General features: G+C 44.1%; 1 protein-coding gene and 1 long non-coding RNA gene across 2 annotated transcripts; both read left to right on the forward strand.

Moving 5' to 3' along the window:
- The first annotated feature begins 23996 nt into the window (after positions 1-23996).
- On the forward strand, positions 23997-27427 carry LOC129824439 (uncharacterized). The gene is made up of 2 exons (XR_008754753.1): positions 23997-24108; positions 27255-27427. It is a non-coding gene; the product is annotated as an uncharacterized LOC129824439 (long non-coding RNA).
- A 4319-nt stretch (positions 27428-31746) lies between these two features.
- On the forward strand, positions 31747-35802 carry LOC129824434 (protein Tob1-like). The gene is made up of 2 exons (XM_055884089.1): positions 31747-32094; positions 33677-35802. The coding sequence occupies exon 2, from the start codon at positions 33904-33906 to the stop codon at positions 34918-34920; it is 1017 nt and encodes a 338-aa protein (XP_055740064.1). The 5' UTR covers positions 31747-32094; positions 33677-33903; the 3' UTR covers positions 34921-35802.
- The last annotated feature ends 26354 nt before the right edge of the window (positions 35803-62156 follow it).

The raw sequence follows: 62156 nt of genomic DNA on the forward strand, positions 1-62156 counted from the left end.
GGTCTCTATTCAGGACCATGTCTCTATTCAGGACCAGGTCCCTATTCAGGACCAGCTCTCTATTCAGGACCAGCTCTCTATTCAGGACCAGGTCTCTATTCAGGACCAGGTCTCTATTCAGGACCATGTCTCTATTCAGGACCAGCTCTCTATTCAGGACCAGGTCTCTATTCAGGACCAGCTCTCTATTCAGGACCAGGTCTCTTTTCAGGACCAGGTCTCTATTCAGGACCAGCTCTCTATTCAGGACCAGGTCTCTATTCAGGACCAGCTCTCTATTCAGGACCAGGTCTCTATTCAGGACCAGGTCTCTATTCAGGACCAGCTCTCTATTCAGGACCAGCTCTCTATTCAGGACCAGGTCTCTATTCAGGACCAGGTCTCTATTCAGGACCAGCTCTCTATTCAGGCCCAGCTCTCTATTCAGGACCAGCTCTCTATTCAAATACAAAAAGTCTTAAGCATGTTTCAGAATCCTTTGTTATGTTAGGCATTTGAAAGTACGTAGAGTTTGTTCAACGATCATGACGCACAAAGTGGAATCTCATTCACACCGACGGAGCGAATATGGTGAACCCAATGGTTCTATGACGATGAGATTTCACACAGAACCAACTGTCTGGCTGCACTTGCAGATTATTTCCTATTTACCAGTAATCTTAGGAACCATCTAGTGGATCCCATACCCAGCAATTCAATGCAAACACGAACATCATTCATTTGAACAGAGCAATGTGAACAAGATTACACATCTCCCTCCTATTCCTTTTATATACAGTGTATACATTATTTCTATAGTCCTGTTCCGAAACCCAAAGACGCTTATCTTTGCGTAATACACGGTTTTCCATCACACTCTATGCCCATACAATCCAGTGGGATTTTGCAAAGCCCATGGGCCTATACCAAAGATTGTATTACAGTACATTGGTGTCATCCAATCCAACCTTTCACAGGCTGGCTCAGTAAGCGCTGTGAAAAATATCAAATGGGTGTGACCCTCCAACACTGCAAATGGAGACCTTTCAGTGCATCTGCCTTGGCTGCAGTGCTATTGACAGACAGCTAGCGCCTTATCCTGGCTTCCTCTCTACCAGGAAGAGAAGGAATTCAGACACTTATACTCCATGTGGTGCAACTAAGCTGTGACCTTCTGTTGCTCCTGGAGCTGCTGAGAGAAAAGAAGGAATATTCTTCAACTCCTTTTATCCCCATCACCATTTCCTTGGAAAGCTATGTGTCTGTCCTCTGAAAAGACGACAAACTGGTGATGCAGGAATTGTCCTGTCACACTATAGATGGTTATTCTTGCTATTACAGTATTTGCGTGGATGCAGTTTGAATACTGTGAGCTCTGTTCAACATAACTGTCCAGTGAACACATATGTCATCTAGATGCATAATCACCATGACTATTCTGACAGCCTGGAGTACATTTATACAACTAGTCTACTATGTTCACACAGCGGGACAACGTTTCTTATTTTATTGAGTTCTCTCTCTCTCTCTCTCTCTCTCTCTCTCTCTCTCTCTCTCTCTCTCTCTCTCTCTCTCTCTCTCTGCCTTCTATATTTGCTATTGACTTCTTTCATGAATCATACATCCACAATCTAAAGAGACTACATTCCCACATTCAAGTCAACACACACACACACACACACACACACACACACACACACACACACACACACACACACACACACACACACACACACACACACACACACACACACACACACACACACACACACACACACACACACACACACACACACACACACACACGCACACACACACACTGTTCCTCCTATCCAATGAGGCAGAACTCTGTTACTGTTCCAAAGAGCTGCAGGTGAATAATTATGGCCTGATACAGAATGCCTCATGTAAATCATGTACCAGGTCATCTAACTGCATAGAGCACTGTTAACAGGAAATAAGAGGTTCTCATTTCAGGTCTACATCAAGCCACTACATGCATGTGTCTGGATGTAAGGCGAGGCTCCTGCTGCATCAGTAAGGCGATGTGGTGATGTCAAAGCCACTAAATGTTGCTGTGTTGTGGCCTTTTCTCTTTCCAACACTCATATTTCATCTAGCTGCCTGCTTGGGTCCACATATTTTTAGCTATATTAGCTATATTGATTGTATGGTGCTCAGCTCTATATTTCGGGCAGGCGACTTGGAGGGATGCCACATTCCTGGGTCCTTTGTCCTTGAGGAGGCCAGTGTTGTTATCTCCTCATGATCATCATCCGTCCTGCCTCCGTCAGGGTCTGAGACTATAGACTGCCCTTCCATTCCAAGAGGGGACAGGACTACATGCAGAAGATTGGATAATACATCATTGATTACACAATCAATGTGCACTAAATGATCAAAAGTATGTGGACACCTGCTCGTCGAACATCTCATTCCAAATCATGGGCATTAATATAGAGTTGATCCCCCCTTTGCTGCTATAACAGCCTCCACTTTTCTGAGAATGCTGTTGGAACATTGCTGCGGGGACTTGCTTCCGTTCAGCCACAAGCATTAGTGAGTTTGGGCACTGATGTTGATCGAGTAGGCCTGGCTCACAGTTGGCATTCCAATTAATCTCAAAGGTGTTCGATGGGTTTGAGGTCAGGGCTCTGTGCAGGCCAGTCAAGTTCTTCCACACTGATCTCGACAAACTATTAAATAGGACCGCACTTTGTGCATGGGGGCATTGTCATGCTGAAACAAGAAAGGGCATTCCCTAAACTGTTGCTGCAAAGTTAGAAACACAGAATCGTCTAGAATGTCATTGTATGCTGTAGTGTTAAGATTTCTCTTCACTGGAACTAAGGGGCCTAGCCCTAACCATGAAAAACAGCTCCAGACCATTATTCCTCCTCCACCAAACTTTACAGTTGGCACTATGCATTGGAGTAGGTAGCGTTCTCCTGGCATCCTCCAAACCCAGACTTGTCCGTTGGACTGCCAGATTGTGAAGCGTGATTCATCACTCCAGAGAACGTGTTTCCACTGCTCCAGAGTCCAATGGTGGCGAGCTTTACACCACTCCAGCTGACGCTTGACATTGCGCATGGTGACCTTAGGATTGTATGCAGCTGCTCGGCCGTGGAAACCCATTTCATGAATCTTCAACAGTTCTTGTGCTGACGTTGCTTGAAAAGGCAGTTTGGAACTCAGTAGTGATTGTTGCAACCGAGAACAGACAATTTTTACACGCTACGCTCTTCAGCACTCGGCGGCCCAATTCTGTGAGCTTGTGTGGCCTACCACTTCGTGGCTGAGCCATTGTTGCTCCTAGATGTTTCCACTTCACAATAACAGCACTTACAGTTGACCGGGGCAGCTCTAGCAGGGCAGAAATTTGCCAAACTTGACTTGTTGGAAAGGTGGCATCCTATGACGGTGCCACGTTGAAAGACATGGAGCTAATATTTCTCTATGGAGATTGCATGACTGTGTGCTCGATTTTATATACCTGTCAGCAACGGGTGTGACTGAAATAGCCACATACTTTTGGCAATGTAGGGTATCTTTGATGGTAATAATTCTCCTTTACCCTCCAAGAGGTGACTTGATTCCAGAGTATGAGTTTGATAGTATAACATTCGTTTTATCGCAATATTGGGTTGTGACATTTTCTTTCAAGAATACTACAGGGATCTTTACAGAGTGTTGTGGTTCACTAGTAGATGGCCTGGGAATTCAGTGTTGAAAAGTATGATGTCATGATTGATAAAAACGTTACACCTCTGCTTTGAATACCTACTCCAAATAATGACAAGCTAGACATTCATTATGTTGGGAATTGTGCAATTCCATTTCCACAAAAAAAACATTTGTAAAATATTCCTTTCTCATTCCCTCTCCCACCAGCTGAATCATGCCTGAGTGTCTATTTTGGTTTATGCTTTTCTACTGTGTCACAGAAACCGGTAGACGCAAGTTAGACGTCATGTTGCTGGGCGGCATGACATCGCTCAGCAACATGACACACACACACACACACACACTGTAATGCTAAGATCCAGCAGCATCTTAAACTGTGTCCACAGATAAGAGCCCAATAATAGAAATGATCATTCTCTCTCTCTGCCTGGCTCCCTGCATTTGTTTTTGTACCCTCACTTGGTACAAATGCAATGTCCCTCCTCCTGTGTCTCCCAGCCCCACCTCCTCTCACATTCTCCATCCCTGTTGGAAAGCAGCTTCTGCTGTGTGATGTATACGCCCTCCCTCCTCCCTCCCCCCGCTCCCCCCAGGCCCCCCTGATGTATCTGTTCTGTGATGTTGTGATGATGCTCCCTCTCCGACTGTCCCGAAAGGGATATGGTTGGATTACAAGCGCTACGCTGTGATTGGAGGAGATTAGCCGCTGCCCCTGCTGAAGAGAAAAATAAAGTACTCAGGATGACCAAGAAACAGAGTTCATGAAGAGAACAAAATATCTCTCTCTCTCTTTCTCTCTCTCGCTCTCTCTCTCTCTCCCTGAGGGGTAGGAGGATTGGGCCTGTAACCAAAAGGTTGCTGAATCAAATCCCAGAGCCGACAAGATAAAAATCTGTCATTCTGCCCTGAGTAAGGCAGATAACCTGCAACAACAACTGCTCCCCGGGCATCGATGATATCGATTAAGGCAGCTCCACGCACCTCTCTGATTGGGTTAAATGAGGAAGACCAATTTTAGTTGAATGCATTCAGTTGTGCAACTGACTAGGTATTCCCCTTTCTCTCTCACTCTCTCTCTCTTCTCCTCCTCCTCTCTTCATAGTGTTTCCCACATCGACCCCTTCATTTGAACTTCTTCTCCTCTTGTCCTCCTATCCTCACAATGCTGTGGCCAGCTGTCATTAGCCGTTGTCCTTGTTTATGTTGTCGTTTTCTCCAGTCGACCATGTCTTTTGTCTGCTCCCTCTCTCCTGGCACTGTCCTCTCACTTTCATCCTCTCCTATCTCTCACACATCTCTCGTTCATCTATCGTTCATCAGTCATGCATGAAGGGATGAGGAGGGAATAGCAGTTCTACAACTTTCCAGGGCAGTGGATCCAAACAAGAACCCCATTCTACTATGTGGGAGTACGGGCCGGCGTAGTGATGAGAGACACTGGACAGTCACTGGACAGGCTGGCATTTAACAGGCATTCTGTCTGTTGATCAAAGACTGGGGAGAGGACCACGGCACTGGGCGCTAATGGGACCACTGGATGGATCTGCACTAGGAGGAATGGGAATGAAATAGGGTTTTCATGAGTTGGACTCCAGTCAAGACTGTGCTGGCAGCGGTTCTGATTTGATTGACTCACGGTGACATTAGTGTGGTTGTACAGGGAGGAATTTCATTACTTTTATTGCATGTGGACTAAATAGGTAATACGTGTGTGTGTGTGTGTGTGTGTGTGTGTGTGCGTGCGTGCGTGCGTGCGTGCGTGCGCGCGTGCGTGTGTGCGTGGACTGGACAAGCAGTCGCTGTAATGGAAATCTAAAGGAATGACTCATTGAGCAGTAAATGTATGCTGCACATGAAGAGGTATTTACAGTACATACAGTATGCTCTGTTGAACACAGCGAATAAACAGACACATTTCTATCATGGCTCTGTTGACTTATCAAGTATGATGAATGGAACAGTTTTAGAACAGTCTCTCTCGCTCTCTCTCTGTCTCCTATAACCACCTTTCTCTTTGATGAATCCCTGAGGATTTCTGTTCATATGAGAGGACACCATTCAACCAGGATGAAACCCTGAGAAGCAGTGTTGTTAGACCTCTATAATGATTGACAGGGGAGCCCTGTTTCCAGTTGAACTTGGTGTTCTTGTTAGGGAGACCTGACCTCTACATGACCACTCTGACCGGTCCCCCTGACCCATGGATCGGTCATAGTAGGGCGGAATGGGCATACCTGGTCGAGGACTTGTCATCCATGGTCTAGACGGACGCCATGGTTCTTAAAGGGACAGTAGTATTGGCACTGAATGATAACAACACGGCTGAACCAAATATCCTTTGTTATTTAGATATAGTTTTAGTTATATTGAGATAAAACAACATTTTAGTGAGCTGTTACAAAACTATAGCAGATGAAAATTGAATAGTATAACAACGACAACTAGTCAAACATCAAATAGAATTGGAATATGAGTAGGAGTAACACATGTTACAGAACATACAGTAGCTACATATACACTATTAGAGAAAAAGGAACCTGAAAGAGTTATTGAAGGGTTCTTCGGCTGTCCCCATATCGAGAAGCCTTTGAAGAACCCTTTTTGGTTTCAGGTAGAACCCTTTTGATTCTAGGTAGAACTCTTTTGGGTTCCATCTAAACACCTTTCTACAGAGGGTTCTACAGTACATGGATCCACAAAAGGGTTCTTCTACCTGGAACCACAGAGTGTTCTACCTGGAACCAAAATGGGTTCTCCTATGGAGACAGCCGAAAACCCTTTGGAACCCTTAAAAAAAAACTTTCCCACAGTTCACCAGATCATGTGTTTGTACATGTAATATTACAGATACTCTCCATCTTCAGGAGATTAAGCATATGAGCGTGAGTTGGAGTACATTTTACATATACTGAACAAAAATAGAAACCCAACATACAACAAATCTGTCAAATGAAATAAATGAATTAGGCCCTAATCTATGGATTTCATATGACTGGGCAGGCCTGACAAGGCATGGGCCCAATGACTTGGAAGGCAGGTCCACCCGATGGGGAGCCAGGCACAGCCAATCAGAATTAGTTTTTGCCCACAAAATGACTTTATTACAGACAGAGATTCTCCACATCTGTGGCATTGTGTTGTGTGACAAAACTGCACATTTCGTAGTGGCCTTTTATTGTCCCCTGCACAAGGTGCACCTGTGTAATGATCATGCTGTTTAATCAGCTTCTTGATATGCCACACCTGTCAGGTGGATGGCAAAGGAGAAATGCTTGGCAAATCTTGACAAAGGAGAAATGCTCACTAACAGGGATATAAACAAATTTGTGCCCAAAATTTAAGAGAAATAAGCTTTTTGTGTATATGGAAGATTTCTGGGATCTTTTATTTCAGCTCATGAAAAATGGGACCAACACTTTACATGTTGTATTTATATTTTTATTCAAAAACACACAGTCCATCAGATCATGCCTACACTGTATTCCCATGTATGATCCCATATGTTCTCATTCCTACAGAGAGTGAGTGAGCGAGATAGCATGTAAAACTCCAAACCCTGGGGTCTCTGAGTGGAACCTTCTCCATCTCTGGCACTGGCTCTAAAAATAAACCCTGCATGGCTTTCATAATAACTGTGTCTGAATGAGAGAGTGGGACTTTCAATGCCAGCAGCAGGTTCTCTGACAAATCAGGGATGTGTTCATTAGGGCACACTGTAGCAAAATGTCTTTAACAGAGAAATGGAAATTAGTGTTTCTTATTGGTCACTTTCAGAGAGTCCCTGTTTCAGTCTGTTTACATGTGTTTGATGTCTAATCAAATCAAAATAACATTTTATTGGTCACATACACATGTTTAACAGATGTTATTGCGGGTGTAGCGAAGTAATATCTAACAATTACACAACAATACTCACCAATCTAAAGTAAAGGAATGGAATTAAGAAAACATAAATATTTGGACGCCTTCTTCACCACACAGTCTGTGTGGGTGGACCATTTCAGTTTGTCAGTGACTGCGGTCCCATCGATGTGGATAGGGGGTGCTCCCACTGCTGTTTCCTGAAGTCCACGATCAGCTCCTTTGTTTTGTTGATGTTGGGTGAGAGGTTATTTTCCTGGCACCTCACCTCCTGCCTGTAGGCTGTCTCGTCTTTGTTGGTAATCAGGCCTACTACTGTTGTGTCGTCTGCAAACTTGATGATTGAGTTGGAGGCGTGCGTGGCCATGCAGTCATGGGTGAACAGGGAGCAGGGAGTACAGGAGGAGGCTGAGCACGGACCCTTGTGGGGCACCAGTGTTGAGGATCAGCGAAGTGGAGGTGTTGTTTCCTACCTTCACCACCTGGGGGCTCATCAGGAAGTCCAGGACCCAGTTGCACAGGACGGGGTTCAGACCCAGGCCCTCGAACTTAATGAGGAGCTTGGAGGGTATTATGGTGTTGAATGCTGAGCTATAGTCAATGAACAGCATTCTTACATAGGTATTCCTCTTGTCCAGATATAATAGGGCAGTTTACAGTGCGAGGATGAACACAATCCGGGTTAGTATTGGACATCATGGACTGGAGAACTCCAACATGTGCTGGATAGTCGTCCATACAGGCACGTATTTCTGAAAGAAAATATGCTGGGGTCTGAAAACTACATTTATTACATTAATCAATTCATTGTTGTTTAGGTCTGTTGTTACAATCTACATAACTGATTCCATTAATGGCAGAAGTAATAGATAGGGCCATGAGAATCACTCAGTGCAGGCATTTTACATTTTTAAAGCATGAAACACACCAAGAATCTCACTGCCGATAGACTGCCGATAGACTGCCGATAGACTGCCGATAGACTGCCGATAGGTACTCATCACAGTGGGAGGCTGTTGCTTCTCTTGTTAGAACAAAAGTGGTACCAGTAGAGACAAATCTAGCGATTGTACTTGTAGAATCACAATGCTCGTCAGTGGCCAATAACTTGACTTTGAGCCAATCAGAGAGCACAAACCCCCACGTGGGGAGCCAAAAACAAAAATGGATGAAAGAGGGCATTTTCTCAGTAGCCTACATCCACAGATGAGCCAGTCACACTTCATATGCAATGTAGGCTTGGGTATGATAGCTAGCTAAGTGTACAGACGCAATGCACACAACACTAAAGACTTCCTCTAAGCTAGCTAACTACTGTAGCTAGTATTGATATTATCATTAAATCACAATGGATTAGCTAGTTTCCATGAAACAGCTGCCTTTGTTAGCTGCTGTGTTAGCTAGCTAGTTATGTCACAGATAGAACAATGAGACAGATATTTTACTGGATGTATAAATGTGAAGCATCCGGTTGGCATTTCCACTGATCACCAAATATGGTAGTGAGAGGAAGCCCACTGGCGGGCAGTGGGAGAAGATGGAACGAGGTGGATTTTGGCCGACATTCTACACATTTTCTCATCGATTAAACATTTGATCTCAATACAGTTTTCTGTTCCCAAACCTAGAATCTGTTATGAACAGAGTGGACTACGTTTTGTTTACCCTTTGCAAAGGTAAAAAAATTGTGCGCTGTTCAGAAGGAGTGCAAAAGCAAATTGAGTTACCGCACTTCAGAGTAGGTGTCCCCCTAACGGAAATATGTAGATGCATACTAGAACGCACCAATAGGATATTGCTAGCGCGTCCTTGGCTCTGCCCACCTCCTTGCTTGTTCTGCCCACTATGTCCCATTGGAAAAGACAAGTTGTGGTCTATCTTAGTTGAGTTGTGAAAATCTCTGGCCATGTTGCGTTACCTAGTGAATATGCTAACTGAATATGCTAACGTTAGCTAGCTAGCAAAATTTTGACTTTGGGCTGGCACTGGCAGTATGGGATTATGGAGGGAATTATATTGTTTTTTTGTCATCTTGCTAGGTATTTATCTAACTGTGGACATCTGGCTAGTATCAACAAGGGATTTCTACAAAATAGCAACATTAGCGCAGATAGCTTGGAATCTAGACCATAAGCAATACGCATGGATATAAATTGAGAAACAATGCTACTGCCACCTTCTGGTTTGGAGTATTTTAACAAGCCTGGCTGATAACTTCAAAGGTCTTTGCAGTTTGAACACAAAAGAGATTGACTGACGACACAAACGTTTGACAATCCTACCGGTGGAAAAGTCACAAAGGAAAAGTCACAAAGGTGAGTGAGAGCAATCACACATGCACATGTACACATGTACACACACACACACACACACACACACACACACACACACACACACACACACACACACACACACACACACACACACACACACACACACACACACACACACACACAGGTACGGGTATTAACACACACACACACACACACACACACACACACACACACACACACACACACACACACACACACACACACACACACACAACCACACGTACGTGTATTAACACACACACACACACACACACACACACACACACACACACACACACACACACACACACACACACACACACACACACACACACACACACACACACACACAGGTACGTGTATTAACACACACACACACACACACACACACACACACACACACACACACACACACACACACACACACACACAGGTACGTGTATTAACACACACACACACACACACACACACACACACACACACACACACACACACACACACACACACACACACACACACACACACACACACACGCACACGCACATTCATATCACAAGCATCATTAGGTAAAAGGACATCAGGGCAGAGCCTCACACTTCATTGGACATAGTGTGTTTGTATGTGTGTGTTTGCGTGAATGTGCGTGCATGTGTGTGTTCTCCCCCTCAACCTTCCCCTAGCACACAGTAGTACAGTAGTAAAAATAGCTCCCTCTCTCAGCCCACTGGCTGCAGTCTGAGCATCAGCAGCTGGAAGAGGCCCCCTCTACGCCCCAATCTTCCTTTCTCACTCTCCCTAGCCCTTTCTCTTTCCCCTCCCCAATTCTCTCTCCTTCCTAACTCCTTACATCTCTGCTCCTTCCCTTCCCCATTTCTCTCCTCCCCCTCTCTCCTGCTCGCTTTCTCTCTTTCTCTCTCTTTCTCCTTCCCCCTCCCTCCTGCTCTCCCTCTCTATCTCTCCTAGCAGAGTGCACCGTCATTGTTGCTCCTAGCATTAGAGAACAGCAAGGGGATCAGGTTGCTGATAATGAACATGGGGAAAGTGTTTCTGTCTTTTTAGTATTTAGGCTACAATCTCTTCCTTCTCTTTATGCAACGCTCACATCTGTCTGGCCTATCATCTATCACCACGGAGATACATCCCATCCATCTGAGGATACACGTCTACCCCTCAGCCCTCGCTCATAAATCATCTGTCTGGCCTATCATCTATCACCACGGAGATACATCCCATCCATCTGAGGATACACGTCTACCCCTCAGCCCTCGCTCATAAATCATCTGTCTGGCCTATCATCTATCACCACGGAGATACATCCCATCCATCTGAGGATACACGTCTACCCCTCAGCCCTCGCTCATAAATCATCTGTCTGGCCTATCATCTATCACCACGGAGATACATCCCATCCATCTGAGGATACACGTCTAGCCCTCAGCCCTCGCTCATAAATCATCTGTCTGGCCTATCATCTATCACCACGGAGATACATCCCATCCATCTGAGGATACACGTCTACCCCTCAGCCCTCGCTCATAAATCATCTGTCTGGCCTATCATCTATCACCACGGAGATACATCCCATCCATCTGAGGATACACGTCTACCCCTCAGCCCTCGCTCATAAATCATCTGTCTGGCCTATCATCTATCACCACGGAGATACATCCCATCCATCTGAGGATACACGTCTACCCCTCAGCCCTCGCTCATAAATCATCTGTCTGGCCTATCATCTATCACCACGGAGATACATCCCATCCATCTGAGGATACACGTCTACCCCTCAGCCCTCGCTCATAAATCATCTGTCTGGCCTATCATCTATCACCACGGAGATACAGCCCATCCATCTGAGGATACACGTCTAGCTCTCAGCCCTCGCTCATAAATCATCTGTCTGGCCTATCATCTATCACCACGGAGATACATCCCATCCATCTGAGGATACACGTCTAGCTCTCAGCCCTCGCTCATAAATCATCTGTCTGGCCTATCATCTATCACCACAGAGATACATCCCATCCATCTGAGGATACACGTCTACCCCTCAGCCCTATCATCTATCACCACGGAGATACATCCCATCCATCTGAGGATACACGTCTACCCCTCAGCCCTCGCTCATAAATCATCTGTCTGGCCTATCATCTATCACCACGGAGATACAGCCCATCCATCTGAGGATACATGTCTAGCTCTCAGCCCTCGCTCATAAATCCTCTGTCTGGCCTATCATCTATCACCACGGAGATACATTCCATCCATCTGAGGATACACGTCTAGCCCTCAGCCCTCGCTCATAAATCAACATACGGGTGAAAATTAAGAGTCTGATTTTTTTTATCCCCCTTCTCCTTTCCTCCCTTCGTCCTGCCTCTACCAATCGCTGATTGTTTTTTAAACGGCTCTGAGTGAAAACGTGAAGACGGTCCCAATAGTGATTGAGTCGTTTGGAAGAATGATAAAGGGATAAGTGATAGAGGACTTGACAGATGTGTGCCACTGACCCCTTCTTCAAAGGGAAGCTGACCCTACTCCTCCCTCCCTCCCTCCTTCTCCCTCTACTTTCAGAGATCACATCACTCTCTTATGTGTAAATCAGGCTCATGTCAATAACACTATCTAGATCCCAGTAAGTGTTTTGAAGGAGAGACGAAAGAGACAGTCTGAATGCCACACTTGCTGTAAAGGAAAAGGGCAGGAGAGGAGGGATGGCAGGATGAGGAAGGTGATTTGTGAAAATAGTTGCCATGGTGACTCTGACATCACTGAAGGCGTAGGCTTGAGTGCTCACTCAATGGGAGTTTTGTTTGTGTTAAAGGCAAAAAAGACACTCTGAGAGAGATAGAGAGAGAGTGTGGGGAATTGCAATGTCAGATACTCTATGCAGTTTAAATTTGGTTATTTTTTTCTGGTATCCAATTGGTAGTTACAGTCTTGTCTCATCACCGCAACTCCTGTACAGACTCAGGAGAGGCGACGGTCGAGAGCCGTGCCTCCTCCGAAACACAACCCAGCCAAGCCGCACTGCTTCTTGACACAATGCCCTCTCAACCCGAAGCCAGCCACACCAATGTGTCAGAGGAAACGCCATACACCTGGTGACTGTGTCAGCATGCACTGCGCCCAGCCCACCACAGGAGTCGCTAGTGCGCAATGGGACAAGGATATTGCTGCCGGCCAAACCCTCCCCTAACCCAGACGACGTTGGGCCAATTGTGGGCTGCCCCATGGGTCTCCCGATTGCGGCCGGCTTTGGCAAAGCCTGGACTTGAACCCAGAATCTCTAGTGGCACAGCTAGCACTGCGATGCAGAGCCTTAGAACACTGCACCACTCTGGAAGCCCTGTCATTTTTATTTCTACAAGAACTTTGACGAGGGAGGCATAAAATGGTATTGAATCGATGTTGAAGGAAAAGTACATTGTGTACACACACACACACACACACACACACACACACACACACACACACACACACACACACACACACACACACAACACACACACACACACACACACACACACACACACACACACACACACACACACACACACACACAGTACACTGACAAGTCCCACAGCTGGACACAGTCGTAGCCCGTAACAATAGCTGCAGTGATGTAACTCAAAGGACTCTTTTAATTTCCCCTCTCTCAACAATACAGAAATTGCAGCCATTGAATTGTCTCTGCAGGGAAACTGGGAGATATAGTTTGATGTAGTTTTTGTGTCTCTGACTTGACCTGTGCTGAGAGGACCTTGCAGGGAGTTGACTTTTTTTGTTTGAGTGTTTTGTGTCCCGTTGGTTTGGATTAAAAATTATCTTCAAGAAGAGTGTTTGATCCAAGTATAACATCTGTTTGTCCATTTATTGGAATACACAACCTGAGCTTCAACCCCAATCTGAGGACAACAGTGAATTAACCTACACTCACCAAATGAAAACTATTTTTGTCACCTTTAGGCACCTTTCTCTATTTGTTACACCCTCGTTATAGAATACCATTGCACTATTCTATCACATGCTACAGATGTAGGATTTTAATTTGAGCCAGTTTGCTACAGCAGGAGAATAATCCTGCAGCAACAGGAAATGTGAATTATCAATTTAAAAAACTACATTTTCATAAAGTAAATTATAGACTTCAGAAGACAAATATAGTACAAGTTTTAATTTCCTGCATTGCAGGAGGATCAAATTAAGATTCGACATCTGTATAACAACTGCTTGCCTAAACGTTGGTTCCCTAACTGCACTAACAAAAGGTCATAACCTTCTTCTCTTTTCCTCCCTCTTTATTGATTTCCCCCGTATCTCTTTCTCATCCCACCAGTTGTTGCCTAATGCCTATAGATACCACCAGCAACACCAATGGGTCAAACTAAGACGTGTTCGTGTCACGTGGATTTGCGGTCCATGCGGATGGAGACACTAGTGTCCCAGTGACACGGATAACACGGGCAGTGAGATGACACCATATGCGTGTCACTGGGGATCAAGGGTCAGATGTATGGAAACACTGTGTCATACCAGAGCAAGGTCGTGTTCATGTGGCACTAAACAGAAGAAAAAGGAATGAAACCGCTTTTCTCCGGTGTGTCCTAATGTATACGACCCTGGTCTTGTGACAGTGTTTAGTTGTAGGCTTTCTTTAGCTGCTGCTGAGAAGATTAAGGGAGGGATGGATGAGGGGGAGGGGGAGGGAGGACGGGAGTGTCGGGTCTTGTGATTTGGTGGGGTACTTTTGGGGGTGACTTTGGAGCATCCCAGACTATATGTGGTAAACAAGAGTGTTTGATTGATTGAGTCTCCCTTATCGACCGTGAGTGAAATTCGCAGTCAATCAATACTTAGACCTTGTTGAAAACTTTATATAGTTTTAACATTCAAGCTGGACATATATGTGTTGTGTGTGTGTATGACTAGGATACAAGCTATCAGTCTTTCAGCAAAGGATATACCACTGAGTCTGCTATTGTGGAGAGAGAAAGAGAGAGAGTACCACTTAGTCTGCTATTTTAGACTGCTATTTGAGAGAGAGAGAGAGTACCACTTAGTCTGCTATTTTAGACTGCTATTTGAGAGAGAGAGAGAGAGAGAGAGAGAGAGAGAGAGAGAGAGAGAGAGAGAGAGAGAGAGAGAGAGAGAGAGAGAGAGAGAGAGAGAGAGAGAGAGAGAGAGAGAGAGAGAGAGAGAGAGAGAGAGAGAGAGAGAGAGAGTGTGTGTGCTTCTGTTTACTTTGCATTCTTCCTATTTGCCAGATCCCTCCCACTGTTTCATTCATTACCTGGTTTTGTGATTCTTATTCATAACCAGTTCAGATGCCATCTGATAATGTCTCACCTATTTGGTTCCATGACACAGAAGCTGAATGAATGAAGGGAGGGAATGTGATGTGCCCATTTAACTATGCATCACCTTACCTGCCGTGATCAGGTATTGTATCTGTTCCTAAAACAGGACGAATTATTATTATGGCACGACTTGCCCTGCTGGAGTCACATGGTCATAGTCATTGTCGGCTTGTGTGTGTGTGTGCGTGTGCGTGTGCGTGTGTGTGCGTGTGTGTGTGTGTGTGTGTGTGTGTGTGTGTGCGTGTGTGTGTGTGTGTGTGTGTGTGTGTGTGTGTGTGTGTGTGTGTGTGTGTGTGTGTGTGTGTGTGTGTGTGTGTGTGTGTGTGTGTGTGTGTGTGTGGCATGGGCTGATAAGGCCGCGAGGGATTTAACATAGACCCTTGACACTTTCTCTGAGTGTTAATCTGAGAGAGGAAGAGGCTGGAAGGTGCCACACACACACACACACACACACACACACACACACACACACACACACACAGCGAAAGGCAGAGGTTATGAAATGTCAATGTGTCAGCTCCAACGTGATAGCCCATGGGGCAAAGTGTGTCTTCCCAGAGCCTGGACACAAAAGCTTGTGTAAACAAAAATGTCTTTGGAATTAAATGTCCCACACATAGAGCTACATACCACATACAGAGAGCTACATACCACACACACAGCGCTACATACCACACACACAGAGCTACATACCACACACACAGAACTACATACCACATACATAGAGCTACATACCACATATATAGAGCTACAAACCACAAACACAGAGCTACATACCACATACAAAGAGCTACATACCACGTACAAAGAGCTACATACCATATACACACAGAGTTACATAACACAGACATAGAGCTACATAGCGCATATCTACATACAACACAGCTACACAAAACTTAAATGGAGATAAATACAATAATATTAGTGTTGTGAGTTTTTATTTGAACTAAGAAATACCTGTTGCATTCATTCAAATCAAACCCCACACTGTAGCTACAAAGGCACTGCAAAGAAATACTGCACATTTCGTCTGAGAAGCTGAACGATGTGGAATCCTGGAGGAAGGAGAGAAGTGATGTGTCATGGCCGACCTGACTCAAGTACAGTTCAGCTCGCTTCGGGGTGAGGGTGGGTGAGGGAGGGAGGGAGGGAGGGAGGGAGGGAGAGAGAGGTGCCAGATGACATCACTGAAACCAAACGCCAGACTGTGCTGATTCTTATCTCTAGGGCGATATAACACCACCACTGGAAGGGAAACGGGACATCCAACTGAAGTTACCAAACAGTTAGTCATTGTCAGTGACATTATTTGCAAAGTGGAGCAAGAAACCAACTGTGTCATATGTTATGATAAGGTTGAGATAGGTATTAACAGTTGGACTAGATTATCAAAACTTTCTTATCCACACAATGTGAAAATGTGTCTTCATGAAGACATGATACACATCAGATTTAATCGGTATGGTTGGCAAAGAAAAAAGCTACACATAAGATATTACATTCTCTCAGTATCTCAATATCTCAGTAGTTTGGTATTATGAAACAAATGCTCTTTGCCTAAAATAACTAGGATGGATAGAGGGCCATTAATACAGCAAAACAGCACTCGTTGGCAAAGACACCAAATACTGCATGGACACATACTAGTGGATGAAAACAGCCTAACATGAATACATAAAATGCCTTCTCAACCCATTGACTCACGTAGAATTGGAATAGAAATTAGCTCTTTGAAGCCATATAACAATCCATATAATTTACTCAGGACTTTCTCCTCGTCTGCCATACAAAGTAAATGCCAGTTGCCTATAAAATGCTGATGGAATTTGAGAGGGAGAGGTTGTTTACCAGATTGGGGGGGGGGGGGGGGGGGGGTTGACATCAGATTTACGCCGATGTCACATTTCATTGTGAGCAGCTATTCTGACATCACAAACCAATGTAATGTAAATTTGTGTTTTTTTTAGGTACTGTCACGCCCTGACCTTAGTATTCTGTTTTCTGTATTATTTTGGTCAGGTCAGGGTGTGGCGAGGGTGGATATGATTGTTTTGTATTGTCTAGGGTTTTTGTATGTCTAGGTGTGTGTGTGTGTAGTCCAGGCATATGTAGGTCTATGGTGGCCTAGATTGGTTCCCAATCAGATGCAGCTGTTTATCGTTGTCTCTGATTGGGGATCCTATTTAGGTTGCCATTTTCCATTTTGGTTTCGTGGGTTATTGTCTATGTGTAGTTGCCTGTCAGCACTCGTGTCATTTAGTGTTCACGGTCGTTTTGTTATTTTGTATAGTTTGTTCAGTCTTCTTCGTTATTAAAAAGAAGATGTATTATCATCATGCTGCGCCTTGGTCTCCTCACTCCAACGATCGTGACAGAATAACCCACCATAACAGGACCAAGCAGCGTGAAAAGGAGGAAAAGCGCTTAATGGGGAAATGGACCTGGGAGGAGATATTAGATGGAGTATCGCCGTCCTAAGGAGGAGTTAGAGGCAGCGAAAGCGGAACGGCAATACTACGAGGAAAAATACCGGAGAATAGAGGAACAGCAACGATATGTAGGTACACGTCTAGCACTGAAGCCCGAGAGGCAGCCCCAAGATTTTTTTTTTTTGGGGGGGGCACACGAGGAGATTGGCTGAGTCAGGTAGGAGGCCTGAGCCAACTCCTCGTGCTTACCGTGGGGAGCGTGTAACTGGTAAGGCACCGTGTTATGCAGAGATGCGCACGGTGTCTCCAGTTCGCATTTTTAGCCCTGAGCGCTCTATTCCAGTTCCTCGCGTTTGCCGGGCTAGAATGGGCGTTCAGCCATATTGAGCCAGCTCTATGTTTTGGATCTCCAATGCATCTCCATGGTCCAGTACGTCCTGTTCCTCCCCCCCGCACTTGCCCTGAGGTGCGTGTCCCCAGCCCGGTACCACCAGTGATGATCCATGGCATGAAGCCTCCAGTGATGATCCATGGCACGAAGCCTCCAGTGATGATCCATGGCACGAAGCCTCTAGTGATCATTCATGGCAAGAAGCCTCCTGTGATGATCCATGGCACGAAGCCTCCAGTGATGATCCATGGCACGAAGGCTCCAGTGATGATCCATGGCACGAAGGCTCCAGTGATGATCCATGGCACGAAGGCTCCAGTGATGATCCATGGCAAGAAGCCTCCAGTGATGATCCATGGCAAGAAGCCTCCAGTGATGATCCATGGCACGAAGCCTCCAGTGATGATCCATGGCACGAAGCCTCCAGTGATGATCCATGGCACGAAGCCTCCAGTGATGATCCATGGCACGAAGCCTCCAGTGATGATCCATGGCACGAAGCCTCCAGTGATGATCTATAACACGAAGCCTCCAGTGAGGAGTCATGGCACAAAGCCTCCAACAAAGGCTGCCAGTCCGGAGACTCCAGCGACGCCCTGCAGTCCGGCGCCTCCAGCAACGCTCTCCAGACCGGAGCCTCCAGCGACACCCTCCAGTCCGGAGCCTCCAGCGACGCCCTCCAGTACGGAGCCTCCAATGTCGCCCGTCAGTCCGGAGCCTCCAGCGACGCCCTTCAGTCGCCCTCCTGTCCGGAGCCGCCAGAGTTGCCCTCCTGTCCGGAGCCGCCAGGAGCCGCCAGTGTCGCCCTCCTGTCCGGAGCCACCAGCGATGGTCCCCAGCGACGGTCCCCAGTCCAGAGCCTCCGGCGATGATCCACGGGTCAGTGCTACAATTGAGGACTCAGTGTAAAGAAGGGGGGCGGCGTCCAGATCCAGAGCCACCACCGAGGGTAGATGCCCACCCGGACCCTCCCCTATAAGTTCAGGTTTGCGGTTGGGAGTCCGCACCTTTGGGGGGGGGTACTGTCACGCCCTGACCTTAGTATTCTATGTTTTCTGTATTATTTTGGTCAGGTCAGGGTGTGACGAAGGTGGATATGATTGTTTTGTATTGTCTAGGGTTTTTGTATGTCTAGGTCTGTGTGTGTGTAGTCTAGGAATATGTAGGTCTATGGTGGCCTAGATTGGTTCCCAATCAGAGGCAGCTGTTTATCGTTGTCTCTGATTGGGGATCCTATTTAGGTTGCCATTTTCCATTTTGGTTTCGTGGGTTATTGTCTATGTGTAGTTGCCTGTCAGCACTCGTGTCATTTAGTGTTCACGTTCGTTTTGTTATTTTGTATAGTTTGTTCAGTCTTCTTCGTTATTAAAAAGAAGATGTATTATCATCACGCTGCACCTTGGTCTCCTCACTACGACGATCATGACAGGTACTGTCACGTTCCTGACCTGTTTTCTGTTATTTTTGTATGTGTTTAGTTGGTCAGGACGTGAGTTGGGGTGGGCATTCTATGTTTTGTGTTTCTGTGTAGGTCATTGGGAATTAGCCTTATGTGGTTCTCAATCAGAGACAGGTGTTTGTCGTTTTCCTCTAATTGAGAACCATATATAGGTAGGTTGTTTCACATTGTTTGTGGTGGGTGGTTGTCTCCTGTGTCCGTATATGTTACCACACGGGGCTGTATCGTTTGTTTGTAGTCTGTACCTGTCAGAGAGTAGAGTAGTCACAACACTAGATAGTCCCAAACAAATATTAGTAGTTTATGAAGCCGTCTTCAAACCTCACACAGTCTCCTTTAGAGGTAGATGAGATAGTTGTGGGTGCTTAACCGCTCCATCTACAGTACATGGATTAGAGCACACACACGCACACCTTGTATTTTCCTCTCCTGGATGTGATTACATTGTGAGACGGTGTGAGCGATATTTGTATGGATGAGGTAGACTATCAGATTCACTGGGTGTCCATGTATTATTCCATTGCCATGAATACAAAGCAGCTTCCTCCCAGCACCACAGCCAAACAGAAGGTGTTCATCCTCCTCTTTTCCCATCCTTCTTCTGTCCCGTTGTCTTCTCCCATCCCTCTGTTCATCTATCAGACGCAGACAGCCTCTTTTTACTTTCCATTTCTCTCAGGTCATTTTGAATGGGTAATATGATATGCACATTAAAATCCACACTGACTTTGATAAGTAGTCTCTCTGATGATGTGATTTCTGCCCTTGGTGTTCTTCATGGTCTGTTTGGTATACTCTGCTATTTCACTGAAATTAGACAGATATCAGTGTTGCCGTCTCTCACTCTCTCTTGCTCTCTCACTCTCTCTCTATCTCTCGCTCTCTCCCTTTAAAACCCAGTCCTTGCCCTCAGGCTACTGTACCCCCATCCCTCCTCACATTCCCCAGTTTCAGACTACTGTACCCCATACCACCTCACATCCTCCAGTTTCAAACTACTGTACCCCCATCCATCTTCACATCACCTAGTGTCAGACTACTGTACCCCATCCCTCCTCACATCCCCCAGTCTCAGACTACTGTACCCCCATCCATCTTCACATCCCCCAGTCTCAGACTACTGTACCCCCATCCATCTTCACATCCCCCAGTCTCAGACTACTGTACCCCCATCCCTCCTCACATCCCCCAGTCTCAGACTACTGTACCCCATCCATCTTCACATCCCCCAGTCTCAGACTACTGTACCCCCATCCATCTTCACATCCCCCAGTCTCAGACTACTGTACCCCCATCCCTCCTCACATCCCCCAGTCTCAGACTACTGTACCCCATCCATCTTCACATCCCCCAGTCTCAGATTACTGTACCCCCATCCATCTTCACATCACCTAGTTCTTTCACACCTCTCTATTTATCGTACCTTTACTCCCCCCTCCCCCCTCTATTGCCCCTCCAACATCATAGTGTGTCACTACGGCCCCACCTGCATCCTCCATCCCCCTGCTCTCTTCTCCTGCTCCACATTCAGGAGGGAAAGAATAGCAGTGACTTTAGGTCAGAGTCTAAGGGGACTAGTGGGTAACTTCATCCTACTCGTCTCTTCTTACTCAGGACATTGCTTCAGTTTGAGGATGTTATGGAGGAGACTGCCATGTCATTAAATAGTGGCAACTCACAGTGTCTTCTATATTAGCAAAGCTGCTAGTCTGACTTACTGTAACTATTAGAAATGGGATGCACTCTTCATGAAGTTAATTTAATAGCTAGTAAGGGTTTAAGCAGAGTTTAAAAACAACTGCTTAATTTTGAAATGAGACACGATTTCTAACAGCTGACATAAAAAAGCTGTCAAACTATTTGCAATTCTGCAACATCTATAAAGCTAAGACGTGATTCAGCTACAGATGTCGAACATTATCAGATAGAAAATGTTGAGTTCCAATAAATGTGACATCATAAATCTTCACCACTTGAAAAAGTGACAGTATATCACATGAATAATAGAGAGATCATTAAATGTGTCAGGGGGATAGAAAAATAGCCCTGATTCATTTCACTACCAGGTAAGAAGTACATGATAAATACAGTGGCCTACCTCCTCAAACGCTTTCTTTAATCACAAAAGTAATCAATCTATCTTTTTTCACGTAAATATATGACTTCATCTGAAAATGTACCATCCACTTAATTATTAGCTATAGGAAAATCACATTTACAAAATGTGGAATATCTCTCCCCCATCCCCCCCACCCATGTACACAACACAGTGAGCTTCTCAAACGGAATGTGGTGCTCTAATTCTGTTTAAAACATACTCTTTAATCTCCTTATGTTCTGTCATATGATGATGGTTTGTATCCTCAACAAGATTCAACTACAAGTATTTGATGACATGCCTGCCATTGAAAAGGGAAACAGAATGAAAAGTATTCAGACATCACATGGTTGGTGTGGTGTCATTCATTACTGTAAACAGTTCTGAGGACTCCCTGAGAGTATTCACCATATCTAACCTAATTCTAGGAAACCTAGCTGTGGCTAAACTTGCCCTATTTATCACTCCTTGATCAAAAAGCTATTTTGCTGCAGACTTCTTTGATCTGTCATTAGTTGGGTGATGCTGTTAGGACTAAAACTGATCTGTCATTAGTTGGGTGATGCTGTTAGGACTAAAACTGATCTGTCATTAGTTGGGTGATGCTGTTAGGACTAAAATGGATCTGTCATTAGTTGGGTGATGCTGTTAGGACTAAAACGGATCTGTCATTAGTTGGGTGATGCAGTTAGGACTAAAACTGATCTGTCATTAATTGGGTGATGCTGTTAGGACTAAAACTGATCTGTCATTAGTTGGGTGATGCAGTTAGGACTAAAACTGATCTGTCATTAATTGGGTGATGCTGTTAGGACTAAAACTGATCTGTCATTAGTTGGGGGATGCTGTTAGGACTAAAACTGATCTGGGTGATGCTGTTAGGACTATGACTGATCTGCTTTGCTGTGACAGACAGAGACTATTTAACATGGAGGACAGGCCTCATTATGACATCACAGATCACATCACCTCATGCTACTGTTTATTATCTATCCTGTTGCCTAGTCACTTACCTATATGTACATATCTACCTCAATTACCTCGTACCCCTGCACATCGACTCGTACTGGTACCCTGTGTATATAGCCAAGTTATCGTTACTCATTGTGCATTTATTCCTTTTGTTATTATTTAAAAAAATGTTCTCTCTGCATTGTTGGGAAGGGTCCATAAGTAAGCATTTCACCTGTTGTTTATGCATGTGACAAATAACATTTTATTTTATTTGACACATCTGATCCCAATCAGATTTTCATGCCTCTCTCACTCTATTCCTCCATCTCTCGATCTGTTTATGGTATTCACTCCTTCTTCCTTTCTGTAGAGTCATAGGGCAAAGACAACAAGGAAAGGAACAAGGAAATACAAAAACAAAGTAATATTGGATGCAGAAAATCACTATCACACAAAAATGTAATGTACTAGGGCCCTGTAAAATCCTCGTTGCAGAGAACGCGGACGGAATCACGGAATTAAATCGAAATTCAGCAATATTCAAAAATGTATAGAACTTAGTAGGGAATCTCCCCATTTTTCAGCTGGTCATTCAGCACAGCACCATTTCCGTTTCCATTCAATTGAACATTCCAGAACGTACAAACGTACTGAACGCAGCCCAGGAAGGAAATGCTCTTCAGGTCAGTGTGTGCGCGGTCACCGTGTGTGTGCGTGTATCTGTGTGTGTGTATGCTTATTTGCCTATGTATGTCTGTCTCTCTCTCTCTGTGTGTGTGTGTGTACAGATGTAGGATCTTTATTTGAGCCAGTTTGCTACAGAAGGAAAATAATTCTGCAGCAATAGGAAATGTGAATTATTATGTGGATTATAATGAATACACATTTTTTGTAGGGGTTGATACATCTTTCCTAAGGGAAAATCAAGTCTTACATTTCAAAGTGGAAATTTCCTGCAACCGGCTGGATCAAATTAAGATCATACATCTGTATATGCTACATGTGTTAACCTTTTGACTGTCCCTGTCGTAACTCAGGAGGGAGCGAGACCTGCATGGAGAGCATTAGCCAGGGCCTCGTGGGATTCAGTGTGTCCTGGCCTGGCTGTAGTAGTCAGTGAGTCAGTGTGTTATTACTGGAGCCGTAGACCCAGCTGCCCTACTACCCTGATGCAGATGTTATGTATTCACACATCAGCAGTGTTTGTTGTGTTCTGTGAGCAGTGTGTGTGTGTTTTTAGAAGTGTGTGTAAGGCCAACAGAAGCTATGACGCATAGGAATAGGGGTAGTGAGATGTGTGTGTGTGTGTGTGTGTGTGTGTGTGTGTGTGTGTGTGTGTGTGTGTGTGTGTGTGTGTGTGTGTGTGAAGTATTAGCTCTACCTGAAAGGCAACACATGGTTTGATTGCTTACTCTGTGTACCCTTTCAAGGTCAGAGGGAAAGAGACATAATTATATATACTCCTCCATTGGGTTATTGCATGAATGCCAGATGCCTAAAAATGTAGTAGATGAGGAATTCATTCAGGATGTAATCAAAGCTATGGCAGATGAGAAGAGCTCTTAACTCAAACCTACGGTAAGATACTGTAGATATAAGAGCTATTTTGTAGTTCCCACTTTCTTCTGTCACAAGAAAATCAATAGGAAGGTGACCTGCATTTTTTGGGGTTGAAACTGTGCCATGATCCGTTTGTGCATTTCAGCAAGCCTTCTTCAGATTTACAGATAGGGAATGTGTCTATGTTGACTGTGTCCCAGTCAGTGCTCCGCTGTCTGTGGATGATTTATCGAAGAGGCCAAGTAATTTTTTATTTTATTTTTTTTTCTAACTAGGCAAGTCAGTTAAGAACAAATTCTTATTTTCAATGACGGCATAGGAGCAGTGGGTTAACTGCCTTGTTCAGGGGCAGAACAACAGATTTTTACCTTGTCAGCTCAGGGATTCAATCTTGCAACCTTTTGGTTACAAGTCTAACACTCTAACCACTAGGCTACCTGCCGTTATAAAGGCAGCCAGCTAAGTTCTCCTGGTGCTGCTGCTGTCGTGGGAACTGATAACATAACCTTGGCGTTTGCATGTTCTGTATCATGTAAGTCCTTGCAAGGCGTAAGTGTGTGTATTTAAGAGAGAGGAAGAGAGAAAGGCAGAGAGAGAGTGTGTGTGCGTGTGTGTGTGTGTGGTTCTGACTATGCACGTGCTGAGCCTGACTGCAGACTTGTGATGTGTTCTATTTAATGAGTAACCAAACATAGTGACAGTCTGTTCAAGAGGAGAGAGAAGGAAATGTTTTTTTCTCAGTGACACAGTAAAATATCAGGGTTATCCATTTTAAATGTAACCTTAATTTAACTTTAAAGTAACTCAGTCATAAAAGTCCAGTTGTCTACCTTTATTTTATAAAATACCCTTGGCAATTAATAGCCCTGGTATATTACCATTCATCTTATTCATATCTACAGTACCATACCATACAATACAAACAGCTACTCTGTTTATTATCTATGCATAGTCACTTTACCTCTACCTACATGTACATATTACCTCAATTACCTTAACTACCTTGTACCCCTGCACATTGACTCAGTACTGGTACTCCTTGTATATAGCCTCCTTATTGTTATTTTACTGTGTTACTATTTCCTTTTATTTGTGCTAATTTTCTTTTAAACTTTGTATTGTTGGGAAAGGGCTTGTAAGTAAGCATTTCACGGTAAAGTCTGCACCTGTTGTATTCGGTGCATGTGACAAATACAATATATATATACAGTGCATTCGAAAAAGTATTCAGACCTCTTACCCTTTCCCACATTTTGTTACGTGCCAGCCTTATTCTAAAATGGATTAAATTTTTTTTTAAAGTGTCCTCATCAATCTACACACAATACCCCATAATGACAAAGCAAAAACAGGTTTTTAGAAGTTTTAATTTATTATAAATAAAAAACAGAAATACCTTATTTACATAAGTATTCAGAACCTTTGCTATGAGACTTGAAATATAGCTCAGGTTCATGCTGTTTCCATTGATCATCCATGATCACCTGTGGTAAATTCAATTGATTGGACATGATTTGGTAAGGCACACACCTGTCTATATAAGGTCCCACAGTTGACAATGCATGTCAGATCAAAAACCAAGCCATGAGGTTGAAGGAATTGTCCGTAGAGCTCCGAGACAGGATTGTATCAAGACACAGATATGGGGAAGGGTACCAAAACATTTCTGCAGCATTGAAGGTCCCCAAGAACACAGTGGCCTCCATCGTTCTTAAATGGAAGATGTTTGGAATCACCAAGACTCTTCCTAGAGTTGGCCGCACGGCCAAACTGAGCAATTGGGGGAGAAGGGCCTTGTTCAGGGAGGTGACCAAACACCTGATGGTCACTCTGACAGAGCTCCAGAGTTCCTGTGTGGAGATGGGAGAACATTCCAGAAGGACAACCATCTTTACAGCACTTCACCAATCAGGCCTTTATGGTAGAGTGGCCAGACGGAAGCCCTCCTCAGTAAAAGGCACATGACAACCCGCTTGGAGTTTGCCAAAAGGAACCTAAAGGAATCTCAGACCATGAGAAACAAGAACAACTCAGCCAGGGTCAACCCATCTAACATGTCAACTCAGGGAGAGTGCTTGATTGGACAAACTGAACTAAACTGTGTGTGTGTGTGTGTGTGTGTGTGTGTGTGTGTGTGTGTGTGTGTGTGTGTGTGTGTGTGTGTGTGTGTGTGTGTGTGTGTGTGTGTGTGTGTGTGTGTGTGTGTCTAGTCAGTTGTACAACTGAATACATTCAACCAAAATGTATCTTCCTCATTTAACCCAACCCCTCTGAATCAGAGAGGTCCAGGGGGCAACTGCTGAGCATGGAGTTTGCTTCTGTGTAGTCACTTGAGATTAATTGCATATTATTGTGTCAACTACAGTACCATAAAAATCTAACAGAATCTCACGGATGTATTAGACTTAGGAAAGACACAACTGTGTTAGAAATAGTACAAAATCTAAATATGGTGACCTGTACTTTTGCTCAAGAACTTTTCTGGCCTACTGCCTGTTTTTTGACAGAATTACTTCAATTGTGTTTTGTTTCCTGTACTTTAAAAACAGACCATTATGAATCTAAAGCTCACAGCGTTCCTCTCCCAAAATATCTGCATAGTGACATGATGGACAGAGGAAAGAAAGAAAGCGAGAGAGAAAGAAGGAGAGAGAGAAAGAAAGAAAGAAAATAAAGAGAGAGAGAGAGAGAGAAAGTTAGATAGTGATAAAGGAAGAGAGAGAGGAGAGGTAGAGGGAGCAAGAGCCTCATTTAAACAGCTACAGTATCTGTTTCTCCCTCCCTCATTCTCTCTCACTCTCTGTCTTTTACACACTCCCTTCGTCTCTACTTCAAAGGGAGCAGTGCAGTGTCTGTTGTGAAGAGCCCAGGGCTCTCTGCAGACACATGTTAACTAATAAGAAGCAGTGACATAAAATACTCTGTCTGGGCTGCAGGGAGGTGTGTGTGTGTGTGTGTGTGTGTGTGTGTGTGTGTGTGTGTGTGTGTGTGTGTGTGTGTGTGTGTGTGTGTGTGTGTGTGTGTGTGTGTGTGTGTGTGTGTGTGTGTGTGTGTGTGTGCGTGTGTGTGTTTATACATGTGCGTGTTTGATCCCACTGTCCTTGATGCGCTCCATAGCTACGCCTGTCCCAGCTTAATGTTGTCCTTTTATTTTTCTGCTACAGTAAAAAATGATGTTTCTGTTGCGCTGGTGGTGTGAAAACAGCAACATCAGAGACCATGAAGTCGTCACAGACCCAGTCACGTCGACACACTACTAACCCCTCCCCCCCACACTCCTATCACCCTATCCCAGCCGGCTGTGACGTCACGGACAGGGAGTCAGGGAGGACAGCGGTGAGCTACAGTACAACTGTCGTACAACACTCTGTTTGTTCCCATCTGATTTTATTCAACAATTATTTGAAACTAGGCAAGTCAATTATAGGAAGCACTACCACAGCCCAACCAAGAGGCAAAACACAGCAACACTATAAAACAATGCATCACATTGTCGTAGTTTAGCTAATACTCCTGCTAGGGACCTACACAGCAGAGGAGGCTGGAGGGAGGAGCTATAGGAGGGCGAGCTCATTGTAATGGCTGGAATGGAATAAATGGAATGGTATCAAATACATCAAACATATGGACACCACATGTTGGATCCGCTCCATTCCAGCCGTTACAATGAGCTCCTCCCACCAGCCTCCTCTGATACACAGTCAGTCCATACTAAACTTGGTCTGTTGTGAGAAGCTAGATTACCTCTGCTCCCCCCTTTCCCCTTTTATTTTCCCCTCCTCTTCCCCTTTTCTCACTATTCCTGGAGGGAGGGAGAGCAAAGCGAATCACTTTGAAGACTAATTGAGGATTAAAGACCTTATAGCACAGTCAGGGTAACATGTACCAGAAGAGGCAGTGAGGGGAAGATACAGTATGTTATAGGATTACACTTAAGACAATATACCTAAGACAATCATGTGGCTTCTTTGTCTCAGCAAGACACACACATACTGTATACACACATGTCTGCCGACACACACACACACCACAGGAGGCTGCTGACGGAGGACGGCTCATAATAATGTTTGGAACGGTGCAAATAGAATGTCATCAAACACGTGGAAACCATGTGTTGATGAATTTGAAACTATTCCACTATTCCGCGCCATTCATTATAACAAGCCCGTCCTCCCCCAATTAAGGTGCCACCAACCTCCTGAGATACACACAAATTTACCACATTTCCCATGTGCATGTACACGCAAATGTACCCACATATCAATTACATGACACGCAAACGTACCCACATATCAATTACATGATTGTTTTTGTTTAGAAACAGTCAAATAATTCAGTTCCAAGACAGTTGTAATTTTTGTGAGAACACAAATCAAAATGTTATGGATGGCTGCGAGACCAACATGGAGGTAGGTTAGTATGCTGGAGTGTTATGGACGGCTGCGAGGCCAACATGGAGGTAGGTTAGTATGCTGGAGTGTTATGGACGGCTGCGAGGCCAACATGGAGGTAGGTTAGTATGCTGGAGTGTTATGGACGGCTGCGAGGCCAACATGGAGGTAGGTTAGTATGCTGGAGTGTTATGGACGGCTGCGAGGCCAACATGGAGGTAGGTTAGTATGCTGGAGTGTTATGGACGGCTGCGAGGCCAACATGGAGGTAGGTTAGTATGCTGGAGTGTTATGGACGGCTGCGAGGCCAACATGGAGGTAGGTTAGTATGCTGGAGTGTTATGGACGGCTGCGAGGCCAACATGGAGGTAGGTTAGTATGCTGGAGTGTTATGGACGGCTGCGAGGCCAACATGGAGGTAGGTTAGTATGCTGGAGTGTTATGGAAGGCTGAGAGGCCAACATGGAGGTAGGTTAGTATGCTGGAGTGTTATGGACGGCTGCGAGGCCAACATGGAGGTAGGTTAGTATGCTGGAGTGTTATGGACGGCTGAGAGGCCAACATGGAGGTAGGTTAGTATGCTGGAGTGTTATGAACGGCTGCGAGGCCAACATGGAGGTAGGTTAGTATGCTGGAGTGTTATGGACGGCTGCGAGGCCAACATGGAGGTAGGTTAGTATGCTGGAGTGTTATGGACGGCTGCGAGGCCAACATGGAGGTAGGTTAGTATGCTGGAGTGTTATGGACGGCTGAGAGGCCAACATGGAGGTAGGTTAGTATGCTGGAGTGTTATGGACGGCTGAGAGGCCAACATGGAGGTAGGTTAGTATGCTGGAGTGTTATGGACGGCTGCGAGGCCAACATGGAGGTAGGTTAGTATGCTGGAGTGTTATGGACGGCTGCGAGGCCAACATGGAGGTAGGTTAGTATGCTGGAGTGTTATGGACGGCTGCGAGGCCAACATGGAGGTAGGTTAGTATGCTGGAGTGTTATGGACGGCTGCGAGGCCAACATGGAGGTAGGTTAGTATGCTGGAGTGTTATGGACGGCTGCGAGGCCAACATGGAGATAGGTTAGTATGCTGGAGTGTGTAGCTCCAGGACTTCTATGGCTCTGGTCCTGGAGAACACATGACCATGGAAACCTCTGAGCCTTTTGCAGTATAAACAGACCGGAGGCCTTGCCAAGCCAAGGCCTCTGAGCTCTCTGTGCAGTACACACTCTCTCTCTGTACAATGATGCATGCCACCAAGGTGTAGATCAAGAAACTGATCGAAGCTCAGTTGGTTTTCTCTCCCTAAAAAGTTAAGTGTAGGATTCATGGAGGAAAAACTGATCCGAGATCTGTGCCAAGAGGGCCGAGGCAGCTTCTATCTAAAACCCACCTGTCAAATAATGTGTCCTCCCTTTCTATATGGTCAGACTGAGAAGCTATTGTAGACCTATTACAAACCTAATATCCAACATCCACAACCACCTTCGGATGTCTTAATGTGTTTACAGCTCCCAGTCCCCGACCTGCACTACAGCATGTGATTTTGCTTGTGTTCATGCTTGGCAAACCTAAGCGTTTAAAGAATGTATAAAAGTCCACTATAAGCCAACCAGTAGCCACTTACTTCCTCTTCTCAACCATATTATGCTGGCATAGGAAGAGGTTCTGTGATGTAATACTGGTGTTACTGTGGAAGCAATACTTCCATGGATCTGTGTAGTGTCTGTTATGGCAGCACGAGACTAAGGAATGACAAGCCAGCACTACACATCATGCGAGGCTATTACACACCAGCAATAATCAACTTCTCATCAAAGTCTTTGTGTGCAGTTATAGCCTTATTGTTACCTACATTTATAACATGAACTATAACAGTTATCAATGTAGTTGCATTACACATGTCACAAATGTTGACAAAACACTTTTAAGGAACACAAAACAATTATTGTGGTGATGTTGATGCGCATGTGTGTAGGCCTGCTAGGTGTTACAGTACACACACCTGTTATGCGTCCCCCCACAAGGTCTTAGTCATGGTAAATACCAGATTTGTGTGGTAAAAGATTACAGTCCTCGTTTTAACATGGTAGTGAATGTGTGATAGGGTTAACAGCATGGAAAACTACTGGCCTTGGAAATGTGAGCCTGATAGGTGCATGATGTGAACACCAATGAGCAGTATGCACATTATTCTTATTGGTGGTAACACTTTACATTGAAGTTTCCTTATTAGAGAGTAATTACATTCAATAACAAGAACATAGAGATCGTGGAATATCTACATTTTGTTGAATGGAAAGGGTTTGTTTTGCATTATGGCCAAACCATTGTGTAGCAATTTATACAGGGTGAGTACACGTTTGCTTATCTTTTCATACGTGAGTTAGTGGGACAACATACCTTACATCAACTAGAGCGCCGTAACTAATATATATTTAGCAATGTCCAATGTAAACTCGAGAGTGCCCTGTCCACCCAGGTATGACGTGGGCTGCTACATCAGCACCTTGGATACGGGCACACCATTCACCAAAGAGCTCCTGCCCCGTTTTCAGCCAATCAGCGGAGTGTTTTCTCGATAGGAGATCAACCCCACCCCCTTCGCTTCCAACTGTATCGTTCCGCTTTGGGAATGTCCTTTCCGACAGAGCTGTAGATTTGACTGAAATTGCCAAATGCAACCCCCATTTCTTTTACTCATCATTTTCAAACTGCCATTCTCTGATCTAACAGTTTGTGTTTGCTCTAGCATGGTAACAACGCATGGTTATTGCGGTTTCATGGGTGAGCGTGTAAGCGTGTATTCAGCTCAACAAATTGCTCCCTCATTATTTTAAAACATGTCAAATAAATGAGTCGGAAGCACTTGGCAATACCAGTTAACCTATTCGAATGCAAGTATTCCATATCATAGCCTTGTCGAGGCAATAGGGGAGATATATCTCGGCTGAAATGACTGATACGCTGATCTAAATCACTTTGGATGTCAAGCAAAGGCACATAATCTATCAACCATGCATCACTGAAAATACATAATCAAAAGATACTATATGCAAATTACATAATTTATCATATGTCTGACTTCATAATCGATGTATTTTTGTCTGCTGTCAGAGACATAGGAAAAGTGTGACGCAAATGTTCTTGTTATGGGCGTCTCTTCATTTTTATGCCTTGGATTGACAGTATAACTAACCAATACACTTTCGAGTTTGTACATTTCCAGCAGGCTGGATTCCCCAACTTGACCAATTGCAGGCCCAGATTTGGTGCTCGTATTGTTTTGACCTCTGAAACCGCATCACCGCCTACCTCGTGCCCATGGCGGAGGAAAGCTATAAATATAGGCGCATGACAGCCGACTGGGACGAAGTTGTAAAACTCCCAGGTAGAAGGGAAACATTCTGCAAGCCTGCTGAAAGGGGGAAACGCCAAAAAAACTAAAAATCTAAACTAAAGCAAAATAAATAACGATAACCTATCGACGTCTACACGTACTGGAACACTTTTTTATGTTAATATTATACTATATGTGAAGAAAGTATTTATATCTATCCTACACTTCTATTTGCACTAACGGTACTTCAACTACTGAGAATCTTTATTTTGTACGAAAAAGTAAGTATTGCTTTTGGCTCAATTACTCTGCGTGTTCGATTGGATATCCATCAATCATCTATAGCACAGTATTCTTGATGAACTATTTACCCCAGATTATATCGCAGGGGTTTTTAATCAAGTTGATTTGCTGCGTCAGTCCCCAAAGTTAGGGAGGGGTAGCCTAACTAACTGAAACGTGTGTGAGAGAGAAAGACGGGATATGAGCTAAATAGTCATCTACATTTGCTTGACTATCAAGACTGACTGTCAAATTATTGAAAGAAGAAACTTGCGGAGTGGCAATAGGCTATGCACGGAATTATGTTATCTCTTTTTTTGGCCCCGTTATTAAATCTCCAGGTCGGAAAGAATTAACAGTATATCAAGTGGTAATTTATAGGTCCGCAGAGATTATAAAAAAAAGGTAACTGCTCACACTGCCTCAAACGAACAAAACCACCCGCTGTTGGGCAGAAAACTGTCTATTTCGTAATGACCGAGTATGATTGTTTATTGGATACAGCTTATTTAGCATTTTCTTCTGTACTTGGCCATATCCAAAATGAATAGACTAGTTGTTACATTTTGCTAAACCGTTTATGTTGACACTGTTCTGATAATAGCAACACCTAACCTTTATATCCCCTGCCTCGCCTAGTCGACGTTCACTGCTACATTTTAATCAGCATTCCAAGTAGTGCGAGTTGAGAGCCGCCAATCTGATACAATATTTACAGGGTACATTCTTCTATCGCCAGCCTGATTGCTAATATGTAACCGTTCTGTAAAAAAAAGTGCAGTATGCCTTTCCGAATGTAACTGCGACTCTGTGACGTTGGCAACATTGTAAGGAGGCTAGCTATTTATTATGTAACACGATCAGTTCTAGTGCTTCACTATAGCTTCGTATTGATAAAACAGCACAGCTCTTTCTGTGGAGATTTCTAAAATTCTGAAAATAGTTTGTCTATTGTGAAATCTTTAGGTTGTTCATATTGAGTTGTAGATATGCAGACACATTCACTAGATCCCCTTGCTTGTCATGGCTATTTATAAACTAGGTCGTTCTGTTCCATAGCGTGACATTGCATTGTTAAAGATGATTCAGGCTATATACGTTGATACTGAATAAGGCATTGTTCGGGAAAGCGCTTGTAAGGGTTTCACTACTGTTTTACACCTGCTGTTTCCTGTGCATGTGAAAAATAAACGTTGAGACTTGAAACAAGACAGAGAAGAGGTGAACGCTTGATCCGTCATAGCATACTAGTTGATTTGAGTGTTCAAACTGCAATTCTATTCTAGATGTTTCCCTCAGGAAGTAAAGGGTTAACGTTTAAAGGGCATTTTATTGCATTCCTTTACAAAGTCTGCAGTAGTAGGCTCAACCTGAGTCAAGTAGGTGAGGACATTGCCACCCACATCTTTGAGAAGTGTTGCCTGTTTACAAAATGTTGTCCAGTTATACCGAATGTTACTAAAGTAATGCAAATTCTTTACATGGCTTGTATCTAGTGGAGGAATGGTTCATGCCTTTTAATGTCTTATTGTTTTCCATATCTCTCTGAACAATATGCTAATCATTTATCTTCTTTTTCAGGAAAAAACAAGGCTCAACCTGTGGAAGAACGCCTCTTGCGACTAGCACTTTAGTTTTTAGATCAGTTCCACAAAGCTCTAGTTCCTTTTGCCTGGTGTTGACCCAACCATCACACCCTACCCTGCCTGGGAAGCACCTACGCCACCCACCACAGATACGTAAAGCAACTCAACAGGACGCAGCTGCCGACACCTCTTCTCGCACCCGGAGCAGTTCAGCAGCCAGCTATGCAGCTTGAAATCCAAGTAGCCCTCAACTTCGTCATCTCCTACCTTTACAACAAGCTGCCACGGCGACGGGTCAACATCTTCGGCGAGGAGCTTGAGAGGCAGCTCAAAGGGAAGTATGAGGGCCACTGGTACCCAGACAAGCCATACAAGGGCTCTGGATTCAGGTGCATCCACGTAGGGGAGAAGGTGGACCCGGTGGTAGAGAAGGCAGCCAAAGAGAGTGGCCTGGACATTGAGGATGTGCGCCACAATCTGCCTCAGGACCTCAGTGTGTGGATCGACCCCTTCGAGGTATCCTACCAGATCGGGGAGAAGGGGCCCGTCAAGGTGCTGTACGTGGACGACAGCAATGAGAGCAGCCCCAGTGGGCTGGAGCTGGACAAGGAGATCAAGAACAGTTTCAACCCTGAGGCCCAGGTCTTCATGCCCATCAGTGAGCCTGTGGTGGGCCCCTCTCCGACTTCCAGCTCTCCTTCGCCTCCCTTCGGCCACTCGGCTGCTGTCAGCCCCACCTTCATGCCACGCTCCAACCAGCCTTTAACCTTCACCACCGCCACCTTCGCCGCCACCAAATTCGGCTCCACCAAAATGAAGAGCAGCAGCCGCAACAACCAGAACGGCAACGGTGGCCAAGGCGGACAGGGTCAGAAGGTGTCCCGCACCTCGCCCACCAACCTGGGCCTGAATGTGAACACGCTGCTGAAGCAGAAAGCCATCTCCACCTCCATGCACTCTCTGTACGGTTTGGGCCTGGGCCAGCAGCAGCAGGCCTCAGCCCTCAGCCCCAACGCCAAGGAGTTTGTGTTCCCCAACCTCCAGGGCCAGGGGAGCCCGAGTGCCCTATTCCCCGGCGACAGCTCCCTCGGCCTCAGCCCGCTGCAGTACAGCAATGCCTTCGACGTGTTTGCGGCCTACGGAGGTCTCAACGACAAGTCCCTTATGGACGGCTTGAATTTCAGCTTGAACAACATGCAGTATTCGAACCAGCAATTCCAGCCAGTGATGGCCAATTAGTACACAAAGATACTACAGTACTAGTACACAGAAATGACCAGAGATATGTGATATGGGGGGAAAAAAGACTAAACGCACATCAAAAAATACAATAGGAAACAGAATTTCCAGGAAAAATTGAAAGTGACTTGTTGTCAACTGTAAGATTTGTGTACAAGTCCAAGCGCATGAGCCTGAGGGTGAAAGGACTTTGCCCCCTTGAGTTATCTTTTTTTTACGATGAAGCTTGTAGTACAAGATGTCCAAGCTTGGTTACCTTAACTTCGACATGCATCATTATTTCTTTTGCCAACCAAGCACAGAAATTATTTTTTACGTGACTGTTTTAAAGATAAAGAAGAAAACAATACAAGTCATGGCCTCTTTCAGTATTTAAGACATAACTGGACATGCCAATTTTCCAAGGATTGGCATTAATAAGTGGGATTTCCTGGTCTTTTTTCTAATTGTATAATTTAATTTAGTACAGAGTTTGTAAAATATCAGAGTATATATTGTTTCTACGACATGGTACTGCATTTATATCTTTTTACTACTACAGTGATCCGTGATGGCTGCAGCGACTTTATGTTCTTTTTTTAAATTGAAATTGTGAAATGAATCCCTCTAAAAAACATTGACAATTCTAAAGATTGTGTACAGAATATTCCGTAGTGGGATTTAAGAATATTTGCTTTTTTGAAAAACAAGAGTTGTATTTTCTGTTAAGAGTTTAAAGATTTTTGCTATATTATGGACAAAATGTAATCGTATATTAATTTTGTACCTACATTGTGCAATACTTGATAAAACAAACGGTATAACAAAGTATTTGGAGTCAGTGTCTTACATGTTAAGCGGAACTGATCATTTAATAAGTTTGTATTAAAAAGCTTAAATTTACACGTCTATCTTCTCATTGGTAGTCTGGTCTTGTTGATTGGACAATGGACATATGTATGAAGGCAATATTATCCAGTTTTCCATATGCCATTGAATTGTAAAGTACACACACTTTATCGTAGCCATAGGAGTCCTAGCCTATCCTTCAGTGCCTAATGTACCTCTGGTCCGCATACTCCTGGTGCACTGGCTCAAGACCTTGCTCTTGACACATGGTTCAAACCTGCAGTGTAACTTGTCATTTGCAAAGACCTCGCATAGTATAAAGTACTGACATGTCAGCATGGTGCTATTGGTAAGACTGCACTGTTATACATCAATATTCTATACATGGTAGTCTTGTAACTAGTGTTACACAAATAGGCATATCGAAGTGTTCAGTAGTCTTATTGCTGGGAATCAGGGTGAACGTTAGTGTTCTGTGCTATTGTCTAGAATTACCAGTGGGGTTTTCCTTGACAACAGAACAGTTTTATACATTTCCATAAACTTTCAAAACATAGCTATGCAAAAAGAGCCAATGAGGGTATTCCCTTTTTACTGGAGATTTGATATACCCTGCACGTGTATTCCATTCCGACTCGCTACGTTATCCTCAGCCTTCTGCTAGGTCTACATACTACGGTGGAGTCAGTCCATGTGCTTCCTGGGCCTATTAGGCATATGGATAGTGGGGTTAAGCCTACTAACTGTCATCCCAGACCTTAGCATGTCACCTCTGTGTCAGTTAGCCTACTGAGAGCTGAGGTGTTTATATTAGTGCACTGTACATGTTAGCCCTACTAGCCAACAGGCCCGTCTTTGAACGCTGCAGCCTGCCAGTTGTTTAGTCAAATAATGTTGTTGAATACGAAGATGGTCCGGTAGGCTAGGTGATATGTTCTGTTTACAGAACCTTCATCCTGAGCATGTGTGTGGTCTCCAGAGTAAATTCAGTCACATTTATTTTTGGGATAACACTTTTATTTCCTACCCTTCATCTATACTGATTTTGTAGTGGATCTACTGAGCATTTTGGGTGCTATAGTATAGCATAACAATAGCCACTTTGTAGAGGCAGTAAAGGCTTCTACACAGTGGCCAGCTGCACGTTATTCTAAATGCTTCTCAATCATTTTTCACCCAGTGTCCTGAGGTGACGGATCATTGGATAACTATGATTGCTGACTTGTGATGACAAAATGAATCGGAAGGAATGAACAGAATGAGAAGGACATTTTAATGGGATTAATGCTGGTCTGAAAAGGAAGTGTATGTTGCTTGTTTGATTCTTCCAAAAGTGATCTATGTTGAGGTCCTGTTGGGACTATTCATGTACTTGGTATCATGGTTTCAACCAGAATGGATCGCCTTTTGTTTCTATTTCTCATGCTGTTGTTGCTGCCACTGCTGCTGATGTTATAATTAAGTAATAAGGCCCGAGGAGGTGTGGTATATAACCAATATGGCTAAGGGCTGTTCTTCTGTACAACACAACGAGGAGTGCCTGGACACAGCCCTTAGCCGTGGTATATTGGCCATATATCACAAACCCTGAGGTGCCTTATTGCTATTATAAACTGGTTAGCAACAGTAAAAATAAATGTTTTGTCACACCTGTGGTATAAGTTCTGGTGTACCACGGCTGTCAGCCAATCAACATTCAGGGCTCGAACCACCCAATTTATAAGTAGAACTAACATGCCGGTGGGTACACAGAGAGCACTTTAACCCTGGTGGCATACCACGATCCTCTGAGGTTAGCTCACCAAGTATCTGTGCACTGTTGTCTGTCAGCTGCACTTGGTAGATTGGCCCTAATAAAGTTCACAGATGGTTTTGGATATATATACAGTACGTGTGTGTGTGTGTGCATGCACTTGTACGTGAGCATTTGTGTGCACATGTGCGTGTAATAGAAATATGTGTGTTGGGGATATGTTGGGGACAAGCAGTTCTGGGGATGCCTTTGAGGGATTATCACCCTGCTCTGCTCTCCTGAGCCTCTAACGTCTGGTCTCGCCCCACAGGCTCTATTATCACTGGACGTCATCACCCCCGCTCTGATTCTAGGAGAGCAAGAGAGGGGGGACAAGGAGGGATGGGGAAGATCGGGAGGGAGGAAGAAAAAGTGACTAGGCATCGAGAGAGAGAAAGGGGGTCATAGAGAGAAAGAGAGGAGGTAGAAACAGAGAGAGAGAAAGATGAGGGATAGCAACAGAAAGAGAGTGTGAGAGAATGAGAGCTGGCGGCATCCTTGATGTAATCCAGACCAGAGCCGCGGCCGTCAGAAAAACAGGTGGAGCTTTCTGTTGAAACGAGCAGACATGGAGTTACGTAAATGTCAACCATCTCAGCAGACCAGTTAATGGCTTTCCAGTTCCCCAGCTCTAAGTCATGCAGCCTCCATTTCTGGAGCCACATTAAATTAGTTGATTGAGGAATGACAACCCACCAGGGACAGTTCAAAGTATTTTTAATTTACATTTGTTTGAGTTGTCAACGAATGTGAATTCAACATGAAATCAACCAAAAATGTCACCATGTCATTGGATTTAGGTTAAAAGTCGGATTTTAAAAAATGCTAAATACCCTTACATTGATGACTTTTTGCAAATTCAATCAGTTTTCTACTTTTTGCCTTAGCACTACACAGTTGATTCAAATAATAAACTAATCATCAAGCTTATATCAGCTGTGTAGTGCTACTACAAAAACCTACTGCTGCTACTACTACTATCACTACTACCACTACTATGTCTCTTGACACATTGATGAAAATAGTCATGGTCTCTACACCTTCAAGCTGCATACTGGACCCTATCCCAACTAAACTACTGAAAGAGCTGCTTCCTGTGCTTGGCCCTCCTATGTTGAACATAATAAACGTCTCCCTATCCACCGGGTGTGTACCAAACTCACTAAAAGTGGCAGTAATAAAGCCTCTCTAAAAAGCCAAACCGTGACCCAGAAAATATAAAAAACTAATCGACCTTATCGGATCTGCCATTCCTCTCAAACATTTTAGAAAAAGCTGTTGCGCAGCAACTCACTGCCTTCCTGAAAACAAACAATGTATACAAAATGCTTCAGTCTGGTTTTAGACCCCGTCATAGCACTGAGACTGCACTCGTGAAGGTGGTAAATGACCTTTTAATGGCGTCAGACCAAGGCTCTGCATCTGTCCTCGTGCTCCTAGACCTTAGTGCTGCTTTTGACATCATCGATCACCACATTCTTTTGGAGAGATTGGAAACCCAAACTGGTCTTCATGGACAAGTTCTGGCCTGGTTTAGATCTTATCTGTCAGAAAGATATGTTTGTCTCTGTGGATGGTTTGTCCTCTGACAAATCAACTGTAAGTTTCGGTGTTCCTCAATGTTCCGTTTTAGGGCCACTATTGGTGAGGTAAACATAAAGTTTACATTCGCTGCTATGCGGACGATACACAGCTGTAAATTTCGATGAAACATGTTGAAGCCCCAAAACTGCTCTCCCTGGAAGCCTGTGTTTCAGACATAAGGAAGTGAATGGCGGCAAATGTTTTGCTTTTAAACTCGAACAAAACAGAGATGCTAGTTCTAGGTCCAAAGAAACAAAGATATCTTCTGTTGAGTCTGACGATTAATCTTGATGGTTGTACAGTCGTCTCAAATAAAACTGAAGAGCCTCGGCGTTACTCTGGACCCTGATCTCCTTTTTGACGAACATATCAAGATCATTTCCATTTATGCAACATTAAAAAAATCTGAAACTTTCTGTCCAAAAATTATGCAGAAAAGTTAATCCATGCTTTTGTCACTTCTAGATTAGACTACTGCAATGCTCTACTTTCCGGGTACCCAGATAAAGCGCTAAATAAACTTCAGTTAGTGCTAAACACGGCTGCTAGAATCTTCACTAGAACCCCAAAAATGTATAATATTACTCCAGTGCTAGCCTCTCTACACTGGCTTCCTGTTAAGGCTAGGACTGATTTCAAGGTTTTACTGCAAACCAACAAAGCATTACCTGGGCTTGCTCCTACCTACAGTTGAAGTCGGAAGTTTACGTACACTTAGGTTGGAGACATTAAAACTCGTTTTTCAACCACTCCACAAATTTCTTGTTAACAAACTATAGTTTTGGCAGGTTGTTTAGGACATCTACTTTGTGCATGACACAAGTAATATTTCCAACAATTGTTATAATTCACTGTATCACAATTCCAGTGCGTCAGAAGTTTACATACACTTAGTTGACTGTGCCTTTAAACAGCTTGGAAAATTCCAGAAAATGATGTCATGGCTTTAGGAGCTTCTGGTAGGCTAATTTACATAATTTGAGTCAATTGGAGGTGTACCTGAGGATGTATTTCAAGGCCTACCTTCAAACTCAGTGCCTCTTTGCTTGACATCATGGGAAAATTAAAAGAAATCAGCCAAGACCTCAGATAAATTTTTGTAGACTTTCACAAGTCTGGTTCATCCTTGGGTGCAATTTCCAAACGCCTGAAAGTACCACGTTCATCTGTACAAACAATAGTACGCAACTATAAACACCATGGGACCACGCAGCTGTTATACCGCTCAGGAAGGAGACGCACTCTGTCTCCTAGAGATGAACGTACTTTGGGGTGAAAAGTGCAAATCAATCCCAGAACATCAGCACAGGATGTTGTGAAGATGCTGGAGGTAACGTGTACAAAAGTATCTATATCCACAGTCAAACAAGTCCTATATCGACATAACCTGAAAGGCTGCTCAGCAAGGAAGAAGCCACTGGTCCAAAACCGCCATAAAAAAGCCAGACTACGGTTTGCAACTCCACATGGTGACAAGGATCTTACTTTTTGGAGAATTATCCTCTGGTCTGATGAAACAAAAATAGAACTGTTTGGCCATAATTTACATTTACATTTAAGTCATTTAGCAGACGCTCTTATCCAGAGCGACTTACAAATTGGTGCATTCACCTTATGATATCAGTGTAGGCCTTTGTTATGACCTTTGTTATGTTTGGAGGAAAAAGGGGAGTATTGCAAGCCGAAGAACACCATCCCAACCATGAAGCATGGGGGTGGCAGTGTTGTGGGGGTGCTTTGCTGCAGGAGGGACTGGTGCACTTCACAAAATAGATGGCATCATGAGGCAGAAAAATTATGTTGCTTCAATATATCCACATCTCAAGACATCAGTCAGGAAGTTAAATCTTGGTCGCAAATGGGTCTTACAAATGGACAATGACCCCAAGCATTCTTCCAAAGTTGTGGCAAAATGGTTTAAGGACAACAAAGTCAAGGTATTGGAGTGGCCAACACAAAGCCATGACCTCAATCACATAGAACATTTGTGGGCAGAACTGAAAAAGCATGTGCGAGTAAGGAGGCCTACAACCCTGACTGAGTTACACCAGCTCTGTCAGGAGGAATGGGCCAAAATTCACCTAACTTATTGTGGGAAGCTTGTGGAAGGCTACCCGAAACGTTTGACCAAAGTTAAACAATTTAAAGGCAATGCTACCATATACCAATTGAGTGTATGTAAACTTCTGACCCACTGGGAATGTGATGGTTCCTCTGGTTCCTCTCTAGGTTTCTTCCTAGGTTCTGGCCTTTCTAGGGAGTATTCCTAGCCACCGTGCTTCTACACCTGCATTGCTTGCTGTTTGGGCTTTTAGGCTGGGGTTCTGTACAGCACTTTGAGATATCAGCTGATGTAAGAAGGGCTTTATAAATAAATTTGATTTGATTTGATATGATTTTGAAATTTGATTTGATGAAAGAAATAAAAGCTGAAATAAATAATTCACTCTACTATTTTTCTGACATTTCACATTCTTAAAATAAAGTGGTGATCCTAACTGACCTAAGACAGAGAATTTTTACTAGGATTAAATGTCAGGAATTGTGAAAAAAATGACTTTAAATGTATTTGCCTAAGGTGTATGTAAACCTCCGTCTTCAACTGTATCTCTCCGATTTGGTCCTGCCGTGCATACCTACGCTCACGCTATGGTAACAAGATGCAGGCCTCCTTATTGTCCCTAGAATTTCCAAGCAAACAGCTGGAGGCAGGGCTTTCTCCTATTGAGTTCAATTTTTATGGAATAGTCTGCCTATCCATGTGAGAGACGCAAACTCGGTCTCGACCTTTAAGTCTTTATTGAAGACTAATCTCTTCAGTAGGTCCTATGATTGAGTGTAGTCTGTCCCAGAGGTGTGTAGGTGAACTGCCCTTGCTGTCACTGCCGGCCAGTTCCCATCTCTCCACTGTGATTCTCTGCCTCTAACCCTATTACGGGGGCTGAGTCACTGGCTTACTGGTGCTCTTCCATGCCGTCCCTAGGAGGGGTGCGTCACTTGAGTGGGTTGAGTCACTGACGTAATCTTCCTGTCAGGGTTGGCGTCCCCCTCGGGTTCGTGCCGTGGGGGAGATCTTCGTGGGCTATACTCAGCCTTGTCTCAGGGTATTAAGTTGGTGGTTTGAAGATATCCCTCTTGTGGTGTGGGGGCTGTGCTTTGGCAAAGTGGGTGGGGTTGTATCCTGCCTGGTTGGCCCTGTCCCTGGGTATCGTCGTACGGGGCCACAGTGTCTCCCGGCCCCTCCTGTCTCAGCCTCCAGTATTTATGCTGCAATAGTTTATGTGTCGGGAGACTAGGGTCAGTCTGTTATATCTGGAGCATTTCTCCTGTCTTATCCTGTGTCCTTTGTGAATTTAAGTATGCTCCTTCTAATTCTCTCTCTCTCTCTCTCTCCTCCCGGAGGACCTGAGCCCTGGGACCATGCCTCAGGACTACCTGGCCTGCTGTCCCTAGTCCACCTGGTCGTGCTGCTGCTCCAGTTTCAACTGTTCTGCCTGAGGCTATGGAACCCTGACCTGTTCACCGGACGTGCTACCTTATCCCGGACCTGCTGTTTTCGACTCTCTCTCTACCGCACCTGCTGTCTTTAACTCTGAATGCTCGGCTATGAAAAGCCAACTGACATTTACTCCTGAGGTGCTGACCTGTTGCACCCTCTACAACCACTGTGATTATTATTATTTGACCCTGCTGATCATCTATGAACATTTGAACATCTTGGCCATGTACTGTCATAATCTCCACCTGGCACAGCCAGAAGAGGACTGGCCACCCCTCAGAGCCTGGTTCCTCTCTAGGTTTCTTCCTAGGTTCCTGCCTTTCATGGGAGTTTTTCCTAGCCACCGGTGCTTCTACACCTGCATTGCTTGCTGTTTGGGATTTTAGACTGGGTTTCTGTATAGCACTTTGTGACATTGGCTGATATAAAAGGGCTTTATAAATACATTTGATTGATTCATACTACTACTACTGCTGCTGCTACTACTGCTACTGCTACTGCTACTGCTACTGCTACTACTACTGCTACTGCTACTACTACTGCTACTGCTACTACTACTACTACTACTACTCCCCTCACAAAGAAATGCTTCCATTGTTCAGAATGAGAAGTATGTGTGAGGGGTGCATACATGGTAGTGTATTTTGTAAACAGACTGTGTAATGAATCATTGCTGTCCCATTTAGTTGACTCCAGCATAAGATATATGATTAAAGGGAGGACAGGCAGGTATCACAGCTATTTACTCTGTCACACACACCCATTTGGAACACACCATCTCAGGATACCAACATTACACAAGGAAATGTCTCCACCTGAGCCATGTCAAACAGACCATAGCCAAATATTGTCTAGAAAGCCTTGAGAGGAGCAGTCTCTCAACTCTGCTATAATAGCTACCTGGGCTATGATATACTGTGTTTGAGTGTTTTGGTGAGCTTCGCCTGCTCTTGTGAAACCTTGTGTAAAGCATCTATGATAATGTTTAATTGTGCAAAGCATAGATGATAACATATGTAGACAGTTTTTCATTAACTCAAATACACACGCGTACACATGCTTTCACATGCACCTGCACGCTGACACACACACACACACGTTACACGCAAACACACATTACACACACACGCACAACCATCCTATTTAAAGGTACAGTACATGGGAGTGGTCAGGTTTGTTGTATACATACAGTATATCTCTGGCAGACACTCACCCGTCCATCCCCTTAAGCTGCAGTTGCTCTTATCTGCAGTTGCGTTAACCACTAACCAAGAACAAGTACACCCCTCCCTCCTCCCTCCGTCCCCCCCATAGCCTTTCAGGACGACCAACTCCTCGGTTCCAGCGGAGCATATCAGACCACTCTGACTTGCGTGCCTGGAGGCCCCCAGGACACTCCCACACCTTGCTGGGTCCTGATACCAAAGAGGAGTATCTCAATAGGTTAAAATGGCGTCCTCTCCTCGTCTCTTTTCCTCATTTGAACTCAATGTGCAGTGTAAATTAGGGAGAGGACACTATTGAGCTGTACCCGCATGTCAGACTGCAAACACTGCAGCCTGGCCAGTTTACCTCAGTCCTCAAGGGCCTTTGCACTACAGATTCCAGAATTTCTTAGATTGCATCTGCGACCCTGAATTCTCACAGTAGGAACTAAACATGTTGTGTCCCAGAGAAATGAATCAGATTACACATGTCACAGGGACGTTAATCAGAGCTGTGCAATCTGCCGATCTGAGGCAGGGAGAGAGGGGGACACCTGCGATTCATCACTCTGTATGTGTGTGTGTGTGTGTGTGTGTGTGTGTGTGTGTGTGTGTGTGTGTGTGTGTGTGTGTGTGTGTGTGTGTGTGTGTGTGTGTGTGTGTGTGTGTGTGTGTGTGTGTGTGTGTGTGCGCATGGGTGTTAGTGTATATGTGTGTGTACGGGTGTTAGTGAACGTGTCTGTGTATATGTGTGCGTGTACCGGTGTTAGTGAATGTGTCCGTGTACGGGTGTTAGTGAATGTCTATGTGTATGTGTGTGTCTGTACCGGTGTTAGTGAATGTGTCTGTGTACGGGTGTTAGTGAATGTCTCTGTGTATGTGTGTGTCTGTACCGGTGTTAGTGAATGTGTGTCTGTGTATGTGTGTGTCTGTACGGGTGTTAGTGAATGTGTCTCTGTGTATGTGTGTGTCTGTACCGGTGTTAGTGAATGTGTCTGCTTGCTATTCTTCACTTCCTAATACTAGAGTGAGTAACATAGCAACAGAATGGTGTGTTGTGTGTGTATGAAGGGTAGAGGCTCTGTCCTTGGAGGAAGATGATTTGTAGCAGGCTGATTATGGGGAGATGTCAGGGCACGCACACGCACGCACGCACGCACGCACGCACACACACACACACACACACACACACACACACACACACACACACACACACACACACACACACACACACACACACACACACACACACACACACACACACAGAGGAATGTTTTATTCGTTGCTTTCCACATGAGCCTCAGGTGTGTGTGTTGGGTAACATGACTCAGATATGGATTAGAAAGAAGGAAGTTGGACTAGTTGTACTCTAACCCCCCTATGTCTTAGCAGTAGCCACAGTACAGTGGTATTTAGTCAACAGAGCTGACACACACACAGATATGGATTAGAAAGAAGGAAGTCCGACTACGTGCAGATAGAGGCTGCACTGTAAGAGCCAGTCACTCTTGAATAGCTTGATCTTCTCTTCGCCTGTCTGACATCATTGATATATGGGCCTAAAGAAACAAAAGCAGTGATACAAATATAACAGAGAGACTCAACCTTGGTAACGTCACAAAGAACTACAGATGTATTTGATTATCTAAGCAGACCGCATTCCATTCATTTGCGTCTTGCACCAATGCATTACTCATCAGAGAATTTTTTTTGGGGCTATATTTAATATTTTAATCATATCATGTTAAATGTCATTCAATAATATTGTATTCATAACACTTTTTTTCTAATACATTAACAGCAGTGAGGTAGTGGTAAAGAAATATATGGGTAAACTGATCTCAGGTCAGTGACAATAACAATATCTATTCTTTCAATACGTTTTTCCACTAAAGGTGGGTAAACTGATGGGTAAAAAATAGTGGGTAAACTGTTTAGTTGCGTTTACACTCTACCACACCACTGATTAACAAGCCACCCCAGGCCTAAACCCCTGAAGAACAAGCCAAGAGGACAGTGGGATAGATACAGTATAACCTTGGAGTGGGAAGCCTACCAGAGTAGCCTTATTGTTTAACTGCCTGGTGATCTAGCATCTAGTTGAAATACCTGTGAGTGATGGAGACCTCCCCAGAGCCACAGTAAACCTGTTAGGGCATCCCTTGTCAGGACCGGAGGGGAACAACCAGCCACACAACAGCTGGAACTGGAGCTCTCCTCTCTGACTCAGGGCAATGGAATCCCAGCCATTCCAGTATAACATAAAACATTCCAGTATAGCAGGCACACACACAGGATCACACACAAGATCCCACACACAGGATCACACACAAGATCACACACACAAGATCACACACACAGGATCACACACAGGATCACACAGACAGGATCACACACAAGATCACACACACAGGATCACACACAAGATCACACACAGGATCACACACAAGATCACACACACAGGATCACACACAGGATCACACACACAGGATCACACACAATATCACACACACAGGATCACACACAAGATCACACACACAGGATCACACACAGGATCACACACAAGATCACACACAGGATCACACACAAGATCACAAACACAGGATCACACACAGGATCACACACAAGATCACACACAGGATCACACACACATTCCTCCCGCATCACTCTTTCTCTCTCTCTATTTGACATTTTGGCTATTGTGTTAACCCCTCGTCTTCCATCATAGCTACTGTTCATGCAGTTGAAGTTGGAAGTTTACATACACCTTAGCCAAATACATTTAAACTCAGTTTTTCACAATTCCCGGTAAAAATTCCCTGTTTTAGGTCAGTTAGTATCACCAATTTATTTTAAGAATGTGAAACGTCAGAATAATAGTAGAGAGAATGATTTATTTCAGGTTTTATTTCTTTCATCACATTCCCAGTGGGTCAGAAGTTTACATACACTCAATTAGTATTTAGAATGCTGCCACCCCCGTGCTTCATGGTTGGGATGGTGTTCATCGGCTTGCAAGCTTTCCCCTTTTACCTCCAAACATAACGATGGTCATTATGACCAAACAGTTCTATTTTTGTTTCATCAGGCCAGAGGACATTTCTCCAAAAAGTACGATCTTTGTCTCCATGTGCAGTTGCAAACTGTAGTCTGGCTTTTTTTATGGCGGTTTTGGAGCAGTGGCTTCTTCCTTGCTGAGCGGCCTTTCAGGTTATGTCGATGTAGGACTTGTTTGACTGTGGATATAGATACTTTTGTACCTGTTTCCTCCAGCATCTTCACAAGGTCCATTGGTGTTGTTCTGGGATTGATTTGCACTTTTGCACCAAAGTAAGTTCATCTATAGGAGACAGAACGTATCTATTTCCTGAGTGGTATGACGGCTGCGTGGTCCCATGGTGTTTATAGTTGCGTCCTATTGTTTGTACACATGAACGTGGTACCTTCAGGCATTTGGAAATTGCTCCCAAGGAGGAACCAGACTTGTGGAGGTCTACATTTTTTTTCTGAGGTCTTGGCTGATTTCTTTTGATTTTACCCTGATGTAAAGCAAAGAGGCACTGAGTTTGAAGGTAGGCCTTGAAATACATCCACAGGTACACCTCAAATTGACTCAAACAATGTCAATTATCCTACGAGAAGTTTCTAAAGCCATGACATCATTTTCTGGAATTTTCCAAGCTGTTTAACCGTACAGTCAACTTAGTGTATGTAAACTTCTGACCCACTGGAATTGTGATACAGTGAATTATAAGTGAAATAATCTGTCTGTAAACAATTGTTGGAAAAATGACTTGTGATGTCCTAAGCGACTTGCCAAAACTATCGTTTGTTTACAAGAAATTCATGGAGTGGTTAAAAAACTTATTTTAATGACTCCAACCTAAGTGTATGTAAACTTCCGACTTCAACTGGACATTCAAGTCAGATGAAACTACACAAACGCTTTAAACCAAAAGTGAACTTACATCAACTTGTTGAAAAGCAGAGAGGCTATGAGAGGGAGGATTCTCATTCATACAGAATATTCACAACGTAGCCTCTCTGACAGCTGACCTTTAAAATGTTGATATAACCAAACCCAACACAGGTGTGACAGCATGCAAATCCCAGATCCTGTCAAAGTCTGACAGCATTTTCATGAATTACCATGAAGCAAGTATGTAAATGTGCATATCCACGCATCATTAAGCATGTTGGTTGGTTCTTAAAACACTTTCATTCTAGGACTGGTTTGGTTACCAATGTTTCTCAGCTATTCTTTTGGAATTGAATGTCAATGCCTTTTCCACCCTAATATTGGGTTGTCATTCCCCAGACAGTGTAGTTGAAGACAACATTTGTCAGTCTTGCATGTAAAGTAGAATATCAGAATGTTATTGTCTAGGATAGTTTGTTGCCAGTATGGATGATAGTTTGCTGAACTACATACTGTATGGTTGACACTCCCTTTATAGTGCACTACTTCTGACCAGAGCTGGCTCTGGTTATTTTTACATATTTTTTATTTTATTTTAAGGGTTAATAGTAGTACAGTATATAGCTCTGGTTAATAGTAGTACAGTATATAACTCTGGTTAATAGTAGTACAGTATATAGCTCTGGTTAATAGTAGTACAGTATATAGCTCTGGTTAATAGTAGTACAGTATATAGCTCTGGTTAATAGTAGTACAGTATATAGCTCTGGTTAATAGTAGTACTGTATATAGCTCTGGTTAATAGTAGTACAGTATATAGCTCTGGTTAATAGTAGTACAGTATATAGCTCTGGTTAATAGTAGTACAGTAGATAGCTCTGGTTAATAGTAGTACAGTAGATAGCTCTGGTTAATAGTAGTACTGTATATAGCTCTGGTTAATAGTAGTACAGTATATAACTCTGGTTAATAGTAGTACAGTATATAGCTCTGGTTAATAGTAGTACAGTATATAGCTCTGGTTAATAGTAGTACTGTATATAGCTCTGGTTAATAGTAGTACTGTATATAGCTCTGGTTAATAGTAGTATAGTTAATAGTAGTACTGTATATAAATCTGGTTAATAGTAGTATAGTATATAGCTCTGGTTAATAGTAGTACTGTATATAGCTCTGATTAATAGTAGTACTGTATATAGCTCTGGTTAATAGTAGTACAGTATATAGCTCTGATTAATAGTAGTACAGTAGATAGCTCTGGTTAATAGTAGTACAGTATATAGCTCTGGTTAATAGTAGTATAGTATATAGCTCTGGTTAATAATAGTACAGTAGATAGCTCTGGTTAATAGTAGTACTGTATATAGCTCTGGTTAATAGTAGTACAGTATATAGCTCTGGTTAATAGTAGTACTGTATATAGCTCTGGTTAATAGCTCTGTGCTGTGTTCTCCATGGGCCAAACACTGTTGTTTACTCAGTGGGAGAGCTCTCTGGGCCCATGCCCACACCAGGGGGATGTTTTCCCCAAACAGAGGGTAAAGGAGGGCCCATCCCCTGGTCCTCCCCTGGTCCCCTCCACCACAGGGCCCTGATGAATGTGGAGGGGACATGTGAACGTACAGTACTGCCCTGTGTTATACAGTGTTGGCCCCATGAATGCAGACGTGGTTGTTATGGTCCAGATTCCTCTACTGACCCTATACTCATAAAATGGTAATTTAGCACATACTTTGGTCCGATAAGGTAAAAACCATAAAAACCATTATGGGATCAAACCCACATCTGTGGTGTAGGTTATATCCGTCAATCAGAAGAACATGAACAAAATCCCCATCAACATCCGTCAGTTTAAGATAGAGGTATCTGTTTTGCATTGGATGCGTCTCAATCCACCATATCCACCGATGTTGCACTTTTACATCTGTGGTGAAAGGTGACAGAGCTAGAGCGCTGTTTGTCAGACCATGAGACGTCCCATCTGTGGTGAAAGGTGACAGAGCTAGAGCGCTGTTTGTCAGACCATGAGACATCCCATCTGTAGTGAAAGGTGACAGAGCTAGAGCGCTGTTTGTCAGACCATGAGACGTCCCATCTGTGGTGAAAGGTGACAGAGCTAGAGCGATGTTTGTCAGACCATGAGACGTTCCATCTGTGGTGAAAGGTGACAGAGCTAGAGCGATGTTTGTCAGACCATGAGACGTCCCATCTGTGGTGAAAGGTGACAGAGCTAGAGCGCTGCTTGTCAGACCATGAGACGTCCCATCTGTGGTGAAAGGTGACAGAGCTAGAGCGCTGTTTGTCAGACCATGATACGTCCCATCTGTGGTGAAAGGTGACAGAGCTAGAGCGCTGTTTGTCAGACCATGATACGTCCCATCTGTGGTGAAAGATGACAGAGCTAGAGCGCTGTTTGTCAGACCATGAGACATCCCATCTGTGGTGAAAGGTGACAGAGCTAGACCGGTGTTTGTCAGACCATGAGACATCCCATCTGTGGTGAAAGGTGACAGAGCTAGAGCGCTGTTTGTCAGACCCTGAGACATCCCATCTGTGGTGAAAGGTGACAGAGCTAGAGCGCTGTTTGTCGGACCATGAGACATCCCATCTGTGGTGAAAGGTGACAGAGCTAGATCGGTGTTTGTCAGACCATGAGACGTCCCATCTGTGGTGAAAGGTGACAGAGCTTAGAGCGCTGTTTGTCAGACCATGAGACGTCCTATCTGTGGTGAAAGGTGACAGAGCTAGAGCGGTGTTTGTCAGACCATGAGACATCCCATCTGTGGTGAAAAGTGACAGAGATAGAGCGGTGTTTATCAGACCATGAGACGTCCCATCTGTGGTGAAAGGTGACAGAGCTAGAGCGCTGTTTGTCAGACCATGAGACGTCCCATCTGTGGTGAAAGGTGACAGAGCTAGATCGGTGTTTGTCAGACCCTGAGACATCCCATCTGTGGTGAAAGGTGACAGAGCTAGAGCGCTGTTTGTCAGACCATGAGACATCCCATCTGTGGTGAAAGGTGACAGAGCTAGATCGGTGTTTGTCAGACCATGAGACGTCCCGAAAATAGGTCCTTTCATGAAAACGTCTGTAGCGTCTGAACGGTTTGACTTACAAAATATTATGACCACTCTAAGGGTAGACTCTCACGAAAGCAATGGTGGTCTCTGTTTTGCTCCACGAGTGATACGGGACTAGTCTGAAAGCAACCGGTACCGGTTTTAAAAAATGAATGGAGGTATGAAGGTTGTTTTGAGCCTTCCCCAAAAAGGGGTTAAATATGTGTAAAAAACGATATATATACATATTTCCTGAGCTTTCTTATCTCCTAGATATAGGACAAACACTTCAAAAACTTGTTTCATAAGGTTTCTTTTTTTACTGTCTTTTTTACCATTTATGAATGTGTTATTCAATGTGTTTATTGGGCTTATAAAGGCCAAATGCAATATTTATTCAAACATTTTTATGTATTTTTTTTATACCTAAATGGTCCTAAAATTCTAAATCAAATAGCTAAGTGATCCATAGTATGACCATCTTAAAACAGTTTCATATGTCAGCTTAGAACCATGTGGAAATAATGTCTCAACACCTTTTTCCAGGGGAGAAGTTTATGAATTGCCTGGAAGGGCTGTGGAACAGTGGAAATCCATTGATCATTCAGATAGAACAGTTAACAGGCATTACCCTGAGATCAGTGGAGGCTGGTGACTTGAACATTTGAGGAGGATGGGAGACCCACGGTATAGGCGCGGAGCGCACAGAGACGACAAAGTGTATTTCAAAAATCGTCAAAGACTAATTATTTTAACCTAAAGCATTTAATAAAGACATTTATAGTACAATATTATGGGGAATGGGAATGAGAGGGCTACTTACACCGTGTTGGAAAGGGATCACAGCGCTGATTGGATGAGGGTATGAGGCATGAGTTGAGGTGTTCAGAGGCTTGACCAGTGCAGGACAGGATTTTACTGGAAAGACAAAAAACTATAAGACAACAAACTACACAGTTAGACAAGTGTTAAGAATGAGTTAGTCCAAGTAAGGAGTAAAATCATTGATGTGTAATAATGTGATTGTGTAACTGATTGACTCTACATACAGTAATGAGAGAAAATTGACTGGTCTACTCACAGTGCTTGGAGGGGAAACATTCAATGTGCCAGTGGATGAGAGGGCAGATGAGACGTGGCTTCAGTTCATGTCAGAAGAGAGTAGACAATGGTAGTGGAGTTGAGTAGACATCACGTCTTAATCAGGGAACAGGAGGGGACTGTAAATACAAATAGCAGATACATTCCATTACAGCTGCGCCATCGTAGGTTTGGACAACGAGTTTCTCTCAGACATCTCAGACATCTCAGTAAAGTCAAACAGACTGCGGCGCATCTCGCCCACTTGACAGATTAAAGTAGCCCAACACACGTTCCTGAATAAAGCCCTGATCATCCACATACCTGACGATAACTGACAACTGCAAGCAGACTGGTGCAGGTACCAGAGGGGTGGGGCAGTTTCTAACAGTTGATCAGACTGACAAATCATCTCGCTTTCATCCCATGCAGCATGTCAGATATTTAGCTGTAGCCTAGGCTGCTGCAACATTTATGTCATGAGTTTCTGCTTGTGTCTGTCCGGAGTGATTATGTGTTATCATCTTTGCTAAATAAATCCTGGAGGAAAGTGGAAAGCCTATCTGAGCGCACGCGAATAACTGCGCAGCCTCAACCTCTCTCTTTAATAGAACTTTAATTGGATGAGGCGATGGAAGCTATCAAATCGTTCGGACATTTTTTCAACATCCCAGAAGAGACAGTCGAAGGTTCCATATGTTCAGCAAGTAAAGCATCATAACGTGATATTACCTCTGCAAGCTCCTTGTAGTTGCCCTTGTTAACGGAGCTTTCCCTCTCGTCGTGTCCTCCTAAAAGCAAAATCTTGCATGCCATGCTTTTGTTTTTTGTTTAGCTGAACGATCTATGTTGTTCAGGTCACTGCACCCACCTTTTGACCAACGCTCAGACTTTCCAAAAAGCAGGTAAGGCCAGCAATACAGGCGGCCTGATGAAACCAGTTATACTTTTGATTCAAGTTAGTATTGAACGCCCTCACCTTTTCATCCGTCTTCATGAAACTGCTCTCAGGCAGACGTCAACCCTCGCTTTTAATTCGCACCTTTTCCGTGTACCCCAGAGAATGAAAGGGGTTACTCAACAAAAAGTCCACAACATTTTAGGCAGCTTTGGACATTCTGGCGGAGAAAACTGCACACTTTTGCTGGTAGCTAGCTAGCTACTGAAGTTAGCAATGCAAATTTAAATGACTTGCACTAACTGAACACAAAAATAAAGTTCTAAAACCAAGAAAACAATTTATAATATACCTCCTAAATCTCCTGTAATTTGAAAAAACGAATTTGAATTGAACAATATCCAAAAGATGCTCAACTATACCTCTTCAGTCATAATCTCTATCCAACAATGTCACCAAGCCTCTGAACACATAGAACCCCCATAATGTTCTGTGGCACAATCCCAAAACATATCTCCAGGTTCATTCTCTGATGCTAATTCTATGTTTGGATGGACAACATGTCAGTTCATACTGCAAAAGCTTTGATTGTTTGAAGTACTTCCTCTGGAAGTGGTCATAATTACCATGTATGTCTATGGAAGGGTGTGAGGCCTAAGAACCTCCTAGGTTTTGTATTGAAGTCAATGTAGTCAGAGGAGGACGGAATCTAGCTGTCCTCCGGCTACACCATGGTGTAGACAGTGCTGTTGAAGTACCTGTAGACCTTCATTGCGATAGAGTGTATTTTAATCAATTATCTGGTGACATATGAATATATTTAGTATAGTTTTATCTAAAAAGGATAACTTTTTTAATGTTTCACTATTTTTCTTTTTATGAAATTTCACTGAGGGGGATGGTCCTCCCTGTAACGGCATTCCTCCTCCTCTTCTGACGAGGAGAAACGAGAAGGGTAAGTGTGGTAAGAGTCCATAATGTTTATTTAAAGACATAAACTGAACACTACAAAATACAAAACAATAAACGTGAAACGAACAAAACCGAAACAGTACCGTGTGGCAACAAACACTCACACGGAAACAAACACGCACAAACCAAAAGTGAAACCCGGGCTACCTAAGTATGATTCTCAATCAGGGACAACGATTGACAGCTGCCTCTGATTGAGAACCATACCAGGCCGAACTCAAAACCCCAACATAGAAAAACACACATAGACTACCCACCCCAACTCACGCCCTGACCATACTAAATAAAGACAAAACAAAGGAAATAAAGGTCAGAACGTGACACTCCCCTTTCTCCTCTGAGGAGCCTCCACTGCCTGGGATTGTGGTGAATAACTCCCTGATATCAACCAATCAGCATCCAGGATCCAAACAACTGCTTTTATCAATTTGAGTATGGCATACAGAAGGTATCCTTTAGTACTGTCTGGTGCAGTAGAACAGTGGGGTTTTTGCTCTACAATAAAATCTCACCTTTAGTGGGCTCCATTTTGAGCTGGTGACAAATCAAAAGTTTGTTACTAGTAAAATAAATGACGGTACTGTTTTATAATATATCAATTTCACTGGTGATTTAAATGTACGTGCGTCATAATTACGAGGTTATTATAACAAATAGGTGTTTGACAAGTGAGAAGGCCCAACACGCTCTCAGACTACACTAGCTTGGCTGAACCAGCCTGAATGTGGCGATCACTGGTGTGTGTAGCGTTCAGGCTGGTTTTACCAGGCTATCTCCACTCCCTCCTTGCTCCTAGCATTCAGTCTGGTTTTACCAGGCTATCCCCACTCCCTCCTAGCTCCTAGCGTTCAGTCTGGTTTTACCAGGCTATCCCCACTCCCTCCTAGTGTTCAGGCTGGTTTTACCAGGCTATCCCCACTCCCTCCTAGCTCCTAGCATTCAGACTGGTTTTACCAGGCTATCCCCACTCCTTCCTCGCTCCTAGTGTTCAGGCTGGTTTCACCAGGCTATCCCCACTCCCTCATAGCTCCTAGCGTTCAGGCTGGTTTTACCAGGCTATCCCCACCCCCTCCTAGCGTTCAGACTGGTTTTACCAGGATATCCCCACTCCCTCATAGCTCCTAGCGTTCAGTCTGGTTTTACCAGGCCATCCCCACTCCCTCCTAGCGTTCAGGCTGGTTTTACCAGGCTATCCCCACTTCCTCCTAGCTCCTAGCATTCAGACTGGTTTTACCAGGATATCCCCACTCCCTCCTTGCTCCTAGCGTTCAGGCTGGTTTTACCAGGCTATCCCCACTCCCTCCTCGCTCCTAGCGTTCCGTCTGGTTTTACCAGGCTATCCCCACTCCTTCCTCGCTCCTAGTGTTCAGGCTGGTTTCATCAGGCTATCCCCACTCCATCCTAGTGTTCTGTCTGGTTTTACCAGGATATTCCCACTCCCTCCTAGCTCCTAGCATTCAGACTGGTTTTACCAGGATATCCCCACTCCCTCATAGCTCCTAGCGTTCAGGCTGGTTTTACCAGGCTATCCCCACTCCCTCCTAGCGTTCAGACTGGTTTTACCAGGATATCCCCACTCCCTCATAGCTCCTAGCGTTCAGTCTGGTTTTACCAGGCCATCCCCACTCCCTCCTAGCGTTCAGGCTGGTTTTACCAGGCTATCCCCACTTCCTCCTAGCTCCTAGCATTCAGACTGGTTTTACCAGGATATCCCCACTCCCTCATAGCTCCTAGCGTTCACGCTGGTTTTACCAGGCTATCCCCACTCCCTCCTAGCGTTCAGGCTGGTTTTACCAGGCTATCTCCACTCCCTCCTTGCTCCTAGCGTTCAGGCTGGTTTTACCAGGCTATCCCCACTCCCTCCTCGCTCCTAGCGTTAAGGCTGGTTTTACCAGGCTATCCCCACTCCCTCCTAGCGTTAAGGCTGGTTTTACCAGGCTATCCCCACTCCCTCCTCGCTCCTAGCATTCAGACTGGTTTTACCAGGCTATCCCCAGTCCCTCATAGCTCCTAGCGTTCAGGCTGGTTTTACCAGGCTATCCCCACTCCCTCCTCGCTCCTAGCGTTCAGGCTGGTTTTACCAGGCTATCCCCATTCCCTCATAGCTCCTAGCATTCAGGCTGGTTTTACCAGGCAATCCCCCTTCCCTCCTCGCTCCTAGCGTTCAGACTGTTTTTGCCAGGCTATCCCCACTCCCTCCTAGCGTTCAGGCTAGTTTTACCAGGCTATCCCCACTCCCTCCTAGCTCCTAGCGTTCAGGTTGGTTTTACCAGGCTATCCCCACTCCCTCCTCGCTCCTAGCGTTCAGGCTGGTTTCACCAGGCTATCCCCACTCCGTCCTAGTGTTCTGTCTGGTTTTACCAGGCTATCCCCACTCCAGCCTAGCTCCAAGCATTCAGGCTTGTTTTACCAGGATATCCCCACTCCCTCCTCACTCCTAGCGTTCAGGCTAGTTTTACCAGGCTATCCCCACTCCCTCCTAGCGTTCAGGCTGGTTTTACCAGGCTATCCCCACTAACTCCTAGCTCCTAGCATTCAGGCTGGTTTCACCAGGCTATCCCCACTCCGTCCTAGTGTTCTGTCTGGTTTTACCAGGCTATCCCCACTCCATCCTAGCTCCAAGCATTCAGGCTTGTTTTACCAGGATATCCCCACTCCTTCCTAGCGTTCAGGCTGATTTTACCAGGCTATCTCCACTCCCTCCTAGCGTTCAGGCTGGTTTGACCAGGCTATCCCTACTCCGTCCTAGCTCCTAGCATTCAGGCTGGTTTTACCAGGCTATCTTCACTCCTTCCTCGCTCCTAGCGTTCAGTCTGGTTTTACCAGGCTATCCCCACTCCCTCCTAACGTTCAGGCTGGTTTTACCAGGCTATCCCCACTCGGTCCTAGCTCCAAATCTACCACAGGCCAGGACTACATTTACATTTACATTTAAGTCATTTAGCAGACGCTCTTATCCAGAGCGACTTACTACATTCTGTTCATTCGATTCGGCACACATCACCACATATTAACATGTTAATGTAAACGAAATGTCACAATGTAATCTACGTATCGCCATACACTATGCAGGTGACAAGGAGTGTTGTGTCACTATCTGAGCTGTGATAGTACTGTATGCTGGTTGTTAGATGTAATATGAGCTCTGTCCCGCCATGCTATTGTGCTTCAGGCTCTTCTCTCCTGCACTGAGTCCACCAACCAATCATCGTGATTCACTTCAGAGACTATTTTCTTTAGGGGCGCAGTTCTACTATGGCTGAACCTGTATAAACACATTTCACTGCACCTTTTTTTACAAGTTATTTCTCCTCATGTCCTTTCTCTCCACTGAATCTTCTCTATGGTATTGTCTCATCATGTATTCCTCTGCTTCTCCATGGTTTCCACTGTTCCTATTGTGTTATCAACCTGGAAACCCATGCATCCACAGACAGCACAGGTGGAGTGAGTGACGCTACTCTCCTCTCCTATACACATGTTCAAGGCCGCTCACTGTGTGTGTGTGTGTGTGTGTGTGTGTGTGTGTGTGTGTGTGTGTGTGTGTGGGTGTGGTGTGGTGCGTGGTGCGTGTGTGTGTGTGGTGTGTGTGTGTGTGTGTGTGTGTGTGTGTGTGTGTGTGTGGTGTGTGTGTGGTGTGTGTGTGTGTGTGGGGGGGAGGCTCTGATAGCTTGTGTGGGAGGTGCTGATGGGTTCTCAGTGGGTGGTGTTGCATAACAGTGTCAGTGGGACTACATGGATGACTGTGTTACAGCAAGGTTAAATAGAGAGAGACTCTCATTGTGTATCGTTAGGAGAAACCCACTGAGCTTAAAGGTTGTAAACAGAAGACGAGAGGAGATGAGACCTGAATCACAGATCAGATGTTGATGTGCTGGAGATCCATGTGAGGTGTTTCCTGCCCAGTGTGGGGGGCCTCCGATCAGTGTCCTAAATGCTGATAAATGAGCTACCATGCTCTGTCGAGCCTCTGCTTCACCGTTGCTTCACCACGGCACCCATCGGCAATTGTGTCTGTTCTGGTACGGCCATTCAGTAGCAGAGCCTTCCCCAGTGTCCCTGACAGCCTTGCCAAGCTAAGGGCGCTTTCCATCATGCTCTGTCAGGGCCCAGCCCCCCCTTTCCTCTAGGATCAGTGGAGGGTCACCTTTCCCAGCTCACCATGTGCCAGTAGGTTGGCAACAGCCTGAGTTATGTCAGCTATGTACTAGAGGTCGACCGATTAATCTGAATGGCCGATTAATTAGGGCCGATTTCTTTTTTTCTTTTTTTTTACACCTTTATTTAACTAGGCAAGTCCGTTAAGAACACATTCTTATTTTCAATGACGGCCTAGGAACAGTGGGTTAATTGCCTTGTTCAGGGGCAGAATGACAGATTTTTACCTTGTCAGCTCAGGGATTCAATCTTGCAACCTCTCAGTTACTAGTCCAACGCTCTAACCACCTGATTACATTGCACTCCACAAGGAGACTGCCTGTTATACGAAGGCAGTAAGAAGCCAAGGTAAGTTGCTAGCTAGCATTAAACTTATCTTGTAAAAAACAATCAATCAATCATAATCACTAGTTAACTACATGTGGTTGATGATATTACTAGTTTATCTAAAGTGTCCTGTGTTGCATATAATCGATGCGGTGCGTATTCGCGGAAAAGGACTGTCTTGCTCCAATGTGTACCTAACTATAAACATCAATGCCTTTCTTAAAATCAATACACAAGTATATATTTTTAAACCTGCATATTTAGTTAATATTGCCTGCTAACCTGGCTCGTTGCGAACTGTGTGAAGACTATTTCTTCCTAACAAAGACAGCCAACTTCGTCAAATGGGGGATGATTTAACAAAAGCGCATTTGTGAAAAAAGCACAATCGTTGCACGACTGTACCTAACCATAAACATCAATGCCTTTCTTAAAATCAATACTGTCACGTTCCTGACCTTTTTTCCCTTATTTTGTATTATGTATGTATTTAGTATGGTCAGGGCGTGAGTTGGGGTGGGTTGTCTATGTGTTTTCTATGTTGGGTTTTTTGTGTTCGGCCTCAGTATTGTTGTAATTGTCATTATCACAATTGTTTTTTTTAAATCGGCCGAATAACCGGTATCGGCTTTTTTTGGTCCTCCAATAATCAGTATCGGCATTGAAAAATCATAATCGGTCGACCTCTACTATGTACTGTAGGTACATCTCCTCCACTGCCTGGTAAGAAGCCTTCAACAGAAAGAAAATAAAAATAAAACATACATTTTTTTTTTTACTTCTATGAAAAAATGTACAAGTTGAACATCAAATCAAATCAAATTGTATTTGTCACTTGTGCCGAAAACAATATATTACCGTGAAATGCTTACTTACGAGCCCTTAAAATTCCTCAAACATACAAGTATTTTACACGATTTTAAAGATCAAATCAAATCAAATGTATTTATATAGCCTTTCTTACATCAGCTGATATCTCAAAGCGCTGTACAGAAACCCAGCCTAAAACCCCAAACTGCAAGCAATGTAGGTGTAGAAGCACGGTGGCTAGGAAAAACTCCCTAGAAAGGCCAAAACCTAGGAAGAAACCTAGAGAGGAACCAGGCTATGAGGGGTGGCCAGTCCTCTTCTGGTTGTGCCGGGTGGAGATTATAACAGAACATGGGCAAGATGTTAAAATGTTCATAAATTACCAGCATGATCAAATAATAATAATCACAGTAGTTGTCGAGGGTGCAGCAAGTCAGCACCTCAGGAGTAAATGTCAGTTGGCTTTTCATAGCCAATCATTAAGAGTATCTCTACCGCTCCTGCAGTCTCTAGAGAGTTGAAAACAGCAGGTCTGGGACAGGTAGCATGTCCGGTGAACAGGTCAGGGTTCCATAGCCGCAGGCAGAACAGTTGAAACTGGAGCAGCAGCACGGCCAGGTGGACTGGGGACAGCAAGGAGTCATCATGCCAGGTCGTCCTGAGGCATGGTCCTAGGGCTCAGGTCCTCCGAGAGAGAGAAAGAAAGAGAGAAAGAGAGAATTAGAGAGAGCATACTTATATTCACACAGGACACCGGATAAGACAGGAGAAGTACTCCAGATATATGTAACGGCTATCGTCATATTCTTCCTCCTCCTCGGACGAGGAGAGGCGAGACGGATCGGGAATATGATTTATTATAACGAAACTGAAACTGACTTACAAAACAAATAAACGAAGTGCATAAACCGATACAGTACCGTGTGGTGCAACAAACACAGACACGGAAACAAACACCCACAAACCACACGTGAAACCCCGGCTGCCTAAGTATGATTCTCAATCAGGGACAACGATTGACAGCTGCCTCTGATTGAGAATCATACCCGGCCGAACACAAACCTGCCAACATGGAAAATCAAACGTAGACCAACCCACCCAACTCACGCCCTGACCAACTAAATAAATACAAGAAAAAGGAAAACAGGTCAGGAACGTGACAATATAACAAACTGACCCTAGCCCCCCGACACATAAACTACTGCAGCATAAATACTGGAGGATGAGACAGGAGGGGTCAGGAGGGGTCAGAAGACACTAATCCCACCACAGTGTCCGATTTCAAAAAGGCTTTACGACGAAAGCACACCATCTGATTATGTTAGGTCAGTACCTAGTCACAGAAAAACACAGCCATTTTTCCAGCCAAAGAGAGGAGTCACAAAAAGCAGAAAGAGAGATAAAATTCATCACTAACCTTTGATGATCTTTATCAGATGACACTCATAGGACCTTATGTTACACAATACATGTATGTTTTGTTCGATAAAGTTCATATTTATATCCAAAAATCTTAGTTTACATTGGCGCGTTATGTTTAGTAATGTTTTGCCTCCAAAAAATCCGGTGATTTTGCAGAGAGCCACATCAATTTACAGAAATACTCATCATAAATGTTGGTGACAATACAAGTGTTATGCATGGAAGTTTAGATAAACTTTTCCTTAATGCAACCTCTGTGTCAGATTTCAAAAAAACTTTACGGAAAAAGCACACCATGAAATAATTTGAGTACGGCCCTCAGACACAAAAACAAGCCATACAGGTACCCGCCATGTTGTGGAGTCAACAGAAGTCAGAAATAGCATTATAAATATTCACTTACCTTTGATAATCTTCATCAGAATGCACTCCCAGGAATCCCAGTTCAACAATAAATGTTTGTTTTGTTCAATAAAGTCCATAATTTATGTCCAAATACCTCCTTTTTGTTCGCAGGTTTAGTTCAAAAATCCAAATTCACGACGCGCAGGCACACTTAGTCCAGACGAAAGTCAAATAATTCCATTACAGTTTGTAGAAACATGTCAAACGATGTATAGTATCAATTCTTAGGATGTTTTTAACATATATCTTCAATAATGTTTCAACCGGAGAATTCCTTTTTCTTTAGAAAGGAGAAGGAACGCAGCTATCTCTCACGGGGGCGCGCCTTAGTGAGCTCATGGCACTCTGCCAGACACCTGGTTGAAACAGCTCTCACTCCCTCATCCTTCACAGTATAAGCCTGAAACAAGGTTCTAAAGACTGTTGACATCTAGTGGAAGCCTTAGGAAGTGCAATATGACCTCATAGACACTGTATATTCGATAGGCAATAACTTGAAAAACTACAAACCTCAGATTTCCAACTTCCTGGTTGGATTTTTTCTCAGGTTTTTGCCTGCCATATGAGTTCTGTTATACTCACAGACATCATTCAAACAGTTTTAGAAACGTCAGAGTGTTTTCTATCCAAATGTACTAATAATATGCATATCTTAGCTTCTGGGCCTTAGTAGCAGGCAGTTTACTCTGGGCACCTTATTCATCCAAGCTACTCAATACTGCCCCCAGCCATAAGAAGAACCAACAATGCAGAGTTTAAAAAAAAGTAAGAAATACAATAAAATAACAATAACGAGACTATATACAAGGGGTACCGGTACCGAGTCAATGTGCAAGGGTACATGTTAGTCGAGGTAATTGAGGAAAAATGTACATGTAGGTAGGGGTAAAGTGACTATGCATAGATAATAAACAGAGAGTAGCAGCAGCGTATGTGAAGAGTGTGAAGGAATGTGAATGTGTGTGTGTGTGTGTGTGTGTGTGTGTGTGTGTGTGTGTGTGTGTGTGTGTGTGTGTGTGTGTGTGTGTGCGCGTGCGCGTGCGCGTGCGCGTGCGTGTGTGTGTGTGTTGGAGTGTCAGTGTAGAACATTGAAGAGAAGCAATTGTGATTGGTAAAAAAAATGTCGGTGTCTTTCGCACACACACACACACACACGTGCGCGCATGCACGCACGCACACACCCACACACACACATGTCGATTAAGGAAGCCCCCAGGCCTCTCTGATTCGGTTGAATGTATTCAGTTGTACAACTGACTAGGTATCCCCCTTTCCCT

Source organism: Salvelinus fontinalis, chromosome 2, assembly GCF_029448725.1.
Source record: "Salvelinus fontinalis isolate EN_2023a chromosome 2, ASM2944872v1, whole genome shotgun sequence".
NCBI classification, from domain to species: Eukaryota; Metazoa; Chordata; class Actinopteri; order Salmoniformes; family Salmonidae; genus Salvelinus; species Salvelinus fontinalis.

Bases quoted from the DNA above. Each gene is read 5' to 3' on its own strand.
- LOC129824434 (XM_055884089.1), top strand. From the start codon at position 33,904: ATGCAGCTTGAAATCCAAGTAGCCCTCAACTTCGTCATCTCCTACCTT.